The sequence below is a fragment of the Mytilus edulis genome, chromosome 14 (genome assembly GCF_963676685.1).
Source record: "Mytilus edulis chromosome 14, xbMytEdul2.2, whole genome shotgun sequence".
NCBI classification, from domain to species: domain Eukaryota; kingdom Metazoa; phylum Mollusca; class Bivalvia; order Mytilida; family Mytilidae; genus Mytilus; species Mytilus edulis.
Window position 1 is genome coordinate 17026981 of NC_092357.1, and position 72089 is coordinate 17099069.

General features: G+C 31.0%; 3 protein-coding genes across 3 annotated transcripts in view; all 3 read right to left on the reverse strand.

The window, feature by feature from the left end:
* The window catches only part of LOC139502432 (uncharacterized), a 12163-nt gene extending 10130 nt beyond the window's left edge, over positions 1-2033 (reverse strand). The window contains exons 1-2 of the mRNA XM_071291906.1: positions 1998-2033; positions 1625-1689 (exon numbers count right to left, since the gene is read on the reverse strand). Of these exons, the coding sequence (XP_071148007.1) occupies positions 1625-1679 (55 nt within the window). The 5' untranslated portion in view covers positions 1680-1689; positions 1998-2033. The remainder of the gene's footprint in view (positions 1-1624; positions 1690-1997) is intronic.
* A 17406-nt stretch (positions 2034-19439) lies between these two features.
* LOC139504004 (uncharacterized) lies at positions 19440-47630 on the reverse strand. The gene is made up of 22 exons (XM_071294054.1): positions 47543-47630; positions 45366-45568; positions 41381-41482; positions 39631-39745; positions 39223-39322; positions 37500-37578; positions 36957-37034; positions 36373-36530; positions 34413-34450; positions 33924-34029; positions 32582-32746; positions 31801-31942; positions 30129-30254; positions 29401-29452; positions 27408-27557; positions 26247-26357; positions 25519-25635; positions 23311-23526; positions 22922-23034; positions 21539-21609; positions 20922-21145; positions 19440-20150 (listed from the first exon to the last, which is right to left on the reverse strand). The coding sequence occupies exons 1-22, from the start codon at positions 47628-47630 to the stop codon at positions 20122-20124; spliced, it is 2583 nt and encodes an 860-aa protein (XP_071150155.1). The 3' UTR covers positions 19440-20121.
* A 12813-nt stretch (positions 47631-60443) lies between these two features.
* On the reverse strand, positions 60444-65662 carry LOC139502879 (uncharacterized). The gene is made up of 4 exons (XM_071292526.1): positions 65539-65662; positions 63724-63845; positions 62538-62553; positions 60444-60574 (listed from the first exon to the last, which is right to left on the reverse strand). The coding sequence occupies exons 1-4, from the start codon at positions 65633-65635 to the stop codon at positions 60459-60461; spliced, it is 351 nt and encodes a 116-aa protein (XP_071148627.1). The 5' UTR covers positions 65636-65662; the 3' UTR covers positions 60444-60458.
* Positions 65663-72089: the final 6427 nt, after the last annotated feature.

A 72089-nucleotide genomic window follows, 5' to 3' on the forward strand; every position in this document is an offset into this window, starting at 1 on the left:
ATGGCAGTTATAACAAATAAATAAGTAATGTTCTCCCTACATATCGTAGCGAAAAAAAAAGATTTTCTACAGAATTCAGATTAAAACGTGTTGTTTTTTTTTGTTTTTTTTTTTTTTAACAAATTTACAAATAAGTTTACATGGACCGTCTTTAAAATATTGAGCTTTGTAAATAACATAGCTAAAAATCCAGGTTTGATCAATCATTTTTAAGATAAGGAAATGCATATACCATATAGGACAGTTGTTTTCCATATGTTTGATGTGTTTGGGCTTTGGATTTTGCTATTAACTTGGTTAAAGGACTTTGAATGTCTTTGGAGTTCGGTATATTTGTTAGTTTAATTTTTGATCAAAGAATGTAATACTCTGGTTGTACATATACGTCAAAACCAAAAAAAAAAAACGTGTGTATCTATGTAAATATTCAGTAAAGGTTCTTAATTATATTTGTTACAAATTCAAAGGTTCCGTTCATGTCAATCTGAAACTTCACTACAGACAAGGTCATTTGGAACTAGCTATGACTTCAAACGCACTGCATGATGGGATCAACAAGAACATCACTGTCCAATTAATTAAATACATAAATGAAGAGGAAACGGAAAATCGTATCAACTGTCATACATTTTTTTGTATAGTGCTTTTCGTGGGTCATTGAAATATCTAAATTAAGAAAAGTACATTTACAGCTGTTTATATAACTGTTATTAAACATATTGTTAAATTTAAGTTACCATAGGTATATCATCTCAGTATTATCAGAGAAATATTCATTAGTAAAAGCAAATATCCATTCCCAATTTTAAAGATATCATTCAGGGAACGTTTTGTTAAATTTAGAAAATAAGATGGCAGTGAGATGTATTTACTGAGTCTGACATTACATTGCAATCCATGACACTAAAAGATCAAGTCTGGAGGGTCAGTTGTTGTTCATAAAAATACATTCAATTGGTCGTTTAAAAGTAATTGCTGAAACTTTCACAGATCTTCACAAGAAGAAAATTAAACTTTTAATTATCTCATCACACAACAAAATTAATATATACAGCATGCCCAGTGTATTTATTGTTTTCCTTACAAAAGAAGGATAAATATGATTTTGAGAAAACACGTTTGCAATAAAATTTTATGAAAGGAACATTTAGTTAAATTAGAAAATGTGTGTTTGATAAAACTTGATGCAAGTGTATTGTTAATAAAAAATAAATTGAAGTTTTCATTATTCATTATTTATCGAAAATATCCCCCATTTTTTTTCTTTAAAAATATTTATTCAACCATTTCCAGATTGCTTTTTTTAATTAATAATACGTTATGTTACTGTAGTTAGAGAACGTGAAAAATATTAGTTGAGGAAAGGATACAAAAGTTGATGGATTCGTGAAGTGTAGTCAGCTTATACAAATCGGAGACCTTTAATTCTTAGAGGAGGTATTAAGCTAACATGCGGAAATGCGTCTGTCTATAACTTGATTATCTCTGAATAGCACGACATCAACAATTAACAGGAGATAATAGGTTTTTTTAAATGTTATTTAGACAAAGAAAGTTTGATTTTGCCTGGGACAGACGAGGAAAATGTAAAATCCTTAATATTTCAACTCTATAAAGAACTTACCTGCTACGAGAACGAATAAAAAAATAAATACACTGACGACTGCCTTTACGAACATGATCAGAGATCTGGAGAAAAATAAAACACATAAATGATTATGTTTCACAGAAATTGCCATACAAAAAATTGAAATAATGAAAATCCATTCAATTTATATGTCGATGTGAACATTGACAAATAGATTTATTCTTTAACACACTATCACAATAAATTCATAAAAAGTAAAAATTGAAAATAATGTCAACGGCGTTAAAAAGCTATTTGTCATTTGAAAACGTATATGTATTTGCCTTAACGTAATTTAAGCTTTTCTTATCCTTTGCAGAAACTTAATTCAAATTCGAGAGTCGCAAATAAAACACGTGTGTCGTATCACCTGTAAACTGAAATTCACAAACCTGTGTGTATGTTTATTAGTGTTATGAATATATTGTTATAGACATCATATTTATATGTTTTTTGTTAACCACATTATAAGTTTAGGTGCTTTTTGGTCGTATTCACCGAAGCATTTAATTAACATACGTCATCATACAGAATTGTTTTTCCCAAAATTAATGATAAAAATGTAAGTCAGATATTTATATATAGTTAACGAGCTAATCTATTAAAATGTTATGTATCCTTTATCTTTCAATACCGATAAAATATATTTGTTTTTGTTATTATTTATTATGGCTGACATAAGTTGTGCGCTTCCTCTTATTCTCTTCATGTTTAAAAGGGTTTAGTTAATTCTTACCCGACATATTGAATTCATAAACAGACGAACATTGTTGTATCTCTTTTTTAAATAACATACAACAATTTAAAAAGATTTATGTTAGTCATTTCTTTAACTTATCAACCAAATAGAACGAATGTATCTTATTATATCAAATAATTTACCAAATTAGGATTTGTCTTTTTTCCATTTTTTTATAAAAGTGAGAAAGATCAGATAATACAACTCACCTTACAGAAGATATGGCAAATAAATGTAACTAGTTTGTTTTGTAGAAAGACAAACGAGAACAGTGACCCCATTATCCTTGTATTGTTATAACATCACCCATGTAGTAAAAACCAGTACGGTTAATGAAAATAACCGTATTAATATAAATTTGGTTGAACGTTCGCATCTTTATATTAATGTTACCAATTATAGCTTAAAGTATGGCCTTCAGCTCAGAGCCTAGGCTCACTCCGAACACGAAGCTATAAAAGGCTTCAAAATGACTAGTGTTAAAAATTCAAACAAGAAAACGACAACCATTGAAATTTTATCTGAGGAAGTTTGACCATAGCATTTGATTAATTTATTTATGACCAATACTGATATAAAATATGGTGTTCTTATCCTTTCAGTTTGTTTTTGTGTCTGTGTATATTTGTTTTTGTGTATGTGTATATTTGTTTTTGTGTGTGTTTGGGGTGGAAAAATAAATTGTTTGATTTTAGATTTCTTGAAATAATGTTTTGTTCAGAATGGTCATTGAAAACTTCTTTTCGCATTTCGTCAATTGAAAACTAGCGATGAAAAACCAATGCCCCCATGAAATTAACGGTCGGTTACTACATGCAAATTATCTTTTAATATGTAAATACCTTTTGCCTATGATCTGAATATTATTATCATATTTTTTTATCTTCCACAGTATTGTAGTTTCAAAAGATATCGTTTAGACATTTGGTATGTGATATCGTAACTATGTAATAGTTTTTACGTCTTTAAAACTGTTTATCCGAATACTTTTCTTTGTAGTTGGTACTTTTCCAAACACTGTTCATTTTTTGCAGACTACTTGTTTGGAACCGTAAAAGATAACTAGAAATTTATTTTACAAAATTGCTAGCTATATCCAAAGATGTGGATAATATCTTGGCCCATAGATATCCAGAGAATTCACGAGAGACTGTTTTACCCTTATGTATTTGAAATTACTTATATGCATTTGTAACTGGTAAACTAATCGTGACAGACACTTAGGGTCTTTTGATTTCAGCTCATTTGTTCACGAAAAATAAAATAAAGTCAATGACAACGATCAAGTTTATGTTGTAAATTTGTTTTTTTTTTTTTGCTAATTATCACTACTTTTCCAACTTATTTTTCGATAAATTGTTATCATCAAATTGTCGTAGCACAGAAATATTGATCGGAAGGTAACGTTGAAATTAAATGGAAATTTTCTCGCCTGTTAAATCTAAATTCACGCTGATGGTTTTACATCTCAATAACCATATGTAATATAGACCTAGGGTCTGATTTGAGGTCCTTGGTTTATGAACTTGAAATGGTAAGTATGGTCATAGGTAAATATCTATACTATTAAACGAGAAGACCTCATTTTGTGTGTCGCTTCTCTTCTTTCTACAATAAAATAATCAACACGCCTCTGTGTCCTATAGGTACAGTGCATAGTCGCATTTGTCATCCATTCATATGATTATTCAGATTGAGTTATTTTGGGAGAAAAACGATAAAAAAAAGCATCCGGATATTGTCCGTCATTGGACGAAACTTTAAGTCAGATTAGACTTCCGGTTTGCGTTTTTCTGTATACTTTGAACATACACATATATACTACGAATAAAGTGTATTTTCAGAATTTTATCTGCTATTTTTTTTCAAGTTTACTATCCACGGCGGTCACAGAGTTTATTAAATAGAGAGGGTCTGTATACTATATCAATGACCACCATGGATCGATTAGTAAACTTTGAATTGAAAGTAACTTTATTTATAATGAATTTTCATAATATACAGATAAGCGCTAACATTATTCATGTGAACTTTTGATACCTTTTCTGAAATTCTCCAGTCATTAAATCTTTTACAAAATTCATTGATTACAAAAAAAAGAAGATGTGGTATGATTGACATATTGAGACAACTCTCCACAAGAGACCAAAATGACATAGAGATTAACAACTATAAGTCACCGTACGGCCTTCAAAAACGAGCAAAGCCCATACCGCATACTCAGCTTTAAAAGGCCCCGAAATGACAATGTAAAACAATTCAAAATGTAAAACAATTCAAACCAGAAAATTAGCTGCCTTATTTATGTACAAAAAATGAACGAAAAACAAATATGTAGCACATAAACAAACAACAACCACTGAATTACAGGATCCTTACTTAAATGTTCATAACATACTAAATGTATGTTCATATTAAAATTGATAGAAAACCAAAAACTGGGAACTTTGGAAATAAAGGTGGAGGGATAGAAAAAAAAAAACAACATTTTCCTGTCCCCAATAACCTATGACTTATGATACTTTTGCTGAACTTCTCCAGTCAGTCAGTATTTTACAAAATTCCAACAACAATTTACATACTTTAAACTACGCTCTGAATGCCCGCGATTTCGCGGGTGTGTTCTAGTGATGTTTTAAACTTTAATTTTTGCTTGAACTTCAAATTTATTCATGATAAATTTACTTTTCCCACGAGCATCACTGAAGAGACATGTATAGTCGAAATGCGCATCTGGTGCAGAAAAATTGGTACAGATAATGTTATTACTGTTAAATTACTTGAATTCGTGGGTATCGGTTTTCGTGGTTTGAGCAATATTTAAATGTTCGTGGGTTTTAAATTCGTGGATTTTAATTTTCTAGAAACTAAAATTGAAAGCCATTAGAAAGGAAAGTTACAAATTGTCTGGATTAAAGGAAATTGCAAAGTTAACATTGACCTTTGTAAATCGTAGTAATCACACTAATTAACAAGATAGAGTGATCAACAGATTAAAGACCACCAAAGGTGTTAATTAGGCCATTAGCAGGTCACCTAAAGAACACAGTAACATAAACAAATTATATACTTGTATCTTGAATTGTAAAATAATTCTTTTCAAAAGCAATCCCAGCATGACATTATTATTTCCCATCCGTACAACACCTACGAGGATATAAAATGAACATTTAATCATAGCATATCAATACCGGAAATCTGACTTTCATCAAACAGAAATATTTTTTTATGAGAATAAAAATGTCAAAAGTTTAGGTTTTTAAAGATTAAAAGGGTATCCTCCTTTCTTCAGTTGCAGTTCTATTGTATTTTCAGATTTGACGATGTTTTATACATTCTCTAGATAATATCAGTAATCAAACCTACATGTCACAAGGGTTGTGTTATTTCGTTTGACACTTATATTCGTGGATAAAGTCATCCACGAAAACCACGAAAATTGGTTCCCACGAATAAAAGTACTTTCACAGTATTGGACTTTGTAAAGCCAAATAACCTCAAACAGATTAAGTGTCATAAAACTACAAAAAATAATATCGAAGGTGACAATTGTCAAACCGGTAGTCTCACATTTGTCTCCCGTATTGCAAACAAAATGGTTAATACGCCAAAACGACCATTATTAGTTCAAGGATAAAGAGGTGACCATAAATAATCCAAATGACGTCAAATATCCGCGTTATGTCTTGTTCCTTAGACTATGATAAATATTGCTAAAAAGGAACACTATAAGTTATGTAAAACACGACTTTACAGTTGGTACACATAAGTTATATATTAAATTAATTAGTATTATGAATTGGCTTAGTTTTTGTTGTTTTTGACCTGAACTTTAACTATTAATCGTTTCCTGTTCTATTACGTATACAATTCTAGAACTTCGTAAGTGTTGTTAAAAAATAAATGAGACCATGTTCCCGGTATATTACTGTTTACATATTGTTAACACTTGCAAGAAAATTACCGTTCAACTTTTTATTAAGTGATTTTCAATTGAATAGCAGTATCATTGTTTTACCTTTAATAACATGCGTTATGTTGAGAAATCTCACAAAATGAGACTGCAAAAAATATTTCAAACAATTATTCCTAGGCAAAGTCACATTAGGGAACTAACAAAAAAATCACACGACATTAACCAATGGACTAAGATGAGACGGTCATATTACTAAATTGGACCTGGCATTTTTAATTTTCGCCAGTATCTCGAAAGCATAAGTTAAAACACGATAGCAGGATACATTGGTACTTAATCACGTCATAAGTCGTAGCATACTATAAAAAAAACACATAATAGCACGTAGACAATTAATAAAAAATTGTATAGTAAATACAAAGATACATAACTTCAGTGCCACGAATCAATAACGTAATATTTGTAAAGTAGACACTAGGTATTTATCTATTAGATTTTGGTACATTCTGATGAACTTTTTGAGAGACAAGACAAAATATTGGCTCACTATTTTTTTTTTTTTTATGTTTATCGGGTTGTTATATCATTTCGTTCTTCTCAAGCGTAGAACATTTGAAACGATGATATGTGAAATAGGTAACCTATATTTATATTCGTGTACGATGTTATTTTTCCCTTAGTTCTCAAAGAGAGATTCAATAGATAGGGTAATGGTTTTGTTTTCAGTTATACTAACAGCATATTCGGTATTGTAATTGTTTCTGTTTTACGTCAAAGTCTTTCGTGCAAAACGACTTCACATTACGTCATCGATGCGTGTGTTTGACCTTCATTCTGTGTATGGACTAGATAAAGCTGTTAAAATCTTAGTTGGAATAATTTGTATCTTGCAGCTTGAATAAAAATGATACTGTAAACCGGTAACACAATCTAAAATCACGTCGTTTTGAATTCGCGATTTCTCTCTGACCTATATGAATATGTTCATAAATCATTTAGAAAGTGAACAGCATCACATATATCGTAAATCAAGTGATAAAACCATTCAGGAATCTAACGTTTTCGGTTCATTGGTGTTAAAGGAGATAAATAAAACTGTATCATGTTTGCTTGTAAAAACACATACATATACACAAAAACAGTAAAGAAGAACTAATGAATTAAAATAAACTTATGGCAGCATAAATTTTAATTAAATGATCTTTTGATCTTATTAACCTGTGTAAAAGATTAAACGAGATATAGAGTTAAATATTTTTGTATTTAAATCGCAAATGTTGGAAAATGCAAAGGTTTCATTAAAATCTTGACTGTTCAAGAATATAGGGATCTAATTTGACCAGAAAAACATTAAATGACGTCAGGTGGTATTTTGTAAATATTTCCTTGTCTATGTCTTGTTCTTTTGAATTTGATTAATACTAGGAAATACAACCTTAATACCTTGTACGAAAAACCAATTACATTTAAAAATGTAAAAGTTGTCTAAAGGTTGAGATAAAAATAATGTTTATTATGAGTTGTGTTAGGTTTTGTTGAACTAGAACTTTTTAAGTTAATCTTGTTTGTTTAATTCAGGTTATATGCACATAGTGAATTTACCATATTCCTTGTAGTTGTTAAAAAATATTTACACTTTCATAGTAAATAGCATTCCTGATGTCAATTCAAGCTATATAACAACCGTTTATTTACGTTTACAATGTTGTTATTAGTGTTATTCAAATAAAGAAGTATTTTCCGTATGCAATTAAACTTGTTCACTTTTATCACATGTATCGTGAACATTAATTTTATAATGTGAATGTTGAAATCATATAAAAAGGGTTAACTTATAATATTTAACAAAATTTGGTCCGCATCTAGATTCAATTTTATTTGAGGGATTTGAAAACGTAGCCTCTCAATAATTTATATATGACGGATATTCAAATCACATGTTAAAACATGTGGATAATAAAATCATCAGACAAACTGATTCCACCAATTTACCCCGTGAACTACAATATTTATCTTCCGTATATGGTCAAAACCTAAAAAATTGAAAGGTATCAAATTTGTATTCAAATTTAAGTCATTACTATCTTTTGTTATTGTCATAATGGTGCAATATAGTTACAATTAATGAAATCTAGTTCATTGGGTTCTTGATCTTCATATGTGTTGAATTTATTTCACCGTTCACTGCAATTATCTTTACACCCATTTTTTTGCATTTTTCAACTATGAGATAGGCTTGCATTATCATTTCTTATTTTTATAGTTAAGCCAATTAGAAATGTATTTACTTGAAATAAAAAACGTACCATTTCAATAATCTTGTTGGTCTTTCGTGTGTGAATGTGTGTGTTGGGTGAAAATGTTTGAATTATAATTTCTTGAAAACGTATTGCAAACTTAGGTTGTGTTCATTTAAAACTAGCGATGACATAACATGCTCCATTTAAACTAATGGTCGGGTATATAGTACATCTTATGCTGACTATATTTGCCGTCCTTTAAGGAAAACTATGGACCACATCTATTGAAGGGTTTTCAAAGGTTTCAAAAAACCCACTGATTCTACCTTAAACTTTATTTGATTATTTGAAGAAAAATAAATGCATCGTGCAAAATCGTGAACAATCCGTTTTGACCGATCACTATTTCTGACTGCTTTAATTCGACATGCATTGTTAATTAATACGAAATTACAATCGCATCAAACGCATTATTATCGTTATCTTTCTGTCAAAAAATGTTACATTAAGACAAAGTTATATAACATAATTGTGTGTTAGATGGTCAAAACATCTAAGTCAACATCTTTAAACAGGTGAATATCTTACACATCTTGCATGTAATATATTTGATATAGTGGCTACTATAAAGTGATACAATTAACTGATTAACATATGTTTTAAAGGTAAAAGAATGAATAATGAAAATTAAAGAAACCTAATTTTTGAAAAATGTCAATGCGCCACAACTACCTTGTCAGTTCAAGGATACAGAGAGGCAATATGCTCGTAACTTATCTAAATGACATAAGATACCAACGTATTTCTGATATGTTGTAAATACTTCCTCGTCTAAATGTTGTTCCTTGATAATACGATAAATAATGAGAAATACATTATAATAGGTTACGTTAAACATGACAGTCGGTACACGTGGTACAAGTTAAACGCCGGTGAAAGGTTGAGATAAAATGTAATTATTATTATCCATAGCTTTAGTTTTCCCCGTGTTTGATATCAACTAAGGGACTTATCATTATTTACCTGGGAGGGGGACTGGTCATTTTGAAATCAAATATATAAAATTTTCTTGATCCCCACCATAAAATTGATCTATTTTTATTTGACCCCCCTGCTAAAACATTTAAAAAATGTGATCCCCCTCTAATATTGTCTAATAACCATGCCAAAATTTTAACATGCAAAACACTTGTATCATGTTATTTCACAGAAATATTGTAAACATGAAATATTCTCAGTGGATTCAGTTCAAAACCATATTTGCGGGAAAATTGCCTTGACATACGTGTAGGACTCTTCAACGAATATTAGTGGGTAGGGCAAGCCAGTGCTTTGGGAGGCTAAATTTTCTGATTTTTTTCTAATTTCCTTTATCTATTGGTCTATTAAAGAAAACTTTTTAAAACAGTAAAAGCACATTATTTACTAAGAGGGATCTATTTCTTGTCATATTTCATTTCAGTTATAAATGTGTGATAGTAACCAAAAAATTTTGATTTATTAGCCTAAACAAAACTAACTTTGAGGGAATGAGAGCTAGGTATAGATGCCCAAAGGAATCTGATATAAATGATAACAAAAGAGTACATTAGTGTGTTCCGCATCTCAGAATCATCTATTGTATCAATATTCAACTGTTTGTATACAGAATATTTGACCATTTATTGGAGAATTTATTGCTCTACATTATATTCTTTCATGATGCAGTGTGATTTGAATTTTTGGACAAAATTTTACACAAATCGCTGTAGATTTCATTTTAATTTATACTTACAATAATGTCTTTCAAACTTTTAAGCTGATTATAACATAAATTGGCACTAATGCTTGTTATTAATGTAGTGAATACAATGATATTATTCGGGTTATGAAGCACCTATGCATTCTGAATGGGATAAAATGACACAAAATGACAGCTTACTACATCACCAAAGTTATTGGATATATCTTACTTATAGATACATTGTGTATGTATGGTGGTAAAATATATTTCCATTTGACTGTTGTAATGTTCTTCATGACATTTTGTCTCTTGAAGTATTTGAACTACTCATTTCCATGTGCAAAAAATTTTGCCACTTTGAGTTTATAAAAATATTTGAACCCCCCTTTTCCACAAACTAAATTTTTTTAACCCCCCTGTATTTTGACCAGCCCACCCTCCCAGATAAAAGATGATAAATCTCTAAAACAGTTCTGTTCTTCCACGCATACAAAACTGCCACAATTAATCTTTTTCTGTTTTACTACGTACACAATTAAACAAAAATGGTTTGTACATTGATAAAACGCATATCAACTGACCATTTACACCGTATAGTGACGGACTTAAAAGAATGCAACACATATTTTGCTTATTCTTTTTATCACATCTTGACTTATATTCATTTAATTGCTTATCATGATTCCCGTACAACTTTTGAATAGAAAAATCAATACCTGCATTCCCTCAGACAATTATAAGGGCGGAATTTTGACGTTGCACAAATCTTGACGCGAATTAAGAAACGGATACATTTTTTTAGAATGTTTGCTATGTTAACATTTCGTTGAACCCTTTGCAAAGTTTTATTCAGTATAAAGTTGTTGATTTTCATTGTTGTCACGACTGAGAAATGAAAATTTAAATGCAGACATTAGAAATTTACAGATGGAATTTAGTGCAGCTTTTTTTGATAATTCGTTCACGCCATACAATCAGTTCCTAAAACTTCATACTAAGTTGTCATAACTCACAAGGGACCATTTATAGACCCTGTTAACCTGTATGTTAATGTCACGTCATTACAATCAATTTGTTTTTTATTAGTTGTTAGTGGCTTTGGATTAGCTGTTAGTAACTGCAAGTTCTCTCAGATCAGTACTTACTGTGTTTTTGTTGTTGGGATATACAAGTACCTGGCCACGTCCATTCTGTTCTTTTGCTAGCTGTTTTTCTATTTGTACCCATCTGATGAGCCTTTTTCAAATGATTTTCATAGTTCGTTCTTATGTTGTACAGTTTCACTACTATGGTTAGGGGATGATTGGGATCCCGTTAACGTGTTTAACACCGCCACATTCTTTATGAATGTGCCGGTCCCAAATCAGGAGTCTGTTAATCAGTGCTTTTTGTTTGTTGGTGTGTTACATATTTGTTTTTCGTTCAATTGTTGATATACATTTGACCGTTAGTTTTCCAGTTTGAAATGTTTTACATTTGCCTTTAATAGCTGACTATGTGGTATGGACTTTGCTCATTGTTGAAGGCCGAACGGTGATCTATTGAAGTTAATTTTTTATGAAATTTTGTCTATATTGTAAAGAGTTGTCTCGTTGGCAATCATACCACATCTTCTTTTTAACAGGTATCGTCATTTTTATAACGGCTACACTGTCAGTTTTTTGCAGAGTCGTTGGATGTCATTATCAGCAGATTTACATCATTAATGTTTCTCATATGCTGAAATGCCACAATATCTACATAATAGTTTTTTAAAGGTTTCAGAAAGGGATGGAAATGGGCAAAATTAGAAAAGAAACAAACTTCATTAAAAACATTCCGAACAGTATTGGTTAATCTTAAGCTCTCTGTCAACAATTTAGCTGTACACAGTCAATGACGAAGAGAAAACCAGAAATTTAGTGCGTTCCACATGATTTGAACTTTAAGCGTGACGTTGTCAATTCAACTTTCAATTTTCAAACTAACATTAGACGATGAAGAAATAAATCAACTTTATATACAATGAAGTATTTCTAGCTTATTGTATTTGTTTAAGTGAGAAAAAAAAATTAAGCAAGTATTGCGGTTCTGAAGTCCGTCAGTAAATATAGCCGTTTAATAACTTTGTGTCAAAACCTTTAGAACATTGCAGTTTATCTTTGTATAGGTTGTTAACACTTTGGAAAGAATGATTGAAAGCATTGAAATGAAATACATTATAAAATTGAGATTGAAAATAAGGAATATATCAAAAAGACAACAACCCGACCAAAAATCTGACAACAGCCAGCGAAGGCCACAGATGGATCTTCATCGCAGCGAGAGAATTCTGCACCTTGGTGGTCCTCAGCTGGCCCCTAAATATAATTGTGTACTCATTCATTGAAATAGACGTTACACTAAACTTCATACCATATAAATGAACTAAAATTTAAAAAACATACAAGACTAAAAAGGCTAGAGGTTTCTGACAACAATTGCGCAAAACTGAAGCAGAGTTAAAAATGTTCTGTGAGATCACCTCAACCCTCCTCTTATACCTCTAGCTTATGTAGAATAATGAAACACATAGAAATACGCACAGTTAAACACAGTTTAAAAGAAGTTCAATTCCGTTGTCAGAATAGATATCAAAAGAAACTATGCAAAATGACAATGTTACATGATTCAAAAAACGACTACTAGCAGTTACTGACATGCAATCTCAAGATCTTGATTAACTGATTAAAGACTAAGAGTATGTGTTCATCATATAAACATCTAGTTCAATCCCTCCATAAAGGGGTTTAGTATCATACCATCATAGTATTTGAGAATAACATGGCCTTGTATCATGAAACAACTAGTTTTATAATACATGTGTTTGTTTCCGATGCAAAAATCCAATGAGCGAATCAATATTAAACCTGCAATTCCTCTCGACCTTAAAACACTCCAGTATCCTTTTGAGGTGAAAGCCGACACGTTTGTGCTTTAAAAAGAATGTTACAGTACAATATTGGATGTGAGATACCTGAACGTATAAGAACTTATATGTTCATTTATATTTAAGAGTTATATCATTGTATTGGTGATGAAATTTAGTGAATGGTTTGACTAGTTTGTGATGTCAAAAACACTGGTGTAGTATTATTTTTTTGTAATACTGAGATTTCTTTCGTTAAAGACAAATTTGTTGTTATATACACGAGCCACTAGAACAGTCGATAGTCAAATTCATAGAACGAAAATAAACTGACAATGCAAAAAATGAAAAAAAAAACCAGACAAATAATAGTACACAAGATACAACCTATAAAACTGAAGACTAAGCAACACGAACCCCTAAAAAACTGAGGTTGATCTCAGATGCATGCTGCGGGAGGGTAGGCAAGCAGATCCATAGCACTATGTCCAATGCACGATGTTTTGTCGATATTGTCAACATCGCAATGTCAACTTTATAGTGTCGTTTTTGTGTTTACATTGTATCCTATCAATATGTTCTATACCTTTCTGTTTACATCGATCACATCGTATGCATCGCAATTTTACCAATCACGTGTCAACATCGTGTTTATATTGTATATATAACATGTATAAAGTCTATACTTTTCTGTTTACATCGCGATGTTGACAATATCGTGTCAACATCGTGTATATACTGTTTATATACAGTCAGTAGCCTGTAATTCAGTGTTTGTCGTTTGTTTATGTGTTACATATTTGTTTTTCGTTCATTTTTTTAAAATAAATAAGGCCGTTAGTTTTCTCGTTTGAATTGTTTTACATTGTCTTATCGAGGCCTTTTATAGCTGACTTTGTGGTATGGGCTTTGCTCATTGTTGAAGGCCGTACGGTGACCTATAGTTGTTAATGTTTGTGTAATTATGGTCTTTTGTGGATAGTTGTCTCATTGGCATTCATACCACATCTTCTTTTTTATATGCCTTTCGGTTTTCATCGTTCACATCGTATACATGTAGATCGCGATGTTGACAATATCCTGTCAACATCATGTTTATATTGTTTATATAAAGTCTATACCTTTCCATTTACATCGTTCACATCGTATACATCGTAATGTGAACAATAAAATGTCAAAATCCAGTTTTGTCTAACAGATATAAAAATAACAGATATGAATTGGAGAAGTAATTGGGATATACATACCCATGCAAAGATGAAAAACAGTTAAGCATAAAGCAAAATGATATATTAGGAAAACTACAACAGGCAACAAACCTCCTACTGCATAACCGAAGATTATTAGAGGAGAAGAAAACAATAATAATAAATAAAAAAAAAATAGTTTGAATAACATGAGTGAAGTCGACAAACAATCAATTGTCCACAGAAATTAAAATATTCTATACCATGTACCAAAATGAATGACCGGTACCTATTTCTATGCGTCAGGTATACTTTAAGATATAATGTATTGGTCTATAAAGTTTTTCACATTCTCTTGTTTGAAAACATTTACCAAAGACTCAGACTTAAAGATGTTTTACTTACCAGATCGTTTAAATCCTCGGGTTAGTTATATAAGTAAATATGACTATCCTTTAAATGTTAACCTGGTAGAGCAGATAGATTTGAATGAACTTGTTTATAAACTTCAACAACGATCGTCACTAGGAAACAGGGAATACTCATATATTTCGAACAAACGATACTGTACTGTGTTTTTTTTTTTTTTGGCCATAATTATGCAATTAAAGAAATTAGAAAAGATAGTATTGTAATTTTAAATGAACGTTCGAATTTCGTACCATGATTATAAAGATAAATAAGACAGACGATAAAGATCTTTAAATATTTTAAAAGATAACATAAAATAAAGCAATGAATATAAACGAAACAGTCGTAGTCCAAATAAGAATGACACATTGACTGGCTAATTTTTTTCTGTCACGCTTGTCGTCAGTAGGACATTTCGAGTTATAGGATTATTTATGTCTTATGGATTGCTTCCCTTCATACAATAATTGTATATGTTAAGTTATAACAGATGATTTGTATAAATAGGGATCACAATTTATAAACGATAAAACGTGAATCATGATTTAATCTTATAATGAATGAGTTCAAAACAGAATTCTACATGTTCTCTTGAAATTGGGACATATAAGATAAATTTAGCTTTAATGTTAAATACAATATATATAAGAAGGGACCCTACTTTTAACTTTCTCTGAAACAAATGTCACTGAACTGTTATTAATGTTTTCCAAGTAAGCTTTCAAGCTTATCAGACAATTTAAAAAAGTTTTGCAGAGGGGACACTTTTTTATATGGTTTATGCATACTTTAATACTAGATCCCGTCAATACATTTTTGTTTTATTTATTAAACACTCAAGATAAACTCCCTTATACTGTATGCAGATCTATCTGCGTTTTTAGTCTTGCTCCTTATGCATTGATACGTTCAGAATGATACATGATACTTCAACGTGGCATAATCTGTTTTCAGATGACGAAATTAGCACCAATATGATATATCGAGTATGAATACGTGTCGAATATTACACCATGTGCAGTGCAAAAGACGTGTAAACAATTAAATATGATCAAACCCAGCAATGATCATGATGCAAATATGGAACAAAATTAGAATTAAGAATTTCACAGCTGCAGAGTTTAAAAATGAAAATTGCAATCCTCAGACATTAACTTATTAAGTGATGCAAGTACAAATAAAACATTTAATATTGTCTTTTATTGTCTTGTCCTGGTAAGATTTTTCTCGTTGTTAAGGGACGTCAGTAACCTGTAGTTTGTCTCAGTGAAAAATGTCTCACTGGCTATAATATTCCTAATTTTGTGTTAAAAATATATATAACAGTAATTGATATGCATAGGGATCATAAATGAGTAACGTTTATATTGAGAGGTGATGAATTAGACTCATCTATACTATTAAACGAGAAGACCTCATTTTTGGTGTCGCTTCTCCTCCTTCCACAATAAATTGATCATTGTGACTGCATGTCCTGTAGATACCATGCATAGTCGCATTTGTCATCCATTCTTATGATTATTCAGTTTCGGTTATTTTGGGAGAAAACGGAAAAAAAGAAGTCCGGATATGTGTCCGTCATCACCCCGGCTTTTATTCATAGACAACTTCCTCTTCCGTTTATATTTCCAGAAGTTTAATTATCATGTTTTATTTAAGATTCATTGCCTGAATCGTTATATAAGAGTCCCAAGTGTAAGCAACGACCCAGGCCGTGTGAAAATGAACACAATCATTTTTGTCATTCACTTATCGTCACGTAAATAACGACACAGGCATAGCCTATATTATCATGTTTTATTTAAGATTCATGCAAGCCATTTTCACATTGACTGAATCGTTTTTTTTTTAGATTTTTAGGTAAACCTTATTTTATTAGTGGAATCTATTTCGAGTGACTGTATCTGTATTGTCTATCTTCTGTCAATCTAGGCACACCTCCACAATAGGAGTAAAAAGTCAACTATATATAAAAAAGCAAAAACGATCACACTATTGAAATATATACAGTTTTATCACAATAGCCTATATTATCATGTTTTATTTAAGATTTAACGACACATTTTTACACAATGAAGTTCATGACAAAACTTAAGTGAAGAAAAATTCAAAACGTTATATTGATACCAGTTCATGTTTAAGATACTTTTGATACCTTTCCTTCTTTTACAAAAAATCATCCTACAACAAATTACATACTTTTAAGCAGGTTCTAAATTCCCTCGATTTCGCGGGTATGTTCTAGTAGTATTTAAAATAAGTTAGAAAGGGACGTATAACAAGTTTATCATTTGCTTTGGTTCTAAGAGATAAAGTACAGAAGAGTATTAGTGTCACATAATATTTATATTTATAATTCTTCTCATATTTGCGTTAAAACGCAGATTTGCGTTATAACTAACATGATTTGAGTTATAATGTTATAATACAAGTACCAGGTTACGTCCACGTGTTTTTGTTGAATGTATTTCCATTTTTATCCATCTGATGAGTTTAGCATTTTTCAACTGCTTTTTATAGTTCGTTTTTAAGCTGTACTGTTACACCATTGTTTTCCCAGGTTAGGGGACGGTTGGGTTCCTGTTAACATGTTTCAACCCGTATTGGTTGTCGTTTGTTGCTGTGTAAAATGTTTGTTTTCCGTTCATAATTGTGTATATTTATGAGACTGTTAGTTTTTCCGTTTGAATTATTTTACATTTTTATTCGCGGCCCGTAATAACTGACAATGGGTTTTTCTCATTGTTGAAGACCATAAGGGGACCTAGATGTAAATTTTTTTGTCATTTGGTCGCGTGTGACCATGAAGATTGAAATTTATCTCATTGGCAATAATACATTTTTTTAATAAGTGTAAGAGGTCATAATCTATTCAGCTCGATGAATGAATCGAACTTCGCTAACAGGTTCGTAAACAAGAATTATATATAAAAAAAAATAAAAAGTGTGCAATCAAGTTGTTTGTGTGTCTATCTGTCTCCCTGTCAGTCTGTTCAATGTTTATTGTTTGGACTTACTCAGACGGTTAATTTTTTTGGTGCTTGAAAATAAAGTCATCATAGATACCAGAACTAAATGTAGTATCTACGCCAGAATCGCGTTTCGTCTACGAATCCAAAAAAAGTTAAAAAGGCCAAAAAAGTACGAAGTTGAAGGGCATCGAGGACCAGAATTCCTAAAATTGTTGCCAAATACAGCTAAGGTAATCTATGCCTGAGGTAGAAAAGCCTCCGTATTGTCTCTTCTAGTATGTTTTGATAACGTGTAGTTGTTTATGGCATTTTACATTTAGCATACAACACATTCTATGAAATATCCATCCCTAACACAACATCAGTACATGCACAGAAAAATACGACCACACAGAAAGAAAAGTAACATCACAATCAACATATATATATTTTTTCTTTTAATTTAGAAATTGCTTTTTACTTTTTGCCTTTACACATTGAGAAATGAAAATAAAATACAAAATCTTCCAATCTATTAGATATAAAGATATTGTTACTTATATTCAGAGACTTGTAATTTCAAATATAAGCATTTGTATGACATGTGTGGTAAACTTGCAACCTTATTCGTATATTTATTTAAGTATTTGGATTACGTTAGCTATAAAATAACAGATCACATATATTGTAGATCGCAATACCTCAATACTTGTATAGCAATTTGTCACTTTCAGTTGTATGATATGTCCAAGTATTTGTTAAATTTTGGTTTAACAGTTAGAATAGTTATCAAAGGTACCAGGATTATGATATAGGTGCCAGACGTGCGTTTTGTCTACACACGACCCATCAGAGATTTACAACACAATCAATCAATGTAACAATCATGAATATCTTAATGTTTTTTATGTGTCCACAACTTCAAGAAGGAAGCATTTAAACTTTAGTATGGTTCATGAAAAGAAGTTATTAGGGCTACTTAATTAATAGCTTTTAAATAACCAAGAAATATTTTGAGTTTGAACCTAAAAAACTGGTAAATGATTTTAGACAGTGAGATGTTTAGCTAGCTATGAAACCCGGTTAAAATCAATATTTTCCATAAAACATGTAAACATTGGTTTTATATTCATTGGAACAGAGTAGAGTTGAGTTTACTTCTCGATGATGCTAACACTACATCGTTTTTATCTCAATGGAAAAACGGTCATAGTAGTATTTACGATATATTGAATATCTCTTTTATCGTTTTTAGAAAAAGGCTTTTAAATACGTCGAAAATGTTAAAATATAACAATATTTTTATTAATAAAATATACAGTATGAAACATGGAAGCAACAAGAAAAAAACAAAATATTTAACAGTAATAAACAGTATATTGATTTTTCATTAATATCCTGTTACTTTGTATGTTTGAAAATAATAATTTTAATTAAAATGAGCGTAAAACACACCTACCTATATGCCCGATATGTTTGATAAATATTTACACGTGAATTTATAGCAATGTGTGTACGAAATAAGCTAAAACGCATAGAGTTAAATATCTTTTTTTTATTGTTGCACAAGTATAAACATATAAATTGCAAAGCAAATCTAGAGTCGTTCCCAGACTTTTATCTTTTTGTATTCAGTTTGATTTTCAGCATTTTGAAAGTAAACATAAATTCAAAGCTTCGCGATACGGGAAAACTTTAAACATTATAATTGTTTTACTACAAATAATATCATTGCCTCTAAGTATATATAAGATTGTCAGAAAGAGTTGTATATATCTAACTTAAAACTATGTCATAAACTGAGAGACATTATCTTAGTTTATATTATAGAAGAGCCTGAACAATCAAGGAAACATGCAAAAGATTTACTTGTATTAATATTACAAAGCTTTATATTTTCTACTATTTTTCCCTTCAAAAAGTTCAAATGATAGTAAACTGTCATAACTCCAAATATTATACTAATACATCTAGTGGGTCAAGTTCAAAATGCATCATTAAATCATTAAACAATTTGTATTCCAATTGATTGTCATCTGTATACATAATAAGCAATGCAACGCAATAAAGAATTCGTATTTGTTTTAAAATTTACGGTTTCAGATTTTGTAAATTTACGGTTCTTTCTTATTTTCGCGTGTTTTTCTAGTAGAAAAAGGGCAAATATATGAGGTCTATAAAAATATGCAAAGTTTGTACTTAAAAAAGTTATCATTTAATATTTTGATACAAATATAGCTTTGCAATAATGATTCAAGACACGTCAGTGATAAAGTACAAATCAACCATTTAGAAATTTGAGTATTATATTACTAACGGATATTTATGGTTGAACATGATACACGTATTTATCATTTGAAATATTGTTAAAGTGTTGTCCTACACATCTGTAATATTTTAGGACCAGTACAAATTGGATTCGTGTTTTTTCTACATTTGATTAGTATCTGTTTGAAAAGTACTGGTCATCTAAAATAAAATAAAAAATGATAATAATAATTCCAAACTAAATAAAGACTATTCTATGCGGTATGGGCTTTGCTCATTGTTGAAGGCCGTACGGTAACCTATATTTGTTAATGTTTGTGTCATTTTGGTCTTTTGTGGATAGTTGTCTCATTGGCAATAATACCACATCTTCTTTTTTATATTTTATCAAATATGTTTCCAGAATAATTTTAGTCAAACAAATACTAATTTCCTTATGTTTCGTTTGTTACTGTGGATTCATCAATATTCGTGGAGTAGCACTTGTCGTTCATTCACAAAAGAAGCCATTTATATCAAATTGTGACGTAAAACGGTACATGTGGGAATTTTAAATCCTGTTGCCTGCTAAAAATATGTCGATATCTGACATACGTTATTGATTTAAAAAAAGGACTAGGAACATGAAATATGTGAAGAGAAGTTTTTTTTTTTTTATGTTTTTTTAATAATGCAAATTAAGTAAAATAAAAAAAGAAAATAGAATAAGACTCGTTCATTTTTTTCTTTTAGGCAGTTTTTGTGCGACATAATGACGTAAAATCAACAAGATAGAGAATAGTTCGTTTGCTTTTTTATCGAACATTATTCAATTGCAAATGATATGACTCACTGTTTTGGCGATCAGTCTTGCAAGCTTGGTTTAGATTAAAAAGTTAATTTGTGTGTGAGCATCAAACCAACTATACTGCGTGCTGTTATTTTGAAATCCGCATACCTAAACTAACATATGCTAGTTATAATGTATTATACCTCGTTTTGATCTTTGCGGCGATAAATGATTGCTCTTGGAACCTTGACGCCCAGTTGGTGGTCTGCTGTATCGGCGATTGTCTTGGGATGGGAAAGCATCTTTAGAAATAGGTCGTGTCGACGATTGTGTTTTAATAGCACCATGAGAGACCTGTCGCTTTACTGGGGGTGGACGCATCTCTCCATTTGGCGAATGTTTCCGTAGTTCTGGTTGACGTTTCCTTCTTTAAGAATAAAAATACCAACTTAGTAGAATAACATGTTTTATGTCTACATTAAAATAATGTTCGTTCGATAATACTTTATAAAACCAGTTGAACTAAATACCTTGATTTTAATTTAATAACAATGTTTATATAACCAATTGGCATGACATTTTGTGAAACTATAACATTCAAGTATATTTTCTTTTAAGTGAGATGTGCATTTAGTTACATCTGTATATATCGAATACTTCATAGCTATAGGTTATTTTTGACAACACGTCAGCAAAGATTATAAGTGTTTGGCTTGACAACACTTGGCTACTATCATAAAGTATTTTGCAATGTGGACGCTAACATTTGTTTTTCATTTTAATGTGGATCTGATACTTTAAAGTCGAAGAATATACTCACGGTCCACCTTGTAAGGTATTATCATTTTGATATCTTATCTTGTCATGTGATACTACGTTTTTTAGAGGTGCCTGAAATGATACAGATTACTTAATAAACGTGACAATTCAACGAGCCTTTAATTAAGCCTTATTCTATTGTAGTCAAATTTACACACTCGGTATAAAGAAATTGATATATGTTATAACATCAGCAATGCCTTGAGCATAGAACCTGGTTTGGAAAAAGTATAACTAAATTGGTCATATTGTATACTAATAATCAATTTATTAAACATCAAGTTTGCCAAGAACCCTTATGTAATTTATTCCGCATTTAACCGTGTTGTTTTAAATTTTAAACGAAAACTGACACAACTTAAGCATTTACAACATTTGGTAGATCATGTCTTTTATAATTGTTGCAAAGTTTAAACTATTTATAAAAATTATAATCACACAACAAAAAAACGGCGAGAGCACATCATACGAATGGATAACAACTGCCATATAACTGACTAAGTACAGGCATGTTCTTATGTTGAAAACATTGGATTGAACCTGCTTTTTTAGCAAGCTAACCCTCTCAAATGTATGACAAATGTGTGGACAAACATACATAATAGGTAAAAATGTCAAATAATATTCATTATAAAAACAAAGGAAAATGTAGCAAAGATACACTAAAAAAAAATTGACACAAATATCTAACTTTTCAGGAGGCGTTTTAGAAAAAAATTCATGGAATTTGTAAATTGGTCACCATCTGATTTTACATAAACATTTTTCTTAGCTAGAATGTTTATTTGGAACCGCCTATTATCACTTCGGAGTCCATCGAAGAGGTCTCGAAGTAAAAGTTGTCTAGTTTTACCTCTAGTACTACTTCGGTCAAATTGATAATAATATACATGTTGTGAAATGTATAAAAGATATACGCGTTTTTAAAACAATACGTATTTCAAAGTATATGTCCTTTTGAAACTTTAAAACTATGTCATCTGTTTGTTGAACATATATATTTCACATGTCGACAAAGTGAATAGCAGAATATGTTTTAGATTATTATGGCAGATTTTTCTATTTATGGTGGATGTCTCTAATTTAAACTTTCAGCAAAGATCGCTAGATTATATATCTCAATTATTGTGTTATTTCTAGACTTATCTTTTTTTAATATAAATGAGGCCATCAGTTTTCTCAAATGAATTGTTTCACATTGTCATATCGGAGCCTTTATAGCTGACTATGCGGTATGGGCTTTGCTAATTGTTCAAGGCCGTACGGTGACCTATAGGTGTTCATGTCTGTGTCATTTTGGTCTCTTGTGGGCAGTTGTCTCATTGGCAATCATACCACATCTTTTTATATTAAACTCCTTAAAATTATTATTTTGTAAATATACCTTTGATGGTTTCCTATGAGATCGCCTAGACATTCGTATACAACATACAATAACAATAATTAAAATTAACAAGAGCAAACAGCCTGCAGAGATGGCAACTGGAAGTACCCATACTACAAATAACAATTATAAAGTTAATTCAGTATGGACATATAATATATGTTAACAATAGCTTAGTGTTCATTGTTTAATTTCAAGTCTTTAAAAATATGTTAAAGACTATATGCATATATACAGAACATGTATGCACATTTTTTAATTGGCTTTTAAGAGATAATACAGCATTCTAACGGCTTAAACCAGACAAGGGGCCGTCTTAAACTTGCAGTAATAAATCTCTTACGGCTATCCAAAAGTATTGCTATTGAACATCTGTTTCTGTGTATTACCTGGTAGTGCTGTCGACGAAGATGTTGTTGTTTCAGGATTGTTTGGCCTTGATGCTGTCGACGTAGATGTTGTTGTTTCAGGATTGTTTGGCCTTGATGATGGGGACGCTGGAGTTATCCCGTTACACGTGTAACAACACAAGTTCCTGTCTGTCTCACTATAAGTCGGGCATACATTAATGTCACAGCTGTGTGCCCTATCACCAAACTCGCAATCTGCGATATAAAAAATAACATAGTAAACAAAAATCAGAACTCCAATGCAAGGTCAAGTCAAAAAGGGGATGTCCATAAACCCTGAAAAAATCAGACGTTCGGCTACTTTATTATATTAATCAATGGAACAAATGGAAAACTTGTCATACTCCTGACTTGGCACTACAGCTAGCTAAAATATCAATGACAGTTGTACAAGATTCTACTATATTAAGATATTTGGTGAGCTATCAAAACAACCTTCATTGGTTCAAAAGCATTTTTTTTACTATTTACCTGTTCTTTATTTGTGAGAAGATCGATTAACACATTCATATCGAATTGAGGATAGAAATGAGGAATGTGTCAAAAAGAAAACTATTTTTCCAAAAACAGGTTTTGTAGTTATTCGGACAGTTTGTTTAAGCATGCATTCCTCAGATATAACATTATGCTTTAAGAACTCTCATGTACTTAAGCGTTCAGATTATTCATACATATTCCTACGTGTCTCTTTATTTTGCTTGTATTCGAAGTTTTAGTTTTTAATCGTCCCTTGAAAAGCAATTCAAGAGAAGGGATTTGGACACACAATTTTTGTAAATTATTATTTCCATTCAAAAATTAAAAAAAAAATGTGTTTTAAAATAAATTGTCGGTAAACAACACTCTGTTACAGTTTACTTTGAATACTTCTAAACTCTTCAGATGGTATGACCGGTCATTAAAAAGAAGCAATCATATAGGTAATTTTTTTTATCATATTTTAATAAAAAGATAAGCTGAATAAAAAAAAAAGAAGTTTCACATAGTTAATTTTATTTAATTGTCAAATTTATAGTAAACACATTTTATACCGACTAGCCTTAGCTTCTTGCAGCTGCGTACAGTGATACCGAGATTTTTGGTCTTTCTGATGTCTACGTTTTTTTAAGGAGCTTAAGATCTCAAATATCGTAAAATGACTGCAGTACACCATATTCACAAGACATTTAAAATGAACTATGTTGTTTTTTTAGTGACTCATATGGTCCGGAACATATACATGGATTAATCAACCTAAGAAATATGATATTCACCAAAGCCAACGGCCGAGGGCGAATGCCAGATCTCTTGGGTTAATTAATCATTGTATCAACTGAAATCAAAAGTAAAGAATTGCTCTATCATATGATATTCTATCTTTTTTATAATTTTCTAGTATTTGCTGATTATACATTTACATTTAATACTGCTCCCTGTGTTTATACTAGATATATGTGCTTTTGCAGTTGCTAATTTTAAATAAATAATACTAAAAACAAATGCAACAAAAACAAGAAAAGGGTTTAATACAACAAAACAAAACACCAGAAAACATACGTGGATTAATTTGACGTCATAAACCTTATGTCATTGACGTAACCCTGAAAAGCAATATGCATGTACGCGAACGCTGTTCCAAACAGCGTTCGCGTATGAAAATCTCGTAATATTTGAGGCAGTAAATATAACTTTTTATTATAAAGGATTTCCTTTGCTTTTCGCCAAATGAATGAGAAAACAGAACATTTATGGTCATATAATATAATACAAATTATTACATGACTTCTCTGTTTGACAGAGCTTGATAATGTATAAATAATGTCTGTAGAATAAAGATATAATTTTCATTTTGTAACATTGTAAGTTATAAGGCACATATGTATAACATGGATTCGTTAGAAACGATTGTCGAGTTTCCCGCAAGAGGATTATTGATCAGAAAAATAAAAACAGTATTATTCCACTCCAGTTCTAGTGTGGTTTGTGTTGCTCAGTCTTAAGTTTGCTGTGTGAGTTAGAAATGCTGTTACTTTCTGTTTATCTTTTTACCTTTTTGCCATGATCGCGGTTTCAGTTCATTTTCTACTTTTTGAATGTCCTATTAGCATCTTTTCGAAATGAATGCTATTATGAACATACAAGATAAGATGAACTGTCTTTTTGTTTTAGGATGAACTCAAACGTCACACTTGCTGGCGAAAACTATACCTGTTATAGTGGATTTAAACTGTGTGCACGTTTGGCAGCATGTATTTCCATTATCTCCGTAACATTGGTAGCCACCTTTTATACCAGAACAATCTGAACGATCACCATATTTACAATCTAAAAATAAACATGTCTTAATTCTTTGCCACAAAGCCTAAATGATCGCGTTTTTAAAATTCAAGTCCCACATATTAATAGATATTCTAGAATATTGCATTTGTAAGCTTGAATAGTTTCTATATAATAGTAAATTTATTATGCAAACAGTCACGCAACAAACATGGTTTCAAATGAGAAAACTTTAACATATAGCTATATATTTGGTTTAAAAAGAATGACGTAAAATAAACTAAATTACAAATGACTATATTCATTTTCCAATTTGATAATACATCTTTGTGTTTTCGCCTAAAACGACGCCAGTGTCATCAATGCCTTGCATTTGCATTTAGTTAGATTTAAAATGATTATATAACAAAGGTACTAGTCTAATAAGTTGATGTATCAGACGCGCTTTTCGTCTCTATATGAATCATTAGTGGCTCTCAGATCAAACTGGATAGAAAGCCCAACAAGTATAAATTGTAAGAACATTGCATTTCCAAAAGTTGTGCCAAATACGGATCAAAAACATGATTTATTATTCATAAATGAAGTTCCATAGCAATCAAAATGATTTGTAAAGTCTAAACATATATTAAATTGTACTGTTGTCCTTTCAAACATACCTGGTATATTTGTGATATACGGTGAACAGGTATTACAGCAGTTTTCACCATTAGCATAACAACCATAACTCGTAATGGCAGAACAGTCGGATTTGTCTCCAAACTCACAACCTGTACATTAAATCATATCATTAGAAATATCGAGTGTGTTTATGTATGCGTTTGTTTGAATATAGGATCAAATAAGAATTAGATGGAAAACTGGAAGCCAAACCCTGCCGTTTGGTTCTACATACTTCGTGTTCTAGTTTGATTAGAAGTCATTTGTAAGAATAAACCAAACTGTATTCGTGAGAGTCAGAGATTTAACATACCCATAAAACTAAGTTTACATCCTTGTCATAAGAAAAAGAACATGGAGTTCTGGGTTGTTTTTTTGGTTTTTTGGTTTTTGGTTTTTTTTTTTACTTTATGCAGATTTATTCATTAGTAAGCCTGAATTAAACATGCCTTTTAGAAACGTATTGGCATGTATTATATTTCGCCTAAACATGGAAAGATGTCCTTTAAAATTTTGCCCAAATTCAAATAAAATAGTCCAATAACTCGTACTTAGATCTTATTATCTGTAAATAAACTGAAGCCAATGTCATCAATAAGATAAAGTTACATACAACTCTCTTCCTTTGTCAACAAGAGAAATGACCAGCATTATATTCAGTCTAGGTTACATTACGGATTCGTTTCATCTGTTCTTACTTTAAGAAGATCAAATACAATTGAAATAGGTATCTGAGATGTACGTTTGAACCAAATATCAAACTTCAATCATGCACTTTGAGTATGTGTGAACGTCTGTTCCTGTGTAACTTTGAAATTGAGACGTTGAAAGTGAGGCATTCCGTGTGATCCGGTCTTTGACTTAATATGGTTTACTTTTACAAATAGGAACTTGGATTGAAATGTTTTTATTATCACTCAAACCACATACCTACATCTATTAACAAAGTGTCATAATTATTTTGTAAATCTATCTGAACGTAAACATTGGAAATCGGATATTAACTTTTCCCTAAACAAAGACGTTCTATATTATATTTTGAATAATACAACTTGATAACCTCACTCGAATCAAACCCTTACCTAGTACCAAGCTATTCTAACTGCATGTACTAAGTAATAAATTAAGTTATAGAATACATACGTAAAATTCAAAGTTACCTGTTACGCCTGTAGCGATATTGTTACAAGATTTACAACATTGTGGATAAATAGTTGGGTTGTAGCACCTGTACGATTGCTGAAGGATAAGTGAGGCACAAGTTTTCCCTAGGAAAATCACACCTGTCTGATCACCAAACACACAGTTTTCTAAAAAAAAATAAAGGTCAGAAAAAACTACTGCAAAAATATATTTTTTTGGTTTATAGAATAAATGTATTGAAATTCCATTGAAAAAGTCTTTGTTTTGGCATACACAAGCGTAAAACAATTTTCATGTAGGTGTTTAGTTCTCTGTTAAGGATTTGTCCTCGTTCTGTTTATATTTTCATTAGATTATCAATCTTTCAGTCAACATGCACAAGACCTATATTAGACATGTTAAAAAAAGTTTACAATTGAGAGTGGGTAGTCTAGTTGAGTTGAGAAATTAAAATAAGAAATGATTTCAAAATTATGAATTTTATTGTTGAATTACTAGGTATATAAATATTTAAATAGTGCATACAATACTGGTTTGATCCCAATTGGTGATTTTTTTTAACAATAAGTCATTTGGTCTCTTTTGGAGATTTGTCTCATTTGCATTTATGTTTATACCAGATCTTCTTACTTTTATATGTCTCAACATGATTTTATTGGAGTAAACATTTGATCTTTCTTATTAATTTTCTATTGCTGTACCAGAAAAGTTAATGCGTCAAGAGTTACTTAGTTACATAGTTACACATAAAAAATGTATAATTGGTTTTATTTTATACAGTAATTACAGAAAACTTATAATAAAGAGTAACTGTCCATCAAACAAGGTGATAAGTGATAAAAACTTGTTTTGTCTTATTTCTTTAGCTCATTGACAACATGTTCCAAACTTTCATTTCGATATGTTGCAATTTAATTTTCCCTCAATTATTTGAAGTAACTTTTGTGTGTATGTTTGCTCTTAATTTAAAGAAATCTGTACCTGAGCCTTCGTTCTACAGTATGTATAGTGTATGAAAACTGCTAACTTAATATTAAAATAAAGGCTAGATTAACCTCAAACTTATTGAGTGTAACTGTAGTAGGCTTTTTCATAGATATTTTTAACAAAAATGAATGAATTTACTTTACAAATTCCTTGAATTTAATCAGTGAATCTGTGAAAAAGATCTTAATTATATCAGGGATTTTGTAAAATCACTAGTCAAAATTAGGGATTTTATAAAATCACTAGTCACAATTACTAATCAGTTCAATGAATTTACAAATTCCCTTATACTTCAGTGATTTTACAAAATCCCTGATTTCACAAATTCCGTGTAACATATATACACTGTTCAGTTTGTTCAGATTCATGCGATTTTAGTGCAAAGAGGTTTTTTTGTGTCCTGTTTTGTCTTGTTTTGCTATATTCTAAATGAATGTTTGAGATTTTAACATTAATAAATTACTCTATCATTTATTTCAAATTTTTACAGTTCTTGGTTCAACTGACTTTAATGATTTTTCGAATAGCATTAAAGGAACCAAAAGTTGTATCAAATATCAGTAATGAATGGCTGATCAAACAAAAAAAGTCATATTTGAAATGAAATGACCTCATGATGGGTGTAACTTGTTTAGATTTAAGAATAACATTGTGGATGCAGACAATTGGGAAGATGATAACTATGTCATTGTAATATAGATAGAAAGCAATATGTATAGACTATTTGACCTAGATTAAATGAGTCATCACACAATGAGGAAAAAGCATTACAAAACAAAACAAATCAAATCAAAACACCTATCGAAAGGCATTTAAATGATTACAACAAAATATAAAGGATAAATACATTCACACTTTCTCTAAGTATCTGTAAAACAAACGAGAGTAATTTTTCCGATTGTATATCGAATCGTCTCTTTGTAGGATACCGTTTTGAATTGGCCTCAATAGATAGAAAATTCTCATTTCAGGAAATAACACAACAGTCCGTATATGTTCGATATATGTGTCAATACTTCTTACCTGTCAGTGCGGGGGCGTTTGACGATGAGACACACTCATAGCCTTCACACCACTGTTTGAAACAAAACATATAAACATATGAATAACTATGAAGAATTAAACAATTAAAAATTGCAATAAAAAACATAGGATTGAAATTTTGTAAAAAATCTTAACAATAAACACGCTTGTACTACATAAGTTTAAACATCTAAATATATAATAATTAGAAAAGCAACCGGCATAAACTTTATCAGTCATACATTAAATACATTGTAGTATGCGTTATCGTTCCATTATTATATTTTTGGGTCAAGACAATTCTTGTAAATAAAGGCAACAGTAGTATATCGCTGTCCAGAATTCATAAATCGATAGAGAAAAAAACAAATCCGGGGAAACGTATCAAATATAAGAGACCTACGACACAACAGAGACACAACACTGACATGTAACACACAGAGAAACGAACTAAAATGTAACAATGGCCATTTTCCTGACTTGGTACAGGGCATTTTTGATGTGCATCTAAATTCCAAATACCAAACAATTAGCATAAGAGATGTTAATAGCAATATATTGACTGACTATTATTTTTAAGCATAAACCCGAATTATCATCAAAAGATATTGAATTTGATAGACATGAACTGTTCTCCCCCCAAAAAAGCAATGTTCAGAAGTCTATAAACGTATGAATCAATCTTCATAAGATAATGCATTGGAAAATAAAATAATGATTTTTAATACCTTTCCATTTCCGCAAGACGTCCGCTCAGCTGGTAAAATCAATGAACACTGGTTTGCTAAATTTGGATTTACACACCACAAACCTGTACATGCTGTTTGAAAACTACCAACATTTACGTATGGTAACTAGAAAGGAAAATATCAAAGCATGCAGACGGGTTATGGTTTTGTCATATATTTTATGATGCTTGATTTTCATATGAAAAAGGCATAATCTTTCAATCAGTTAAATTGAGGTCTGGAGCTTGCTTATCAGTAACTGCTACTAGTCCTTTGGTAATTTATGTATTATTGTCATTTAGCTTAGTTTCTATAATTGCATGTTATTAGTACTTCTTTTAAACAAAGTTTTACTGTGATTATTGCTGTGTATTTCTTTATTCTGAATTGGCTAGAGGTATAGAGGGAGGATTGAAACCTCACTAAACATGTTTAACCTCATCGCATTTTTGCGCCTGTCACAAGTCATGAGCCTCTGGCCTTTGTAAGTGTTGTATGTTCTTATTTAATTATAGCTCGTGTATATGTTTGAAAGTTTAGTATGACGTTCACTTTCTCTGAACTAGTACAATTTATTATTTCGGGACCAGACCAGGTGAGGCGGGTACGGGGTTTTCTCGCTGTGTTGAAACCCCATTGACGGTCATCAGCTGTTATTATCTATTTGATCGGGTTGTTCTCTACTTTACATATTCCTCATTTCCATTCTTAATTTTAATAAATATTGAATGTTAAATCAACAATATCATGTTTACATATTTCACCTGTTATATGGTATTTCCAATGTGTATCACTATCAACTCCTGCGTATTGAATAAACATTTCCTTCTCTGCTTTCAATAATGTTATACTTTTATACAACCTGGATGACTTGTATCAAGTAAATTTTTGTTATTGTTTCAGTAGCGTATGTTGGTCTTATTTGTAGAAAGAAATATTTAAACTCTTTGATTAAAGAAAATTAATTCACTAGCAGAAGAATAATAATAGATCATTCTCATATCAAATGAAAAGGATATGATACTTGCAACATTCTATGAATTTACGCATGTGTGTAGTTCTTTCGAGGTAATTGATCAAACACAAAAGTGGTGATGAACAACGCTAACAAGATTTTTTTTTATATTTGATTCTAAGTAAGGAACAACAACGTATGAAATATTACATGATTTGTTACATCTTTTGCTATGAATTGTATTCCAATAAAACATATAGTTAGACAAATATATATATATATATATATATGCAGTTATGCAAGACAACACGTCCTCAAAGATATAAAATTGAGTAGCAAATTTAATCATTGGTTTTGTCATTAGAAAGACGATATTGTTCAGTATTTACTTGACGAAGAGATGATGTTGCATAGGACAGATACAACTATTTTGTTTATGATATTCTTATTTTAAAAAATCAGCAATAGATTTTCCGTACCTATGTTGGTCGGATGTTGTTTCGTTTTGATTTTTCCTTGGAGTTCAGTATTTTTGTTATTTTTTTATTTTCTATAATCAGAAATGTTGTTTTTCTTTCACATGTTATTTTGTGGTGATATGTTATTATCATCCTCTACATTTTTCTATAAGTAGTGATCATGCTGTCGGGTGAAAGAAATTTGTTGAGCATATAACTTTACATCAGCCACTATTGTGATTACTTTGTAAAAAATTACCCTGCAGACAAACGATGAAACGCCAAATGCCATCTTACATTGCTGATCAGCAGTATATGATTGACCAATCGGCTGTGTTAAATATGAAACAAGGCTATTATGATTGCTGGAAACTGTTGTTGATAAACAGTTATTGCCAGAACTGAAATACAAAATAGTAAAGTTATAAATGTATACCTAAATATAACAGTAATGTATCTTCTCAGAGAGATCGGTAGTCAGTCGATACTTGTAACGCAATATGGACATGTTTTTATCTATTAAACACGTGTTATCAAATAAAAAAAGTATTTGTCCATAGTACAAGGATTTTCCTTATTGCAATATCTAGGAAGCAATGTTCAGTGGACCGTGAAATCGAGACCAAAACTCTAATTGGCAATAAAAAAAAGACATATCATACCATTGGAAAATGTGTACTCAGTTTCAAGTTGATTTGACTTCAACTTCCTCAAAAACCAGCTTAAACCAAAACCTTTAACCTAAAATGGGATATACGAACGAGCGAACGAACGTACGAAAAGTCGCACAGACCAAAATACATAATGCCCCTAGTTGGGGCCTTACAACTTACAGTAGGGAATACATTTACTCGTAGCTCCGCTTCACTGAAGATGCACTGAGTGTCGACAGTTGCATTCGATCAATTAGAATATATACAGATAATGTTATTAACATAATACATGAATATACACCGGCCTAAATTCCATCAGACACAAAAAGATATTATTTATTTAACAACATGAACAATGTGTACACAAATAATTCACAAGATACTTACCTTTCTATCGTATTTATTCGGGTATTTATTTCTTGTCCACTACAGGATGAAAACTTCCATGGATTTGTTGATGTGGATCCGCTGATGGCTTGACTGACAGCAGCCATTATGTTACTACTTGCTGACAGACAATTATTTTCAAGCTCGTCATGGACTGCACTTAAACTGAAATGCATTATTGTATTTTGTAACATTTTCTGAGTTGATATGCATGTTTGTGAATGTTTTAAGCATTGACGTATATTCTCTTAAGTTTGGATAATGTATTTGAAAACAGAAGAATAAAATGTACAATACTGGGTGCAATTAATAACCATAATTGTAGTAATACAACGCTTTTTCAAAAAATTAAACAGAAAATCAGCAATAATTTGTTTTTTTTTGTATTATTTTTTGCTTTACACTGAAGACTACAGACGTTCCACTAGTCATGTTAGTGAAACTCTCACTTTAATCAAGAAGTACGGTTATTATTCCATCCTATACACATATTTCGGCAAGGTTTTAAATCTATTTTCAAATACTACATGCCTGCTATATGCATCACTTGTATGATTAAGTTTCTCCTGCGATTGACTTTGTGTTGACAACGTTCAAAGTTTATTTTTGGTGGGTTCGTTTTGCAAAGTCTTTTGTTTTATGTGTTGTGTTTTGTGTATATTTTGTTTGTTTCTCTTTCTTTTTAGCCATGGGATTGTCGTGTTATTTTCTCTTAATGAGTTTGCATGCCCTTTTGTTATCTTTCTCCTCTCTTTCTTATATTCGGCGTTGGTCGTTCCCGATGAAGGGAAGTTCAGAAAGGTGTTTTTTACGCATGACATTTATTGTGTTGTTTTCATTCTTGTTTATTTAACGCCATGTGTTTTTTGGTTCATATTTGGTAAAGTCCTATGATGCTGCACATCATGTTTATGTAATTGTGGCCTTTTTATCAAAAATAGCAGAAGTAATGAGACACATTTGTAAAAAAAAAACAACACCAAAATAAAAACAACAAAACACTGATCAAAACGTACCCCGCCATAAGCAATGGCTGATATCAGATGCTCACAAATGATATGCAATTCCGTCATGCTCTTCAATATACCTATCATTGATATTTCGACCAAAAATTAAAAACATGTTCACATAAGTTGTCGACATAGGAATTTGAATATCCCTATTGTAATGTTAGCCAGTGATTGTTAAAAACACTGTTTTGAAAAACAATGACAGAGACGTCTTTGTATACAATAATGCAATATCTATATGATGTGTACTGAATTATAGAACTATGACTGATGCAGGGCGATAATTGCAGTATTTATCCAACATTATCTTAAACCTTTTGCATCATATTTACCTATGTGCTAGCTCATGAGCAGCAATTGTTTGTGATATAAAGTTGAAATCTTCCTCTACTATAGAAACACTTTGATCTGTGCACATTGCTCCAAGATAAGCATAGCCTAAAACAATATGAACTCTCTTTATATAAAATGGTGACAAAATTCCTATTAAAATACAGGGCACTTGTTTAAGCATCATTTTCATTTGTCCATTATCTAGCATATTCTTCATTAGAAAGTGCTTGTACCAAGTGAGGAGTATGACCATTGTTTTCCATTCGTTTGATGTGTTTGAGCATCTGACTTTGCTGTTTGAGTTGAGAAGGGACTTTCCGTTTTTCAATTTCCTTTGAGGTTGGTAATTTTATTCCTTCTTTTTATCATGTTGAACATGGAATGTACGTGCACTTTAATTTTTTCTTCTTTTTTTTTCACGTAAGGTTTGAATTATTTCCCGATGTGCTTGTAAAGTTTTGAGATCTTCAATTCTTAAATATTCTTACCTGTAGCATTACTGCTGTCCAGCAAAGTAATGTCATGTCTGAATATAAATTATATACAAGGATAAAATATCTGAAGCAATGACAGTTATTTCAAATTCTGAAATATATCCCCTACATGCCAAGCATCAATTCTGTAATTTTATTTAGCTAAAAAATCAAATTTTGGTTTATAGCTTATAATTTTTTTCAGTTTTTTTTAATATTAAATAGTTTGGCATAGAGTATCACTGAAGAGACATATAATGTCGTAACGCATGTCTGGTGCAGTGATATTGGTAACGATAATAGTATTCTAATGTAATCATATCATGGTTAAATAAAATATCAAAAGATGTGACAAGTCTATTTTCGTTTTTGCTTCAAACTTACCTTTAAAAAATAAATGTCAACACTTAGACAACATACATTGTTATATATTGAGCCGACTTTTGTGAATTTGTCAATTTTTCTAACAAAATGTGTTCGTTCTTATTATCTTATCTTCCACATTGGAATACAGTTTTTGGTACATATCTTAAGTTAAGAAAAATCTCATTAACACAAGCAAGACCTACATTTACCCTCAATTTTATTGTGATCGTTCGTGTTGCATAATTTTTAGTTTAACATGTAGTACATTGTACTCAGTAGACTCGTTTCTGTCTATTTATTCCTTTTAACGTTTGTGTAAAATGTGTTTTTGTCCATTGCATTACAAAACTACATTAAAAACTCTGTTAACATCGTTTCAGCGAAATTTGCTAGCAAATTAAACAAAATTTCGTTTTGAATTTTCCTCAGAATTCAGCAGAGGTAAACACCTATTCAAACAAAAAATTCTCTGAAACTGACATTATCAAGATGCTTGATTTTTTTTATTGACAAAATATGTGTTACATTTGGATGACGTGGTTTTCAACAGACTGTCGGCATTCCAATGGGAACCAATTGTGCCCCTCTTATTGCCGACTTTTTTTTTGTGTATATTGATGCTGACTTCCTTTAGGAACTTTTAAGGAAGAAAAATAAGAAGTAAGCAATATCCTGTAACTTTACTTCCTGCTATATAGATGATGTTTTCTCATTAAATAATTCCAAATTTGGCGAATATGTTGCACGTATCTATTCTATCGAACTAGAGATAAAGGATATAGTAGATACAGTTAAATCGGCCTCATATCTTGACTTACATCTAGAAATTGACAATGAGGGTCGGTTGAAAACAAAACTTTACGACAAAAGAGATGATTACAGCTTCCCAATTGTGAACTTTTCCATTTCTAAGTAGCATCATTCTAGTAGCGCCTGTATACGGAGTATATATCTCTCAATTGATACGATATTCCTGCACTTGTATTTCCTTTTATAATTTCCGTGGTAGAGGGTTGTTGCATACAATGATGCTATTAAACCAAGAGTTCAAATGATGAAGTTGAAATCATCCCTTCGTAAATTACGGACGCCATCACGAGTTGGTTGACCGTTAAGGTATAACGTTTCACAGATGATATCGGATATGTTTTACGTTGTAACAACAATTCCCTTCCCTTTTCATGGATGTGACGTACCGAATTAAACTATTTACAGGATGTGTAATAACATGAACAACACGACGGGTGCCACATGTAGAGCATGATCAGCTTACCCTGCCGGAGCACCTGTGATCACCCAGATCGGGGTTCGTGTTGCTCAGTCTTTAGTTTTCTATGTTGTTTCTTCAGACATTACTTTTCTGATTGTCTTTTTTCATTTTTAGCCATGGCGTTGTCAGTTTATTTTTGATTTATGAGTTTTACTGTTCTTCTGGTATCTTTTGTCCCTTTTTTGTAATTGTACAAATGTTGTTACAGCTCATGCGTGTTTTTTCGGAAGCAAGTCATCTTTTCAAATTCCATTCACAAAAAATGTCTTTAATTGACTATAACTTATTTTTGTTGAACAAAATTATTCATAATCAAATTTAAAAAACAACAACACCTACCTAGTAAAAAGCATGGCATGGTCATGCGGCGGTATTGCTGATCCTTGTGTTTGAATCCAGTTCTGAAATGCTGCTAGCGTTGTACCGGAATCTAATGTACATCGAGATGACGACTGACAATCTGTGTTGTTTTCGATGAATTGAGTTGAGGCAGCATCCTAGAAAGTTTCATAATGCATTAAGATTTATTTATAGAAATGTTGGTATTTAATCACTACTTTCAGCACTGTTGGTTGTTGCGTAATAGTCAGTTGTAATTGGTTGAAGAAGTCGAAGTTCATTAAGTGACTCAAATATTACAATAAAGAGGTGATATGACTGACAATAGATTAACAATCCCCAAATAACATTATTGCATGCCCACTAATCATATAGTTATATTGTATATCAATTAAAGGCTACGTGTACATGTATGTAAAAAACATTTAAAAAAAGATGAATATTGATTTTAAACAAAATATAACATCAAAGCATTTTATTTTTACCTACCATAAGGTGGTGATGTTGGAAGATTTTTTTTTTAATGCTTACCATCAACGTCAATATTATTTACGATAATTATTTATTTATACAAAAAATAATACCTGTAAAATATAGAGTCCCGCAGTTTTAATATCCATGGTGAAGGATACGCCTGGAATATTCTTATATCGAAGATCAATCTACAAAAACAAAGCTTCCCATTAACGAACTATATAATATGGTAATTTTAAAAACTTTTAACATATATAGATTGATCCAAAATGAAAATTCAGCACGTTCTTTAAATTCTGCTAAGGGACTTTTCGTTTAGAATTCTCTGCGGAGTTTGGTATTTCTTATATTTGACTTTTTTCTGAAGTACAATGCAAGTCTAGTAAAACGCAACTAAGGTATTAAAAGCTATTACAATTGAAACAGCAGTCTCGCTAAAAAAATATAAAAAGGGTGTTATTCGTTTAAGACAAAGATCGCAATGTCAATATGTTGATAAGTAAATAGTTATTGTCAATATCTGTTTCATTCATTATAAATGATAAATTGTAAAAATTGAAAATTATTAATCTGTAAGTAAGAAGTTCAAAAAGTTCTGCTGTATACATAATTATTGGTTCTGTATGAAAAACCTTAACAATTATTTCACTTACGCCCTTGATCATGTATGCGTAAAATTGTCTTATTGCATCCATTGCTGCATTTACATCGTTATTTTCCTCAGTCAGCCAACTGTGAATAGAGATAACAAGACTATACTGCTAAGTGAAACTTTGTATTTGATCGACGTGTTGAAGTTAAAGAAAAGACATGTGAAGACTATTGTTTCAGATGTGTATATCGGATCACTCCCAGTATCTGGTGGGGTTCGTGTTTTTTTAGTCTTCAGTTTTCTATGTTTCGTCTTCTATTTTATTATTTGTTTGTTTGTCTTTTTATTTTTAGCCATGGCGTTGTCAGTTGATTTTCAATCTATGAGTTTGGCTGTCCCTCTGGTATATTTTGTCCCTCTTTTAAGTAAAAAACTGAAAATACAACAATTTTGTCCTGCTAGACAGGTATTCATGGTTTCATTCTTAGTAAGGTATATAACGATAAATTATCATTTGTAGTTCCGTTTATTGATATGGTTAAGCGTTAGGTAATGACACATTTTAGTGAATTTCTTCATCTTATTTTAAATTTATCATTGGAGTCACTATATTTTAGTGAGACGTGTTTGGATAGTGGATTTTCTCAGAGACTATGAACATTCATTATAGCCGCCGATGCCACTTGGAACAACACACATTAGTTTCGCTTCCGTGTTGTTTCAACTGTATTTATCAATCGTCAAGTCGACAGGGATAATAAGGTTGAATATAAGTAATAAACTCATAATCCAATAAATCATATGTTACAGATTAAGTTATGGTACAGCATTGTCTCATAATTGTTAGTTAAGAGTGGTCATTATATTTTGTAATTATACTACAGTACAACACGTAAATTTGTTTATCTAGTGGTGAGAAATTCTGAAAGTTTTTGTAAGATTCTGAGATTAAAATTTTTGAAATGTGTATAGACATTTTGTATATATGTCTCGGTATATCTCATGTACTATATTGCTGAATAGGGTGATGCTTTTGTAATTACTTTTTACATGAAATACTCTCATGTTATGCATTTTGTTCTAATGAGGGATACGAATATACGTCCACAAAATGTAGAAGGACAGTTATGATATTAAGTCGTTTTTAAGCATTCAGTTCGTTGTTGTCGCTTTGACACATTCCCCATTTCCTTTCTCAATTTTACTTCATTCTTTAGACTCAATTTATTAAATTATTCACATTTCAAATCGCATTTAAACAATACACTGTACTTTGACAAAACGTCAACAGACTTTCATTTTCATTTTCTACCGGTATTCTATGTAAAAAAGAACGATATTTCTCTCACTTCATGTATGTATATGGGCAGGCCGTGTGAATTTTTGAGCTTTTCTAATAACGTTTCCGTCATACTATTCTGTTCATTCGAATTTATGTAGGGCTACATATAACATAATATGAACAGGCCAACAGAGTAGAGAATGATGATAAAAAAAGTAATGAATAGATCAAATGGAAAACAATACAGATCACTTTAGTGCAAAGAAACAGAGAATAACTGTCGAAAATTAGAAGCAGATAACCAAACATTCATTACAGAAATGTACAGAATACAGAAATATCATAATTACAGAAAAAGGTTAAAGTAAAGTTTTGATAAATATAAGTTGGTATCGTTCACGATAAAAAAAAATGAATTAGTTAATATTTAAAGAATACAGATACGAAGGACACCTTACCCCCAAACCCAACCCAACCAGACTTTAATACATTCCATACTCACAATTGATACGCACTATAATCTACCACCATCAGTAGTTCTATCTGGTAGTTCCCTGTTGCTCTCTTTTTCCTACTCGCATTGTTATGTGGCTCTTTATTTACTGTAAAATAAACATAATGGTGAGGTCATTTGTAAGTTTTGAAATTTCGTAGATGTATATTATATCATTGTTCAGCTGACACTATAAAATATTTAGAATGTTTTCTTCCATAACATCTAAATTGCTAGCTACATTATATATCTTTTTTTAGGTTAAGCATATTGACATACTTCGATTTAATTAAATTTCTCATAGTTATAATTTTTATATGTTTTCTTACTTGATTTTATTGAAAGATAAAAGATAATTAATAGTAATACACAAATTTGTATGTTCCATATGCAATGAGTATAATTTATTGAACATACCTGAGATTGGTATATTCCAATCAAAAACCTGAACTTCCGGTATGATGATTGAATGGTCTCCATTTGAAGAGGACTGAAGAATATGTAACTGTCCATCTATATGAAATGTGCCGAACTAAGAATGGAGAAACCGATAATCTTATTCACTAATACACAAATAATATGGATACAATTATTGATACGAGGCTTTTACATAAATTAGCCGTTAGTTTTCTCGTATGAATTGTTTTACATTGTTAATTCGGGGCTTTCTACAGCTGAATTTTCTCGTTGGCAATCATACCACATATTGTTTTCTTTTAATTATATCTGTGTATGCCACACTCACATTTGGTAAAAAAAGAATCATCAGTGACTCTCGATTGTGCCAAGTGCCAAGGAGTCAGCACTAGTATTGTGACATGAAAAATCATTAATATAACAGTAAAACAAAAGATATAGGTTATCGATCCATGACACAAAAAAATATTCATGTACCTCAAAAACACATACAATAAGCAAAGAAACAGCACATATATTGGTGTTCTTCATATCAAAGTCACAGTGAGGATATACTCATTTCTAGATGAGTTTAATAAAGAAAAATGAGCATCAGATCCTCGAGCCACTAACGAGTCAAATAAACAGAAAAGGATTGTCCAAGTTTGAGGAAGATAAAACGACTGTCAAAGTCTCGAAGTTTGGACATAGTTTATCGAAGTACAAAAACCTGTCTGGGTTATGGTCTTTATTTCTGTCATTTTAAGCCCTTTTTCCTTTAGATTTATTTTAGCAATCTGTAATTCCCAGGTTCTAGTTGGTTTATGTTTCATTTTTATAAATTTCCTGTTACAAAACTTTAATTTTTTCGAAAAACGAAGGATTTTCTTATCCCAGGAATAGATTACCTAAGCCGTACTTTTCAGAATTTGTGGTCCTCAATGCTCTTCCACGGTGTACTTGTTTGGTCTTAAATTTCTATTTTAATCTGAGCGTCACTGATGAGTCTTATGTAGACGAAACGCGCGTCTTTGATAATTATTTGTCATTGTCTTTGTAAATTGTTTGTTATAAATTAGGTCTTTAATTTTTTCAATCGTATTGTATTAATTTGTTATGTCGGGACTTTTGAAGTCGCGACTATACGGTATGGGTTCATCTCATTTTTGAAAGCATACGTTTGTGTCATTTTGGTCTTTTGTTGATAGTTGTCTCATTGACAATCATACCACATCCTCTTTTTTATGTTTGTTTATATTTCTATCGACTTTATTTGAACTATTGGAGAAAGTTGTGTTGTTGGATGGCATACTACATCTGCCGATTTTCGTATTTAGTAATTTTTCTTATTTTCCAATGTTTTTGTCATATTATTTTTCTTTATCGTCACGTATTAGTCCTATACAATGTATATCTTTTCATTCTTCGTTTTTCCTTGTTCTGTAAATTTTACAAACTCTGCCAAAAGTTTCATCCCAATATTTGAAATTGTTACATGATAGAAAACTGTTTGAAATTTATTAAATTACTGATGGTTTGTTCATAAATTTTTAACGCATTGCATAGTGTTCAAGTTTGTTCAACACAATAAGAATAAAATAAACATACAGATTTATCTAATGTATATAAAGTCTGTACTAAGTTTTTATAAAATTGAGTTGATTTTCAGTCACGATTTATTAAAGTAAATACACTGCTACCATTCATACTATCTATTCAGCAGATGGTGCGAGCATTCTACCTGATTTGTATAAACTATATTAATACATACCAGCAAATAGGTTTCAATCACAGCTGTGCTATTTAATCGTATTAACTTCTCTGCTTGAAAAAGACATTCTTTAGTAACGCATTGATAAAACTGGGTCGGTACCTGTGAAGAAAATCAGATAAGACATAAAAAGAATGAGTACAAGTTTGGGATAAATGAATTTAGAAATTAAAGCACTGTTCAATTTATTATATAGTATGAGGCAAATATTTGACCCCTTTCTATCTCTGGTGTGTGTGACATAGTTAATGTGTGCCAACGTATAGAAATTGAAACGAAAACTAGAAACATTTAGTTAAAACATTTTTGTGTTTTTTTTTTACAAAGATTAAGCTATGTCTTAGAACTAAACAGATGTTTTATAAATAGATGTTGAAGTACGACTATTTGCTTTGCTGTTATAGTCAAGTCATGCAGGTCTTTCGTAGAAATTAGGTTTTCGTTAAATGCATGGTGCCGCAAGTATAACCACCAATCATCATTGTATGTGTTCCCTTAAGCAAAGTTCAGTAGTGAACATGGATGACCTTAAATTTAAGGTTTACCAGTCAACAGAAAATTGATAAACGTACTATGTAATCTTAATCAGATTTCATGAGTAATACACGTTAAACAACATATATTTGATGTTAAGAGTTATCATTATTGTTACGGATTAGAAGAATCTTCTTATACATAATAAAACAATACATATTTTACGATTGTGAAACCATTTTGTTGATTGAGACATTTTACAGAAAGGTCGAGGGTTATAGTTTGTGTACCACACATATACTATATTAAGTAATGGGACATTTATGATACACCACGTTAGGGAAATAGTGTATTCGACTACAAACTTATAAATGCGGTTGGAAAATACCAATCTATAACTGTCGATGTTCTTATAAATAGGAACTCAGACCAACAGACAGTATTATCATTATTACATGCTGATATAGCTCTTATATGGCGCGGACACTATGTTTTTGTAATGGGTATAAAGGAAATGTACATGCAGATCTTATATGAGTAGAGTTGTTGCAGCAGACGGTACCACTTGGAGGACAGGTTGCACTAGTCCGAATTTTTTGATAGTGAACATTTGTTAGCCTTGTATTTGTATCAAAGTGTTTCTTCATGTCAGTATTGTTTTATATCTGCAAGGAACCAGTGTATATTATTTGTTCGAGGTTACATACATAGATAGTTATATTTTTTTTGGTATATGCGTTTTATTTATGGACAACTTTAACATGTTAAATGAATTGTTTTAGGTATAAATGCATCATTTTTTAAACAATTCAATATTTAATAAAAAAGAATATAAAAGTGATTTATAAAAATAATGATTTAATAATTGATTTATACAAAATATTAACCTTATGAATTATTCTTTTTCTTTAAAACCAATTTATTTCTTCCTATGGTTAATTTTCTGAATATCAAAATTGCAAATATATGTTGCTGTCTTTTATTCTCAATATATATTAAATCTTTTGTAAATTATGAGGCACGACTGTTACATTTATCAATGTCAGACCCATACACCAATCAACAAAAGAAGCGTTACTAATTTTTTGTAACATTAATCTAACATTAAACTAATATAAAAGCTTTCACTAGGGGTAACAATTAGGACGCAAGTCACGGTCCATTATCATATATAGCACGTAGTATGTAGGTGTTAGTTCACGTCTGACTTCCTCGTTCAATCGAGCGTTAATTCAAAATGTGACAATTTCTTTACACTGTCGGAAAGATATAAATATTAATACTTTATTATAAATTGCATGATAATAGAGTTGACGTGATTTTATTTGAGTTTTTGAATGATAATTATTTTCGTTTTACATTTGATAATTTCAAACCATTCAACATTTACTTTTCGCACTTGATACATTTATAAGCTGTTCGAAGTAAGGGAAATAACCTATGGCCAGGTCACAAAATGATTTAAACAAAATCAATCGCACCAACATTTAATCCCATTAAATCCAAGTGCATTACAGTATAAATAGGTTTCTTTAGGTTCTGGGATTAAAGCAGTTTGTGTGCTAATAGTGTTTTAAAAGTATATGTTGTTTATGTTGTTTTGAATTGTATCGATCTAAGGCTTCATATACTGTAAGATACTTTTGGTTGATTTCATTGTGTTGTTGTTGTTTCCTTGTCGCATATCTCTACATCTACTTTTTCTAATTTTCAGATTTCTCACAATCGTTGAATTTATTGAGTATATATGAAGATATTTTCACTAAATATAATATTAAAAACTAGGAAGAAAAAATGTATCGTCGATTACATTGTTTTATGTTGAAAGATTATCATACCGTGTCGTTAAAAATCAATGTTTTCTAAAAACAGTTGGTTTATTATTATGACCATGCAAATGATATTTCATGTCACCATAGCAGTGTTGACTACTGCGCTGGTAAAACCCGTACATCAAAGATTTCATCATCGACTCTGGCTAAATTACAAGGTGACCAAGTACCAGAGAAAGACATAGATTCAGCAACGACTAGCAACAATGACAAGGATATGACAGTGCAGATTCGTTTGCGACACATGACCTTAATAGCTAAGCAAAAGGGGGTAACAATAGCAAGACGGTTTTGACAGCCGCCAAGACTATGCGTTCTTCGTGACAGTTCTTTGAAATTTGTTTACAGCTCTCAATTATAGGTGATTGGTGATGTACTCTCTTCAGCTAGATGTTTGGTGATATTGATATAATCCTTTTTGTATAATAGGTAGCAACTCATAACAAGAGTTGAAAAAAGTTGTTTTCGTCTTAACACGATTGCCATCAAAAACTATCGTTGCTTGAAGGATTTGATGTACCTATAGATACCAAAACGGTCTTGAAATTTGATTGTTTAACTTACTTCTAGTTATCTTGTTAATTTTATTATTCCATTACTCATATGATATCGAAAATTCCCCTTTTTAGTGCATTTAAATCAAATCTCGAGTCTTAGATTAAACGTATTATGTTTGAACACTCGATTAGAAATAAATAAGGTGTGAACCTTAACGAAAAAGCAATCAAAACACAAGAATCATAATTAAAATTGATTTTTCATTAGTAAATACATTGTTACATGTACTATTTGATTATTTGGTGCCGATTAAATTAATAAAATAAATGACATATGCATGTTATAATAACGTATGCAAATATGTCAGACGGTAAGGGTGTAAATGATTCTACTTTTTCCTTTATCCATTCACCCTTGAAATATTACCGTCAAACCTTTAAAAAGCAATAGATATTCTTTAAAGTAATTTCTAAATGAGTTTTTTGGTAATAAAAGCCTTGCATAGAAATAGATTGATACACTCAGATAGATTTAAACAGCTCTTTCGAAACAAAATCATAAGTGACTGCTTTCAGATATTTGTTAATAAAATATTTATGTCAATACTCTTTATGCATTACATAACTGCAACTAATAAATGTATTGCGTTTTAAGTCGATTTGAAATTTATTTGACCTTTTTAGCTTTTTTTTCGAGCGTTACTGATGAGACTTTTGTAGACGAAACGCGCGTGTAGATTACATTTTAAACCTGGTTTTCAAAAGTATTTTATGACTACGACACGTCTTATGATAGTCCTAGAACATGTAATAGTCGTAATATATGTGTTCGAAAATGTCCCAATGTACGATATATCGTAACTTTTGTCGTAAACTTAAGACACCTTGAAACAATACCTATTTCACTGTTTTATGTTAGGTATGTGTTCTTTTTAAAAACCGGTGTCGAGTCCAGGGTCCCTATATATACATAGTATGAAATTGGTTAAAGAGCTTCAATATTGGGAATAACGCCAACTTTCAAACCAGTGTCAGATCCAGGGTCTACCTACGTATTCTTATTTACGTCCCCACCTCTTTTTAAAAAGTCGCGGCCCCTCTAAATATTAAGTATAACATCGGCGGTATATCTTCAATAACCGGTAATAACACTGGATCGTCCCTTAAAACTTTTCAACATACCTTTAGTTTACTGTAGTTGTTGTAAAGATACCCATTGGTGTACAGTGGAAAGTTCTGATCTGTATTTTCATGTTTTTCTACTTCAAATGATTGGTGAAAATGATCATTCCGTATGGTGATATGCAACTTGTCAGGCAAGTCAGTGTGTCTCTTATGTCTTTCATGATTCGATGAAAACGATGATATCTCAATTTGGACTAGATCTGAAATCATGATTTTATATTACATGTTGTATTTACAAAATTCTAAAATTGATCAATATAGCAATAGGAAGATGTGGTACATGTATGATTGCTAATGAGACTATTCGCCAAAGTTCAAATGAAATGGATGAACACAATAAGAAGCAACCGAAAGACCTTCAACAATGAAAAAATCAATATCGTATGGTTGGCTATAAAAGGCCCCGACATGAAATATTATTTTCAGAAAACTAACAGCTTAATTTATAACCAAACAGTTTACGAAAAACATAAACAAACGACAAACACTGAACTACAGGCTCCAGGCTTGGGACAGGTACATATATAAAGGAATGATTTATATACTTTGATCGTTTATTATTATACTTTGTATTTCAACATACGTAAATTAAATCTTCGAAAGTAATTACATAAACACTTGTACCTGTATATCTTGATTGATTGATTGATTGGTGTTTAACGCCACTACTGTACTACTTTGTGGCAGTCAGTTTTAATGAGTAGAAAAACGACAGAAGAGAACAACAGACCTTCGGTAGGAAAAATGACAATCCTTGTCAATTAAGATTGCAGTCGTGAAGAATTCAAAGTAACGACATCAGTGTTGACAGGCTATTGATACATTAATTCGACTTCTTAGATTGTCTTGGAAACAAAAGTTTATATTTATTGAAATTTAAAAAATGTTTGCCCGAGGAAAAATTATCTTCTCAGCAAACAAAATATTTCCAGTGCTTATATTACTTCAAATCTTATTTTGATTTTTACTGAGTGAGTATGATTTTGTTAATTTTGTATTTCAATATGTTAGATTCCAAATTCTCACAAAAAGTCAAATACTTGAAAACCAATAATTATAAATTATCTAAATATGCAGAGAGCTTCAACTTTTAAATATTTATTTGAACGCAGTCATATAGCTAGTAAATAACACCAAACTACTTTAGATACATTCTGTATGGCCACTAGAATAAAGAGTTTTGTTTTTATTAAGATTTGTTAAAAAAGATCATTTTGTCATTAAATCATGCAATACAATTAAAAAAATACCCAAAAGTAATTTCCTTAAATACTCGTAGTTGAATCAACACGTTGAACAGATGGAGGAGAAAAATGTCCATCACGATAACAAATACCATTTCTTTATAAAAGGTCATATAAAACTTTTATAAATTTATGAATTTTTGCACGGTTTTTGGGGTCATTCAGATGTTTGGTATTATTGAGCAAGAAGCATGTCTTTTTAATGTTCAGCCCTTGAACGAACATTCGATTGAAAAGCATTCGAGTATGCATGAAATATTACAATCAATATTCCCCATCACTTGTAAAAATAACTAATGAATGTCTGTAATCCAGATCAGTATATTAAAAGTAAACATAACTAGTTACATAAATTAGTTTTTAATCAGATGTTTGTAAATGTTTTATAAGACTTAGTGTAATTTATTTCCGATATGTTAATTTTACCTTAAACATGTACGTGAATAGAAAAAAGACAAGATCTTCGTAGAACGATTTTCACGCACGGATCCAGAAATTTTTAAAAGGGATTTAAACCCCTTCCTCCAAAATTACTTTGAAACGTACAAATTTTTAAATGATAAAAAATGTTTATAAATCGATAAAAAGGGTTTCAACCCCCGAACCCCCCACCCTCCCTTTCCCCAAACCAAATGAAAGCACCATCGCTGTTTGACAATACAGTGTTTAACTAGCATAATCATTCTTTTTTGTATGAGTAATAATTAAATGAATGATGAATAAATAGTGTATGGTAGTGCAACCACATATACACAATACAATGTACATTGAATTGAGAATTAACATAATGATTCAGTCAGTCAAATAGGTTTACGGTGCATTATCAGGTTTTAATTGTATATATAAAAGATAAGAGAATATAAATTCAAATATATCTTTATGTACAATGTTGCTTTTCTGTATCAAAAAATAGTTTTTATATTTACTTACCACTTTTTATGATAGGTACTGAAGTATGAAGTTGTAATGAACACACATATGAAATGGACAACAGAAATATACATTCTCCAACATTCATCTTTGACGTAAGGGTATAAATGATAAATTTCCAACACCATTTGTTTGTAACCTTGAACCCCATGGTATCATGTGACTGATTGATTTTAATATATTTCAAAAAATTAAATGTGTTTTCACAAAAAATATAATAAAGTTAACTTATTTAAATTCCCACCAGCAGTGTGCGATGATTACACTTTGATCAGGGGAAAGGTATTGTGATGCATGGTTCGTAATGGTATTAAATGGATGCATACATTTAGATACATTCTAAACGGAATTTGTTTATAATAAATAGAACAGATGATACTTAGTTTAAAACAGCGACCTAAAAAAAAAAACTACCCAACTAGTATTTGAACTTTATATAAACTTTATCATTAAAATATTGACATAAAACTACCAAAAAAAAAATAACAATTTGTTTTGTTGTCAATAATAAAGACCGTCTTTATAAATTTCTCACAAATTAGCTTGACCGTTAGTGACCATTAAACTTTAAGATCGCAGTTAACATCAAGATAATGAGAGTTTTACTTACATGTAACAAGGTCTACAAATGTGTCATTCACCTATGAGGCTTACAATCCGCGGTCCTTCTTTTTTGTATTTCATAATTTTATTTGTGAAGTTTTCTTTCTTCTTTTTCATTTTTGTCCATTATTCTCCTTTCTTTATAGTATAGGTCCTATGTTTTGCTCTTTATATTGCATGTTTTTCGATTCGTCTGTTAACCCTTTAAGACCTTCATCTATCGATTCAATTAAAATATCATAGTAGTAGGGAATACGAATACGGATCGTTCAAATAAATTGATTAATTGATTGGGGATTGCTTAACGACTTCCACATCAACAGCTTTCAAAATCAACGCAGAATGGCGATTTCTTGTTGGTATTCGGCATTATGTATATGTCCGTTTCGATAAATTAGTGAAATTTAAATCATTAATTATTATTTCCTTTGTTTACTTCTGTAAGAAAGGCCTGGACGAGGAACCTTGAAATAATTAGTCTTTGTGTATTTTATATAATAAAATAGGAAAAAGAACATATATATATATATACATATATAGACATATAGTTAACTATTGTGAATTTACTTTATTGAAAAAAAACACCGAAAAAACAACTTTCTATCTTTCTGTAGAATGTCTGATCTTTATTGTTTAATACTGTAGAGTGTGTATTAAGTATTGCGAGGGAAGAATCTGTGATTTAAATTAAATTTCAAAAGGGAAAAAAAACCTCGGAAGAAAACATGTACTTCATTTTGTCCCGTAATCAAGCATATCATTTTAGATCAGATAGCGTTAAGATGTATTGTAACTTTTTATTTTAACAGGATGATTTATTTTTATGAGAACGCAAATTCAATAATTGACTTTAGTTTATTACTTTCTAATCGATTCCACGAATTTTGCAAATGGCATAAAACATGTGACTTTATCTAGTTTGTTGCCTTCTAAATGACTAAATGCATGGTTGGTTATATTTGAAGATTTCCGTTTAAATAACTTGACATGTTTGTATCTGAATTAATAAACAAAAAAACTTTTAAAGAGAGTACGCAATTTAACAGAAAAATGAATAAATAAGAGAAGTAAGCGTTTTGATTGTAAATGATTACAGGAAAAAACGTATGTAAACATATAAAGAATACATTTGTACCAGGATTAAAATTGGGAATGCTAGACGCATGCTTCGTCTACTGAAGACTCTTCAGTGACGCTTGAATCATAAAAAGTGAAAAAGCCAAATAGGTAACGAAGTTGAACGACATAAAGTTATCTGTTCCTGTGGGAGAAAATTATTTGTATTTAAACAAAAAATCATAGCCTTAATTTATATGTATGACCATATTCTTGATAATGCATGTCAAAACGAAAAAGCTGACTTCCCTGCTTGTAATAGCCTCGGGTATATTTGAACAATCAGTACGTCATTGCAGTTCGATATGAGCGAAGCGCGTTCAACGAAGCTGAACAGTTATAAAGTTATATCGTATCTACTCTGGTTTGGATTAAATCCTATTGATCCGTATGCTGTCATTCGAAAATAATTTTTCTTGTTGATATCATACCGTTGTAACCAAAATCTTCAAGATGTCCAATGTATTCATTAATCTAAGTTGTATCAATTAAACAAACAATCGGTTTGTCCTATACTTTTTGAAAAAGCCAGTTGCCAAATTCCTCTTAAAGTCAGCTAAATCTACCATTTGGATAACAAAAAATTGAATTTCCTTTAAAAAATTTAATTATCATCCTTATACTGACATTTGGAATATTTAATTTGGTTAGTAGCAGTTATCGAAGAAGTTCAATCTTTAAAATGTCATCTCTATGTACTGACAAAAAAAATGAAATATTGGGGAGATTGTTGTATTGTCATAATGCTTAAGTAACAAATATGCGTAAAAGAACATATATGCACGTGTCAATAAAGCCTTAAAAGGACATCATCCATTGAAGATCAAACGGTGACCTATTTTGGTAACTTCTAGGTCATTTAGTATCTGATGGAGAGTTGTTATCCCTTGATATTATCCCAGATCTCCAACAATAGACAGGTGTAACTACAATATGCCAAGTCCTGTGAATGAATGTTTCACGGACAATAAAAGATCTGATGTCACAACAAAATCTTCAGATTGTAAACATTAAGATATCAAACAATGCAACCATTAACAATGCCCTTTACCCGTGACTAGCACTTATTTTTGGTTGTTGTTTTTTCCTGATCAAAACGTTCGTCCTTGTAAATCTCAAGATCTGTTGTACGCTACACTTGAAGATTATGATAAGGCTATCGAAAGATTTGTCTGTATTATATATGGATACAATCGCCTTATGATCTTATGTTAATACTTTTATCTTTTATACTTCAGGGCATGCAGTAATAGTTATACTCTTTATGAAACAAAGTGCTTAAGTTAAATACCTTTTAGGTGTGAAGGGTTTACAAAGCATTGATCAAAGCCCATTTTGTATGATGTGTAAAAATGTGAGCACAAACAACACTTTACATACCTTATAAATTACAACAAGAAGCATTAAATGCCTATACATACATGCTAAGAAATATGTTGAAACCATGATATTAATATTTATTGTAAGCTTTTTGTTCGTTTTTCTTCTTCTATGCATTTTCCCAACGTTGAGACGAATAGCATTTACAGTCATAGCTGTTGTATTTTATGCCAAAAAAGAATATGATATTGGAGTACCTTGCAAATGTGGTCAGCCAATCAAAGGTACGGAATGAAATAAAATTATACATGTAGTATAAATATAAACAATGAACTATCATCGTATTTTTTTAAACATACATGGTATGCAATGCTAGTATGTTACATTTGTCTACTATGCTCACAAAAGATAGTATTTGAAACAAACATACTTGACAGGGTACTAGTTTTAAGTGTAATGTTTCTCGTAAACTAAATAATCTTAACATTTTTATTTTTCTATTTTGGATTGTAATTTAGTGAATAGAACAAAACTGTTGATTTTTACAAACATGTTTATTTAAACAGTTCCTGGTGTATGAAATATGAAAACCATGAAAGCATATATATATATACAACTCGTCTAAACATCAACCCAACAATGTTAGATCAGTAAATTTGCTTTCGCAAATTTTCTGTTCTTCCCTCGCCGGGATTCGAACCCTTGCTACTGAGATATTGTGACACCAAATCGCCTGCACTGTAGCCGTCCCGCTAGACCACACGACCACCTGGGCTTCATAAAAATGAAGCTTTCGTTGCCGGGTGTTACCTTTCCACGTCAGTTTTAATCTAGCGTCGTACTACAGTACATGATATATAAGGCATGAAGATGTTATTCTTATTCATATTTCGCCTTCGGTCTCAAGTAATAAATTAGCTTAACTTCTCTATGAGGGGTGAAGCTTACATGTAATATCTCTGTTTAAAGAAACAAACTATAACCACATAGCTGGCCAGTGACCTTGACCCTAGTATATAAGCACCTGTTCCATAATAACTTGTCATTATTTTTCTAGAGGGTGTGAAGTGAACACTTCACTTGAATTCTTTTTAGTTATTTTATTTTTATCTAAGATTTAGGGGAAAGTTACTAAAGATACATTTAACTTGTCTACGATGTACGACAAGTTCTAATGTTATTTTGTTAATTAGAAATAATAATTCCTCAATTGTCTACGATGTATGACAAGTGTTGATGGAAATGAATTTAAAAATTTCTTGTCTACGATGTATGACAAGTGTCGATGGAAATTAATTAAAATTTTTATTGTCTACGATGTATGACAATTTTATATATTCATTAAGTTTTTGCCTTAGTACGATGTACAGGCAGCACATTTGTTACTTATTTCATACTCCTGTTTGTTAAACAGGTAGATATTTAAAAGTATTTCTATTCACCTGAAGGTCGTGAGTACTCTTCAGAATTTACACGTGTTTTACCTGCACAGGTACACATTATTTTATTACAATGGCTGAATTTGATTATGCAAATGTATTGCTTTTGCAAGATGTTTAGAATTATGTTTACACTTACAAGGGTGATGGCTATGATTTTCATCACCTCTGAGTTGTTTTAGAAATTAAAGATGATAAATTTAATAGGAAAACAAGAGGTATTTTGAATAAATCCTCTTCTTAAACAGTTATAAAACCTAGTAGTTTTATAAAAGATCATAATGGCATTGCAGTTGGAAATAATTGACAAAGCAACAGAACGAGTCAAAAGTAAGTTTTTAAATCTAGTGCTACTTGTATAGCTTCAAAATCTCCTTGATTTGTGAATTTTTCTCAAGATAGTGCTGTTGAGATTTAAGATAGGCATGTATACATATTGATGCATTGACTCATTATTATTAATGTAGTAAAGAACATGTATGAATCATGAGGTTTGAGACAGTTTCTCTGCCTTCAACTCAAGCAGAGTTTGTAGAGAAACCTGCTGCTTTATTCGAATTTTGCCATTAGAGGCTTACTTTAATGAAGATTTAGTTCTAATTTTGATCTGAACTACTGTAATGATACTGTTCATGTACCTCCTTTTGGAGTTTGTGCCATGGCTGATGATAGTCCAGCCGGAACTGAATTTTGATATGTCTTTTGATCCTGCATTAAGGTTTTCAGAAGCCTTTAAGGCTTCTCTTAGTGAGATTAATGGTCCATTGTCTCATCCTGTTTGTTGAACAGTTTAATCATGATTTTGCTTGGAAAATCCCTAAATTGTTTTAAAAAGGCAGAAAACTGTGTCTAAGTTTTCTTCTGGACTTTCTGTGACTGTTAATAATACTACCATGTCAGTAAATATCAAATCAGGAAAATATCAAGTTCATAGAGGAGTAATGCTATCACCCTGAGAACTGTGAGAATCCTAGTGTGTCTAGGATAAATAACAAGATTGAAATGGCACTGCCTAGACAGGCCCACTATGTGGTTTCAAAGATGCAGGAAACCCAGAGATACTTTATTAAGGGGTTGATCATCACCCCTATTGTTGAGGATTTTATTGTAAAATTCTATTTGTTTGTTTGACCATGGGTTTCTATTTAAACGCATAGGAGATGCTCAGAAATATCTAGTTGATAAAACTTATTTGTAATTCTGATGTGATAGTTGATTTATCACGTTTTTAGCTATGATTGCATGAAGCAAACTTGGTGATTATACAAAGATTCTAAAGCAAATTCTAGATTCCTTGGAAGAGGTTCCAGGTCTAGCAATAATTTGTTTACTCCCAGCTGTTATGGGAAAGGCAATATCAGTCTTTTAACTGCGGAGGCTCTGTTGGTCAACAGGGCGTATACTAGTAGGCAATTCCCTTCATTGAGAGGGAGAGGTTTCCCAAAAGGGAACAGAGAATCTCAGAGGGGTCACATTTCTCAACCAGTTGCTATATACAGTAGATAACTTTAAAAATATTATGATTTGGAAAATGTTACTAATGATATATTGATATTAGATTTAATAAGAAATGGTTATAAAATTATTTTTAATGATGTACCACATATTTGAATAAAATACATTTCACCTTTCATAAGGATGAAATAATTTCAGAAGTCCAAAAATTGATAGCTAAGGGAGCTATTTAAGAGGTTGATCGATCATTGGAAAATCAGTTTATTTCCTATATTTTCTTAGTTCCTGAGAAAGATGGGTCTTCAAGGCCTGTTACCTATTTGAAAAATTCAAACAAACTTAGCTTGTGGCTAATCAGCATTTGGAGCAGGACCATTTATCTTTTGTTTAGATGTAATTCTTAGGGATGATTATCTATATATATATATAGAGAGAGAGAGCTAACATCTATAGATCTCACAGATGCATATTTAAGTATCATTTTGATTATATCACAATTTCCTGATTCATGTGGAAAGGACATTGATATGATATTTATGTTCTTTGTTTTGGATTGGCTTCTGCATCAAGAGTTTTTACTAAGGTTTCAAAACCTGTCTATGTATTTTTATGAAATAATGTCACTTGAATTAAGTATATACATGCTATAGTTTATACATTGATGATTCTTTTATTATGGATCAGAATTTAGATGGTTGTATTGTGAATACAGAAGAAGTGGTGTAAATGCTTGATAAGCTGTGCTTCGGAATAAATTTTGAGAAGTTGGTACTCATTCCTTGGAAGCACATTGTTTTCCTTTGTCTCATTATTGATACTGAGCTATTTAAATTTTTTCTGACAGATGAGAAATGGTAAAATTATCTCCCTTGGGAAATTCTTCTTAAATAGAATTGTGTAACTGTATTATAGATGATTTGCATCATATATTGGTTTTGTGTCACATGCTTTTAATGCAGTATCTGTGGGAATGTTGCAGAAACATGGCGAGAAATAATGTTGAAACACTGTATAGTTGTTACAGTGTTTATTATCATCAATCTATAGGTGAAATTTTTAACAATTTAAATCAGAAATTAAGAATTGATTTTTAGACCCATCCAAATAAGTTTTTGGATTGGACCAGATGCCTCATTAGAAGGATTTGGGATCCAAATTTGAAGAAAATTTTTCTGTTGGTAGATGGAGCTTAAGAACATGGGCTCATTTCATATAGATTTCTTAGAATTGTTGGCTATATTTTTCTTTTGGAGAGAAGTTTTTAGTCACAGAGAGTTATACAATCAGAAAATACAATTTCAGTAGCATTTATTATGCAATAGGAGGTATAACCTCTTTGTCATTTTTAAAACATGCTTACTACAAATATTCATTATTTGGGCTTGGTGTTCAAGAAAGAACATTTTTATCATAGCTCTTTATATTCCTGGTAAGAAAATTTTGATGCTTATCATATGTCTAAAAAATTTACAGATTCAACAGGATGGCAATTGAAAGAAGATATATTTGTTTTGTTGTTATCACGTTTTCATTTTCAAATCTGTAGATAATTGATTAGTTGTCTTTTGACCAACAAGCTCCTTTCAGAGATGTTTGTACTTTTCATGGTCAGATTTAAGACCTTATATTTTCCCATCTTTTTCATTGTTGGGGATAATTATAAAGGAAATTATTAGTGATAAAGTTCAGAAGGCTCTTTTGATTATTCCTTTTGGTCTGCTCAGAGTTGGTTTTCTTTGCTAATACCAATTTTAATTTATTTGACAGTTAAAAGTTCTGCTAAACATAAAAGTTAGTAACAATGTTACATACCTGAAGAATGCCTTTCCGTCAGGAAGAGATTTGATTTAACTGTGTATTCACTATTGTAAAAAATATAAGTGAACCAACACCTGAAGGGTTGATTGTGCGGTAGGGTAAAAACGTGTGTATTATATTCAGAAATCACTTTAATATAAACAGGAGATTTCAGAATCATTTGTAAAATATATTTACACTTAATCTTGGAGATCATTCATCTATGATCAAGCATTATCAATATTTTTTGAGAAATTTATTATTTGGTGTGTTCAAAGAGAACCAATTCCTTATCACCATCTAAAAAAGGATGTTATTGATTATTGTAAATTTTTTGTAAAACACAAGCTTTTCATATTCAGCATGTTTAATGTGAATTTTACTTGTTTTATGTTGAAACAGACTTGATCCTTTAAGAAGTAGATGTTACTAAATTTGTTGGTTTACTACATGCATATGTGAAAGGTTGCTTAAGCCTGAATCTGCAATTGAAGAGTTAGATACTCTTTCACTGTGGAGATGAATTTAGTGCTATCTTTTTAAGTTCTTTATATTCATTAGAGGATTTTACATTGAAGACTGTCTTTTATACTTGTGTCTTTATTTGCCTTGACTAAAACTGCCAAAGTACAATCTTTATCAGCTGTAGATTTATTCTATGTTTTTCATTCAGAGACATGGCACTTTATTTTTTCATATACATGAGTTTTTGAAAAATACTAGATCTGTTAGTTAGTCTACCTATTAATGAGGTGATCAAGGGTTTTGATAAACCAAAACTTTGTGTTGTTAGACAATGATTTATCATGTTTTGTGTACAAAATATGTGAGAGAATTCATCTAAGTCTTTTCGTAAAGTTTAGATAGTTAGAGAGAGTTCTAATTTTAGCTGAGGTTTTAATGTTTACTCATTTAGAGGAACTTCTTCATAAGTGCATTTAGCTTCAGGATGTTCTATTAAAGACATTATGGCAACAGCTTAGTCTGGACATATGATAAAACTTTTTATAAGTTCTATAAAAGGGAAAGTGAATAATATCAGTACTAAAACACTTTTCTTCAGTTGTAGTTACTGGATGATCTTGTGATTTCTATGCTTTATTAAATGTTGGCATTTATAAAAATTGTTTTTAGTTTGTGTCTACACTTTAAACAAGCTAATTTATTACTTGAGACCGAAGGCGAAATATGAATAAGAATGTTCCTTCATCCAAGCATATCTTGGATGTGCAGGATGAAGGTCATTCTTAGAATATGAGCCTGAGGCTCGAAAGTAATTAATTCCCACCCTATGGATTATCAGTCTGAGACCCACCCTTTTTCCAATGGGTTTTATATTTGGTGGACACAAACTTGCTTTAAATTATGACAAGTTATTATGGAACAGGTGCTTATATACTAGGGTCAAGGTCACTGGCCAGCTATGTGGTTATAGTTTGTTTCTTTAAACAGAGATATTACATGTAAGCTTCACCCCTCATAGAGAAGTTAAGCTAATTTATTACTTTCGAGCCTCAGGCTCATATTCTAAGAATGACCTTCATCCTGCACATCCAAGATATGCTTGGATGAAGGAACATTCTTACAGATCAGCTAAATTATCTATAGTAAAGGATCATACAAATTAATGTAAGATACAGTCACAGAAAATAATTATATTTATAAGTACGTCTGATCCAGTGACAACTCTACAGCAGATTTATCCGTCGGATCACCAGCAGTGATGGTGATACATGGCTGTGTACATTATGTATATACAACTATTCTAAACATCAACCCAACAATGTTAGATCAGTAAATTTGCTTTCGCAAATTTTTTGTTCTTCCCTCGCCGGGATTCGAACCCATGCTACTGAGATATCGTGACACCAAATTGACTGCACTGTAGCCGTCCCGCTAGACCACACGACCACCTGGGCTTCATAAAAATGAAGCTTTCGGTGGCCGGGTGTTACCTTTCCACGTCAGTTTTAATCTAGCGTCGTACTACAGTACATGATATTCAAGGCATGAAGATGTTATTCTTACAGATCAGCTAAATTATCTATAGTAAAGGATCCTACAAATTAATGTAAGATACAGTCACAGAAAATAATTATATTTAAAAGTACGTCTGAGCCAGTGACAACTCTACAAAAGATTTATCCATCGGATCACTAGCAGTGATGGTGATACATGGATGTGTACATTATGTATATACAACTCGTCTAAACATCAACCCGACAATGTTAGATCTGTAAATTTGCTTTCGCAAATTTTTGTTCTTCCTTCGCTGGGATTCGAACCCATGCTACTGAGATATCGTGACACCAAATCGCCTGCATTGTAGCCGTCCCGCTAGACCACACGACCACCTGGGCTTCATAAAAATGAAGCTTTCGGTGGCCGGATGTTACCTTTCCACGTCAGTTTTAATCTATCGTCGTACTACAGTACATGATATATAAGGCATGAAGATGTTATTCTTATATATCATGTATATATATATATATATATATATATATATATATATATATATCAAACGAGATTAAACTCCAAACTGTTTAAATAACTGAAATGATTTATTGCAACTATTATTAGCATCAAACATGTACTACATCATTCCCAAATATTCTATATTGGGTTCAATGCATTCAATGTATTGAAATCAAAACTCAAATTTATCCTTAATACCATTCAATATGAATGGCTATAAATTAAATTTCTTTCAACAGCAAGGGCTGCGTGTGGTTATACTTACTAATGCAATTAAAATGGTTCTTTCAGCAGGTGGGCTGATGATTGTTCATACCATTTGATTCCGTCAAATACTGCCGATTTCATCAAATGATATGAACCTGAAATGATGCTTTGTGTTTAACTACTGCACAAGTCGGGTTTTTACCGCACCATATATCGTGCCTGTTCCAAGTCAACCTTACCACACATTGTGACTGCTCTAAGTAGGATTTCAACCGCACAATATGCTGTGCCTGTTCCAAAATCAACTTTAAACGACCACATGGCGCGTCTGTTCTGAATCAGTTTTCAACTGGACCACAGATTGTGCCTGTTCATTTATAGCACAACATGTTGGGCCTGTTCCAAGGCGGATTTTGACTGCACCACTTGTTTGGTATTTTCCAAGTCAGATTTCAACCACACGACATGTTGTGCCTATTCCAAATCGGGCTATAATCGCATCACATGTTGTGCCTGTTCAAAACCGGATTTTAACCACTCTGCATGTTGTGTCTGTTCCAAGTGTTTTTTTAGCCGGACCACATGTTGTGCCTGTTCTTAATCGGTATTTAATCACACATGTTTTGCCTGCCTCAAGTCGGTTTTGAATCGCAAAACATGTTGTGCCTTTTCAAAATCGGGCTTTAATCGCACCACATATTGTGCAGGTTCCAATCTGGACTTTGACCATACCACATTTTACTGGTGTCCAAACACAACACTTTTTTATTTTAAATTAAACTTAATTGGTTACACTTCAGATAAATAATATTGTTGAACATAAAAATATAAAAAAGAAGATGTGGTATGATTGCCAATGAGACAACTATTCACAAAAGACCAAAATGACACAGACATTAACAACTATAGGTCACCGTACGGCCTTCAACAATGTGCAAAGCTCATACCGCATAGTCAGCTATAAAAGGCCCCGATAAGACAATGTAAAACAATTCAAACGAGAAAACTAACGGCATTATTTATGTAAAAAAATGAACAAAAAACAAATATGTAACACATAAACAAACGACAACCACTGAATATACAGGCTCCTGACTTGGGACAGGCACATATATAAATAATGTGGCGGGGTTAAAAAGTCTATTCTATAAAATGTATAAACTGTATCTTAGCAACGTGAAACTGTTGATACTATAGTTCTGTAACAACCAGACAAAAAAAACAACTAAAACAACTAATGGCAAAAACCACAAATACTACAAAGACAATTTTTAAAGAATGGACATCATGAACGATTATTTTGTTTTCATACATGTTTAAAAGACTTCATTGGCACACATCTTAACCCGACAAAAAACTATCAAATCAAAGATAACACCGGAATTTCTTATCATTATTTAGTACCAATATAAATCGTTTTTTTCCACTTTTATTAATCTGAATTTAAAAAAAATCAAATCTTGATATTTGATTTGGCATCATTGTCCAATTTTCCCCAACTGAAAAAAAACTTGTTAGACTTGAATTGAACATCTACTCCAAAATCAGCATATAATAATAACTTTTTCCCACGATTGTGTTATTATGAAGTGGTCAAATATAAGATATGCTCATTCATTTTTGCTTATATTCTTTGTCCATATGCCATTTTGTGTTTTTGAATCAGCTACATGTATTTATTTTATAGTGGTTAAGATTATATTACCAAGTTTACTGATGTTCCCCAAATTTGACGTTTTTATATATTATGTTTGGGTTTTTTTTCACACATCGTTGTCAATATAATGGAATTCTATTCGACTGTCTAAGCCAGCTATAATACCAGGATTAATCCAACACTTTCTACATAAGAAAGTGCCTGTACCAAGTGAAAAATATGACAGTTGTTTCCATTCGATAGATGCGTTTGAGCTTTTGATCTTGTCATTGTATGAAGGACTTTCCGTATGAATTTCCCTTGGAGATCGGTACTTTTGTTATTTATCGTTTTCTTGATATGGATTATGTTTTTCTGAAATTTGGAAATTGATGTTTTCTGAAATTGTTTTACATTTCAAAGCAGTATAATACTAATACTTTAATAATTCATCTTTTTTTTATTTACTTTGTATTTACATTGTTTCATAGATCAAATTCATTCGTTCATTGTGTGCTCATTTGTGTTACTAAGTTATTTGATTAAGTAAAGTAAATCCATTCCAATTGAAATTTTAAAGTGTGTCTTTCTATGTTGTTATGTTACACTATTATTTCAGATAAGGGAGAAGGTTTGGTTCCATTAAAACTTTCAATCCCGCTGCAATTGTTTACACCTTTTGTGTGGCCCTTTATATCTTGCTGTTCGGTCTGAGACAAGGCTCCGTGGTAATGACCGTACCTTGACTTTAAATGGTTTGCTTTTATAAATTCTGACTTATTTGGAGAGTTGTTTAATTACCACTCATACTACATCTTCATATATCTAAAAATATAAGTCTTGTCTACAGAATTTTAATAGTATTTTTTTAATTTGGTGGAGGAATTTTTTCTTGTGTTGTGGCTTCATCAACTGGAAGAGGAGTGATTTCTGGAGTCCTAGAATCTGTTACGCTTACCATCTGGGTATCTATTGATGTTACACCTAAATACACAAACTTTACATTAAAAAAAATTACTTCAATACTGTGAATACTTGAACAAGGATAATGGTCATGTACATATATAATTCCATTATACTGAAGTGAAATATTCCGGTAAGTCCTTCAATTTCAATGGTTACATAATCAGGAAATATTAGCCTTTATCCTTGTAAAGAAAAAAAAAATGATAATAAGGGTTTAAATCATGACACATTACGTATATTATAATTGTTATTTGGGCTTCACAGGGGATATTGGCTTATTATGACTTTAACAAATGATATTGGATATCATTTTTAAGTCCCCTTCTCTTTTAATGAATGTGACCTACCCTATTAGACTATTTACCGGGTTTGTAATATTGGTTTATGTTCCGTGTTATTTTGTTGTTTTCTTGTTATTTGTTTGCCTGATTGGTTTCGTGTATAAGTGTTTCAACGTTAACACCCTTTCACCACGCATATTCCATGTATTCATCTCTGAGTTTTAACATTTACGTATTGTTTCAAAGAATGATATCCGATGTTGTGTGTTTTATGAGATATACAAGATTTATAAACAGAATGGTCAGTTTCTGATAAAGTTAATGTCCGGATTCTTACAATCTTATCTAAAACAAACTCGATTTTTTCAAGTGCGAACTGATACAGTCATGAATTGCACAATGAGCCTGTTATGTCCCATAGGTCTAGTAAGTGCTTATGCGTTAATGTTATATACCACCGATACAAAAATAAAGGAAACAGTAGTATACCGCTGTTCGAAATTCATAAATCGATAGAGAAAAAAAAATCCGGATTACAAACTAAAACTGAGAGAAAAACACGTGTATTGCAAAAGAAAATCCAATCAATGTATTTAAGATAAAGATAAATAATAGAAATGATGAGCTATTACATGATTATACTATAAAGATAAACGTTGTACAGACAATTGATTCAGGATCAACAAACCACTATCCGCTAAAGATAATTGATGATTGATTGTTTTAATGCTACACATATATTTTCATATCTCGAGCTCTCGAAACATTTTCTTATTAAATATTTTTTAATTTTTTTTTTTATTTCAAATAGCTTTCACCACGTTTATATATTCGCTGAACATATTGCCCGCCTACGTTCTCTGGGTTCTCAGTGTGTTGAGGACCGAACAGTTGTCTTTGGCTGTTTTAATCTCTTTCACACAGTCGTTTCTCAATTTTATGCAGTGAATACATGTAGGAAGACGCTTATAAATTTGAACCTTAAAATTCTTAATGTGTTGGTAAATGTATGTCTAAATGAAACCATATTTTATCATAACGCTAAAATATCCTCCAATGTTGTTCCTCACTGAAACAATCAACAGAAGAGACGTCCGGACTTTTTTCATGAGTGATATTTCCCTTCTCTTTGGAAAAAAATGTACCATCATGTAAACCTAATGCCGAGGAACCATAATTAAAATGGGATTATCTCTCTTTTAACAGCTAAATTTGAACTGAGAAATAGTTTTAATATAATATAATGATACACAAATTAGAAGATGTGGTATGATTGCCAAACAGACAATTCTCTGCAAGTGCCGAAGTAACACAGAAAACTATTAGTCGTGGAAAAACCTTAAACAATGCGCAAAACCCATAAAGCAACGTAAGTTATAAAAGGTTCAAAACTGACAATTGTAAAACAATTTAAACGAGAAAAAATAACGGCCTAACTTATTTTCAAAATAATGAACGAAAATAAATGCGATACACATCAGCAAACCTCAACAACTGAATTGCATGCTCCTGACTTAAATGTCTCCGAAGTATGTCTGACAGATGCAACACGTAAGTCAAATATAACTATTGTCGAAATCCTGTTCTTTTCTATTGTGTCTTGTTTTGTTTAATTATATTTATGTTTAAAGAAACATAATTACATTTTGTAGTATATCAAATAATTTCTTTTTCAGCATATATGTCATTTTATAATTTACCTTCAGCCAAAGGTACCTGTAACGAAAATACATATGAAGTTATAATGCTACAAAAATGTTGTCTCTTCAGTCATTTAGTAATAGTAAGAAATTATATGCCTGGTATCTTTGATCCTTTAAATAATTTGCATCAAACGAATGATCATACACGAATCTACAGGAAAATCTTAGATTTGTATAGCATTCATTATAAAGTTTACATTTGATAAAATTTACTGTTTGCAATAGCATAAATTGTTCTATATAATAAGGATGTTCTTATCACAAGCAAAAAACCCTAGCCGTATTTGGCACAACCTTTTTCAACTTTTGGCCCTCAGAGCTGTGCTACTTTGTACCTTTTTCTTGACTTTCGAACTTTTATATCTGGGCGTCACTGGTGAGTCTTGTTTGGACGAGGCGCGTATTTTGACGTAATGAATTTTAAACCTGATGCCTTTTGTTATCTATTATTCATGTGTTTCTTTGCCAAATACGTTCTGCTTTTTATTTGTATTGTAGTCCTGTATTATTATGTTGTCATTTTAATGTTATATTTAACAATGCCATCAAAGTGCGAGGTTTGGCATGCCACATAACCAGGTTCAACCCACCATTTTTTCCTTTAAAAATGTCCTGTACCAAGTCAGGAATATGGCCATTGTTATATTATAGTTCGTTTCTGTGTGTGTTACAATTTAATGTTGCGTCGTTTGTTTTCTCTTATTTTTGAGTGTAAATTGACATTGCGATAAGACGTGTCACGGTACTTGTCTATCCCAAATTCATGTATTTGGTTTTAATGTTATATTTGTTATTCTCGTGGGATTTTGTCTGATGCTTGGTCCGTTTCTGTGTGTGTTAGTTACATTGTAGTGTTGTATCGTTGTTCTCCTCTTATATTTATGCGTTTCCCTTAGTTTTAGTTTGTTACCCCGATTTTGTTTTTTGTCCAATGATTTATGAGTTTGAACAGTGTATACTACTGTTGCCTTTATTTACATTAGCAAACAATTTTAATTTCTTTGGGCAGCATTACTTTACACAAAAAGTGTAATTTAAACCACTGTCAACAAACAATCACATACAAAAATGATATAGGACCTCTGGCAATTGCAGCGATTGCTTGCTTACACATTTGATGAACCGGCGAGCACCTATTGGAATTTATTGCAATTTTAATTATACTAAATTGAATAATATTTACCATTAAGGGCATCATCGTTTGTGGTATCGTTCCCGGTGTCGTTCGTGGTGCATTAAGGGATTGCAGGAATAGATTCGTCATACCTCTCTGCGATACAATTGGCATCAACCAAATAATCAACACTGCTAACAAAAATAACTTTCTTGAATTGTATTGAAAAAAATAATTATCGGTCGAAACACACACGAGTATAAGACCATTAAATATATATATACACTATCATTGAATTCTACTAAATAAACTCATCAAAGATACCAGGACTAAATTTTATATATACGCCAGACGCGCGTTTCGTCTACAAAAGACTCATCAGTGACGCTCGAATCCAAAAAAGTTAAAAATGCCAAATAAAGTACGAAGTTGAAGAGCATTGAGTTCCAAAATTTCTAAAAGTGTTGCCAAATACAGCTAAGGTAATCTAAGCCTGAGGTAGAAAAGCCTTAGTATTTCAAAAAATTCAAAATTTTGTAAACAGTTAATTATATAAATAAAAATGATCTATTAATTTTTCTGAACGTTCTTGTGTATCGTCTAACGTCTACCTCTGCGTTGTCGCTCGGTATGACTAAAACCCTCTACGCGAATACCTAACTAATATATATATTTAAAAGAAATGCATTGTTTTTTTTCTCTCTTAATTTTCTTTTAATAAAACTTAAGACCAATGTTTTTAATTAAATCGAAATAGAGAGGCGGGTTATCCTATTCTGAACAAAGAGGTACATTCTTCAAAAAATATTTGAGTACAGACAAGGAAATATCTTTGCCTTTTTTTCATACCTGTTCATCAAACAGTTGCATGAACTGAAAAAAAAATCAATAGCCCCTCTACGGTCTGTTTTGTTTTCTTTTTGTTAATGAAATCATCGAATGCAACTTTGCATACACAAACTTGGTGTAATGAGTATGTGCTTGTTTTTGTTTGTATGAGTACAGGTTGGTGAGCTATATTTATGTGTTACGGCTATTGCTCTCTGTAAGAGACAACTTTTTGTACTGCTCCTGACACACCCTCCGAATTACGGTATCAGTACTTTACTTTTGTTGAAAATTTTGGTCTTTAAATACTGTGGATTATTGTATGATACCAATAATCGTGTTTTTCCCTGACTACGAGTGATATACGACTTAAATTTTCCACGAAGTAAAAAGAAAATAAAGACTGTATGCAGATTTTGACGAAGCCACGAAATCAGAAATATACAAAAATACAATCTTACAGTATCTACGAAAATAGGTTCCAACAAATATAAATGGATATAAATTATACAATTCATTCTACTCGTGTTGTCTAATATAAATATTGTTTTGTGAAGACGCTTTGTTTCAATAGTCGCATAATTTACATGACTCTTTATGTTTGACTTTTTTAAGTGCTTTACCTTTGATATAATAGTAACCTATGCATGATCTTTTATTGGCCATCATGTTGATATGTTTACCTATTATGTCTGTTTATTTTGTTCATACACCGTTGTCAATACAATGGACTTGTATGCGACTGTCATACAAGTGAGAGGTTTACCTATTAAGCCAGGTTTAATCCACCGTTTTCTACATAAGAATATGCATGTACCAAGTCAGGAATATGAGAGTTGTTATTCATTTAATTGATGTTTTAGTGCTTTTAATTTTGCCATTTGTTTAAACTTGTTTAAACTTGTTTCTCGGAGTACGGCAATTTTGTTTTGTTTTATTATATTTTGTCAGTATGAATATATGCATTACTTTTATATTTCAAATACAACTTTCTGATTTGTATGGTTTGTTGGTATTTATAAAAAGAACAGCACTAATGATCAATAATAAACTTACACCAGATTATAGCTGGATAGACAGAGCGAAATGGTAAATCTGTTTTCTCATTTTCCAAAATTAATATATAGGTTGGTTGTTCATTTTCTCCCGACATATTACATGTATTAGGAAATTAATATGCCTCGTCTGAAAATTAAAAAGAACTGACAGAGTTGACATTGTTTCATCTCTTTTAAGATGCACAATATTTTTTTGAAGTTGCATAAGTTTCAGCTTTTATATTACAAATTGCTGAAAATAGTTAAGACGTAAATGGTTTGTTTGAATATAATTACCAGAGAAAGAAAAACGAAGAAGGGGTTTCCTCAAACAATACCTTTGTAATCAAAAGATGAAATCAGAAAAATATATTCAATATTTTACTTACCACTAGATGTAATTAGTCATTATACATTAATCTGACAATATCTGGATATATTTGTAAATATTTCTACAAATAATAAAAGTAGTCATGATTGGTTTGTAAATATTCTTCCTCAGGGTGTATACCACAGAATATGATAACATGTATTTGTACTACTATAAATAATGTTGTCAAGGAAAACAACATTGATAAATATGTAAATAAAGTTTTCATAGATTACTACGTTCGGTAAAAACTTATGATATACTACTATGATAACATAAGCAGAGTGGTCAGTGTTATGATTTTGAAATGATTTATGTCGTACCCTTCATGTTTTCACAATTAAATATAAAGCAAATTATATTACAAAAAAAACTTCTGTTCGAACTCACGCAGGTAACGTTCATTTCAATGGATTCAGCTATTTATTTAAATATAAAATATATAAACAAAAATTAACAAAAAAAAAATATGTAATACTTAAACAAACGACAACCACTGAATTACAGGCTCTTGACTTGGAACAGGCACATAACCCATTTTTGACTAATAGTTCCTCAAGTTGATTGTAAATATTTTTTACTCTCAACTTTTTATGTTTAAAGTGCACTGACCCAGTCAGTCAATTAACCGTTTGTTTCGTATCTAAATTTGATATAACCGGGTTTATTATCATTTTGACTGTTTTACTCAACTGTACATTCCTAAATTGAATACTACGGAAAGGTTATTTAGAGGAAACAACATTTCTACGAACAAACTCATCAAGGATACAAGGATTGAAATTGTGAACGCTTTGTGTTTACAAAAGACTCATTAGTGACAAAAACAAATAATAAATCATCATTCATGTCAGCACAGAAGCATTAATTATAATAAATTATTGCAACTTCTGTCCAGCCAATTCATAGTTCTAAATCGTTACAAGATACAGTATGTTCACCTTACCACTTGCGTTTGAACTCAAATATCCCAACTGTCAATGAATATATCCTTAACGTTCTAACTGTCAACTTCCCATTTGTTAGCAGTAAATTATTCTCTGTTTCGTCGTTATATGATTTCACATCTCAGTTACTGCATTACTCTTGTGCATCTTCACATTTGACAGTCTTCATAAACAGGAATGTGTATTAAATTTCAATCATAGTACTTATGACGAGTTTCCTTACATAAGAATATGACTGTAAATTTTCCTATAGTAAGAATTATTCTTCGTCAAAATTATCTCCCAATTAAGCCAGCTTATTTTTACAAGCGTACAAATGGAAGCCACTGTCCCGCGTCAAAATTACATCTTGAAAATCTATAAAAGCATCTACATAACTCCATAACGATTCTTTAATTTAAATTGTATTTTAAAAGAAATGTGTATCTAATAGCTATTAAACATCATTTAATGTACTGTTCTATTCTACATTTAATCAATTTAGAACTATTTCCTGGTCGGTTTAATGTTCATATAATTTAAAAAAAAAATCTAATTAAACATTTCGTGGAAGAGCAGACAAAAAAAATTCAGGAGTTGAAAACCAATAACCCTAGATAACACACACACACAAAAAAAGTTATTTAAGTAATGCATTTTCCAAATCCATTTGTAAGATCTGTTGTCAAGTACTATAAGTACAAAATTTGCTTTCGAACACACCTACTCTGGTTTTTTTTTAAATCATTAGAAAGGTATTTCACTTGATCAATTTATTCAAATTATTAGAACTGTGAATTTTTAATGTTATTAAATCAACATGTAGCCTTAAAAGATGTAAAAGATACAACAAAAAAAAAATGGAAGCAAGACGAAGTATCAAATGTATCTGCTTTATAAATATTTGTTGCTATTTTTGTCGGCGGATTTAAGATTATGCACAAAAATGACCCACTTGTATTTGAACCTACCAACATGTCTACAATTTAGTTTAAAATCTTGCAAAAATAACACAGTTATAATTTGTATACCTATATATAGGCTAAATATTCATTGAACGATATACAAAACCGAAGGGGAAAGAATGAATAACACCAAGAAACAGAAACGTCACTGAAGGCTCTCAAATGATAATTATTTACCAACACCATCCACAAAACATTATACACAATCAAATCAAATTGAACTTGCAAGTAAGAGTTAGCAAGCAGGTTGAATCCACAATGTTCTATATAAGAAAATGCATTTGCAAAGTCAGGAAAATAACATTTGTTTTCCATTCGTTTTATTTCTTTGAGGTTTCGATTATGACGTTTTTTATGAAACTTTCCGTTTTTAATTTTCCTTGGAGTTTTTTTGTTTGTTTGGGTTTTTTTTTGTTGTTATTTTACTTTTTATATTAAAAATATATCAAAAATTTAAAATAATACAATTGAGTTACAGTTTGCAATTCAAATATTATTAAGTGTTGCATTTAGTTAGTAAAATATACGCAACCTTAACAGAAAAATTAAGAACTTTAAGACTTTTTATCATCATATCGTGTGAGAACTACTTTTTTTTACATTACGATAACTTTAAAATCTAGCTGCGGAACCGTAGCTCTTAGGTCCTTATGTTATTTTTTGACTATTTGCGGATGGTGCGCAAATAATAAAAAAAAATAACTTAAAAACCAAAGATCAACGGTTCTGCAGCTATTTGAAATCATGATCATTCCTTAAATTCGAAAATGTATATACACATTCTACTATATCTTTCATAAATGGTTTTTAAATGACAGGTTTTAATTTTATAAGAACTAGGTTAACTGTTATTATTGGTTTCATATTCCAAGATTGAGGTTACAATTATTAATAACATTAAAATGATTAAGTGCAAAGGGAAAACGTGACTAATTTTTCAATTAAAACATTCAGTGCAAAATAATAAAAGTTTGAATTGTTTATTGTTTTTTACATCAACAATGAAAAAAGAGGAAATACTGCATTCAATAAATTTATAAAAGGAAATATTTCAATAAAATAGAAAAGGAAACATTTTTTATCACAGTCGGCCTGAAGTTAATATAATTCAGAATAGTTCAATCGCTCCTTCTAGTCTAGTTATACGACGTAAGATAAATAGATGATACATCGTATTACATTATCTAAAGTTGAGGATCTGGTCAATCGAAGGTAAAAACTTATTTGATGGCATATTTTATGATGTAATGATTGCTGTTTTAATTGTTTGATATTATCCTTCTTATATAAATTCATGTATTTTAAGAAATAAAGTACTAATCTATCCTTTACATTTAAGGAATTATAAAATAATTGTCTTTACATGCAACACCATGTATTGGATTGTATGATTTATTTCTTTAAATTAATCAATTTACTCAACCGTTTTATGAATGCCAAATAAGGAAATTTGCAATTATTATTAAATCGTTTTAATCAAAACTTGTATATGTTTTGGAGTTTAGTATAACTTTCATTTTCACTGAACTGTTGCACATTTGTTAGGGGCCTGCTGAGGCCCACCTCCAGATGCTGGATTTTCGCGCTGCGTTTAAGACCCATTTTTGACCTTCGGCTGTCGTCTACTGTTTGGTCTTGTTGCTGTCTCCTTGACATATTTGCCATTTCCATTCTCAATTTAAGTGTAACATGCTATTGTTTCATTTTCATGAAATGCATGTATCAGATTGCTTAATGATGAATATAGAATTTTGAATTTGTTTTATAAATGAGAAGCTGATATTTTGGGCCTTTATAATATCAGTCACACTCTTTTCATGAACTTGTAAGAGTTTAGGAATTGTATATTTAGATATTACTATACATCATGTCAAAATGACATATTTTGATTGGTTGATCCAAGGGGGACAATTTATTTGTCTCATGGAGAGAAAAGAAGTAAAATCACAAAACTGCTAAACTTCGGGGAGAACCCAGATTGGAAAGTCATCTATCGAACGGCAAAAACACACCAAATAACCGCTACACTCCCAACCTGGAATAGACACCCTCCCATGTAGAAAATGTGATAATAGAACATTCAGTATAATGATTTAAATAACCAGTTCTAGGGGCGGTTATAGAGCACATCGTTTTCTCTCCGAAAGTCTTTGTCAAACTGTGCTGTACCTCAGTTGACAATGTGTTTTTTTTTTTTCTGAATTACTATCTGCTCTATCACCTTCTCATCTATGTGTTATCTATTTATTACCTCTTTACAGGAACCCTTAAACCTTTAAAATTAAAGAACAAACTGTAAACATTCTAAATTGTCCTGTTTTGAGATCAGTTAGCGTTAACCATAAGATAAACACAGCACTTATACTCGTACCAATTATCTTAACTTCTGCATATGGATACTGTTAAATACCAGACACCAATTATACTATGAAGGTTTTTGTGTGGTAGTTAATCTGCTTTCATTGCGCATAACAGCATACATGTTTGTCTTCCAACTCGAAGCATACATCTGGGTATAGTCATCGTACATGATACATTTGATACAGCATGTACAACATCTTGTGTTCAAATTTGTTTTTCATTTAAAAAAATTATATCATTATCACTTTTGATTATAACTTTTATTATGTTAAATATAATTTTTATGTTATATTTTCAGATCCATTGCTGTTTAAATATCGAATTATGAAGATATTCAAATTACACAAGGTCGCAGTCTATTTCATTTACTGCATCTTGATTGTATATACAACGAAACTTACAGAGAATACATGTATATTTGATCCGCGATGTAAATGTTTCAACTCAAATCTGAGTGTTTCTTGTATTAATAAAAACATCACTGGTAACAACATCCCTCATTTATCAAAAAATGTACAAAATATTTCACTTTGTTTTAATTTGATTGAAATAATTCCGCGAACAACATTCAATCATATGAGAAATTTATCTGAGTTAGATTTATCTTCTAATAGACTTATATATATAGAAGAAAGAACTTTTGATGGTTTATCAAGACTGCAAACTTTATCTATAAAAGGGAATTATTTGAACTACAGTTTCGCAATACCAAATAAAATTTTCAATCCACTAGTTTCGTTAAAACGTTTGAATGTAGCGTACTCTTATTTGCTCGAACAAAGTGACCAATTTCCAACTTTTCCAAGCGAATTACTATCATCTCTAGTTCTATTAGAGAGAATAGAAGTAGATGCAATACATCCAGATGTAATTGAATTGTTTAAATTTCCTGACATATATAGATCTTTAACGCATCTTAACCGTTTGAACTTAGGTATTTGTTGTTTGCCTTTAGTTAACCACTTTACGTTTTTCAATCTCCCCAATCTCGAGTATTTAGACATGCATAACTGTCGGACGCAAAGATATGAAAGTTCGACCTTGCGAAATATGAAAAAGCTGAAATACCTAGACATTTCACAAAATAATCTAACTTTTGAGTGCCTACGGAATTTAATGACTGATTTGTTTATGACCGAAAGACTGCAGATTCTGAAAATGACGAATTCCTTTCCCTCTCTTTATATATTTTTGCCACAATATTTTGCTTATTTTTTAAAAATAACAAAAATAATGGAAATTTATGTAAATAATAACAGTTTTGTAGAAGCTATTGGTAACGATAACTATTTCATGTTGCCTCCTACATTGAAATTGTGCGATTTTTCGAATAACAAACTTTCGAAGTTCTATTTCGGAATGCCTAACTTGTTGATATTAATCTTACGGAATAACAGACTAGGTGAATATCTTTCATCGGAAAGATATACTAACTCTACTAAGATTGAACTGACAAAAGTTGATTTATCCTTAAATTTTATTCAGGATTTATCATTTGACACATTTCACGGACATGTTCATGCAGTAAAAATAAATCTGAGTCACAACCAGTTAACTGATATTACTTTCGATCTTTCTCATCTCGTCAGTTTAAAAAGATTGGATTTATCATATAACAACATCAGTGGAATATCGTCACAAACATCTATGAATACTTTACACAAACTCTTCAAAACATCCAAGTTGGAAATTGATCTTTCAAATAACTTATTAAAATGTAACTGTCAAAACCTGAAGTTCTTACAATGGATGGACGCAAATTTAAATTTTCTCATAAACACAGATAAATACACTTGCCGGTTTGATAATAATAATATAGTTCAATTGATAAATGTAAATACAATTGTAAAACAACTTGAAAAGGAATGCAGCTCGAATATGACGTTAACTATTTGCATAGCAGTGGGGATAATTACAGCTTTAATTATCCTTTTTGCTGGATTGCTGT

Excerpts from the sequence above, each read along its gene's own strand:
- LOC139502879 (XM_071292526.1), bottom strand. The coding sequence starts at position 65,635 with ATGTCGGGAGAAAATGAACAACCAACCTATATATTAATTTTGGAAAAT. Across the intron at positions 63,846-65,538 it reads CTATCCAGCTATAATCTGGT|TGTTGATTATTTGGTTGATG; the intron begins GTAAGTTTATTA and ends TTTTGTTAGCAG.
- LOC139504004 (XM_071294054.1), bottom strand. The coding sequence starts at position 47,630 with ATGAATGTTGGAGAATGTATATTTCTGTTGTCCATTTCATATGTGTGT. Across the intron at positions 37,035-37,499 it reads ACGCATACATGATCAAGGGC|ATTGATCTTCGATATAAGAA; the intron begins GTAAGTGAAATA and ends TTGTTTTTGTAG. Across the intron at positions 29,453-30,128 it reads CGTCTTGCGGAAATGGAAAG|TGGTGTGAAGGCTATGAGTG; the intron begins GTATTAAAAATC and ends TGTTTCAAACAG.